Source organism: Marmota flaviventris, chromosome 5 (genome assembly GCF_047511675.1).
Source record: "Marmota flaviventris isolate mMarFla1 chromosome 5, mMarFla1.hap1, whole genome shotgun sequence".
Classification (NCBI taxonomy): Eukaryota; Metazoa; Chordata; class Mammalia; order Rodentia; family Sciuridae; genus Marmota; species Marmota flaviventris.
The window spans coordinates 122,791,983-122,864,071 of NC_092502.1; the positions used below are offsets into that span (position 1 = coordinate 122,791,983).

The 72,089-nt window shown below is 38.5% G+C and overlaps 1 protein-coding gene across 1 annotated transcript; it reads right to left on the reverse strand.

Moving 5' to 3' along the window:
• Nucleotides 1-10,307: 10,307 nt before the first annotated feature.
• Nucleotides 10,308-56,701, reverse strand: Il31ra (interleukin 31 receptor A). Its single transcript, XM_027938178.2, has 14 exons — nucleotides 56,611-56,701; nucleotides 53,461-53,578; nucleotides 50,859-51,031; nucleotides 44,248-44,399; nucleotides 38,546-38,699; nucleotides 33,007-33,086; nucleotides 30,611-30,827; nucleotides 26,898-27,080; nucleotides 25,684-25,785; nucleotides 24,526-24,672; nucleotides 15,476-15,616; nucleotides 13,379-13,472; nucleotides 12,145-12,226; nucleotides 10,308-10,769 (listed from the first exon to the last, which is right to left on the reverse strand). The coding sequence occupies exons 1-14, from the start codon at nucleotides 56,663-56,665 to the stop codon at nucleotides 10,308-10,310; spliced, it is 2,160 nt and encodes a 719-aa protein (XP_027793979.2). The 5' UTR covers nucleotides 56,666-56,701.
• Nucleotides 56,702-72,089: the final 15,388 nt, after the last annotated feature.

The following is a 72,089-nucleotide window of genomic DNA, read 5'->3' on the forward strand; positions in this document are numbered from 1 at the left end:
GAGCCACAAGGGTGTGGCCTGGGGAAGTGAGGGCACCAGTGTGCGAGACCCCCAGACCTTTTACCATCCCCCACTGCCTCCCTGCTGCCCCTTGCTGCCACCTCCCAGGTTGGAAGCCACAGCCAGTGGAGAATGGGCTACAACTGGGTGACCATGCATAATCAGCACCTGAGGATGGCTCTGATCTGCTGAGAACTGGTCCTAACTTTACACTGTGATTCTGATTGTCTGTCACGCTGTCAGGTAACCCAGGCACCCCAGAAGCCCGACTCTCTTACACCTATGAATTTAGCTTTGCCCTGACTCAGAGCAGGAATCAGCTCTTGCAGAGATGGGGCTCATCTGGGCCCTACACATCCCCTTTGCCATGGGCAGCCCAGCATTGGGTCCCTCACATCCCAGACCAGGTTCAGGAGGACCATCCTGAGCACATTCACTGGGGTCTCTCAGCCAATGAAGTTAGGGAGGGCCTGAAGGAGATTATTCAGTCAGTCAGAGACCTGAGTTTTTCATTTTGTGGTTTTGTTGGGACTGCTTGTTATAGAAGGTTTTGTTTGGGGTTTTTATTGCTGCTATTGTTTTTTGATGTTTTATTTGCTTTTTGGGAGGGCTGGCAGAGACCTGGGCTCTAGAGTCTGAAGTAAGATAGCAAACACTGCTTTGAGTCCTGGAGAAGATGACTTTGGGTAGAGCACTCACCCCTGCGTTAAAGGATAAAAGGTTCTCTGGAACCATCCCGTGAGATGTCACAGACACGTCTGCTTAGAAGGCTGTTGTTTTATCAACAGGAAATCAACATCCAGCAAGCATGTCATTTTTCCTGGAACTCATATTTTTTCCTGGAGGACAACAAAAACTGGCTGATAAAATGCATCTTAGGAGGGGCCCCATAGACTCCTTAATTAGCACATGCTGACACACAGAGAAAACATGCAGCTTAGCTTTTAAGAAAATATGTATTATTGATTCTAAAGGCCAACCAGATGTGTGTGTGTGTGTGTGTGTGTGTGTGTGTGTGTGTCCGTCCCCATCCGTCCTTTGGGTTGATTCCTGTGAAGGGAGATTTGAAATACAGCAGCTCTGTGTTGTGCACACATCCAGCTGTGGTTTTGACTCTCCCAGAGTTTGCTGGGCTTTTCTCTCACTGGGGTGCACTTTGGTGGAATCTTGAACCCTCTGCAGTCCTGAAAGCTCGTTAATCCTTAGAACTTCTGAACTGAGATGGATGTTTGTTGGGATCCAGCCTCATTTCCCTTGCTCCCTCTCTTAGGGGCCTGCTCTGAGGGGCCCAGTCTCCCAGCCAGCCAGATGGCCCTCAGCTCTGTGCCTGGAACCTGTAGCCCCTGCTCCCTTGATTGTTTGGTCTGGGAGCAAAGATGACATGCCCTGGTCATCTCTGTGCCCCACATGAGGTAGAGGGCCTGTCCTTGCCGAGCAAGGCCCGTGGGAACGTGGCAGGCTGTGACTTGGCGTGTCTAATTCTGGGGCACTGTTGTCAAGCCTGCTGGGTCAAGTCCAGGCTTTCTAGGCAGCATTGCAACAATAAAATGACATTTTGATTAATTTCTGGGCTCAGTTCCTGGTTCTGATGTCACGCAAGGCTGGTCGCTGGGCTAGGAACACTGAGAAGTAGACAAACATGACATCCCAGGGGAAAGTTCACACATGGATGTTGAGACTTTAGTTGGAGACTTAATGATGTGCTCCAGGCCTCAGATTGAACCCAGCCCCAGAAGGCAGAGCAGGAGGTGAGCGCAGAACTGAGAGAAGCAACTCTGCTGGTTTTGTAGGAGGAGAAAGGGGCTGGGAGCCAAGGAAAAAGGCATCTTCTAAAAGCAGGAAAAGGTCAGGGTGGTACTCCAGAAAGAATATAGCCCTGCCAACACCTTAATTTTAGCCTGATGAGACCTATGTTGAACTTCCAACCAATACTACTATAAAAAAATAAATGTGTGTTGTTTAATTAAAGTTATGGTCATGTGTCACAGAGCAATAAGACAGTCTTAGGATTCTTTGAACTCTTTAAAAGTGTAGCACATGGGCCAATAATTTAAAGGAACTTCATCCATTGCTATACTAAGGACTTTGTGCCCATGTCATGGGTCAGAGGGAATTAGGCAGCAGGCAAGAGATAAAACTGGATCTAGGCATGGAAGCAGCCCTCTGGAAGTAACATGAGGGTAGGAAACAGGACTGAAATCACAGTGACCAGTGAGGAGGCTACTCTGAGATCCAGGCTGAAGACGATGAAGGCTGGCGCTGTCAGGGATCCATGGAATGGAGCAGAAAGGATTCACAGGAAAAGAGTTTTGCAGAGAAGAGTGTAAGGATTGGCCACCCATGGGATGCTAGTGGAGAAGGAGGAAGCAGTTTCAATGGTTCCAAGTGTCCAACTTGGGTAACAAGGAGAATGGAAGATAAAATGAGAAAGAGGGGGCTGGGGTGTGACTCAGTGGCAGAGGGTTTGCCTGGTATGCACAAGGCTCTAGGTCTTATCCCCAGGACTGAAAGGGGAAAAATCTGAAAGAGGAGAAGCAGGATGAGTGTAGGACGTGTACACTAAGAGTTTGTCTTGGATGTGTTCATTCCCAGTGGAGATTTCCAGCAAACAGGTGGAAATGCGGATGCGGGGCTCAGTTGGGCAGTGAGGGTGGAGATGGAGATTTGGGGATGACACAGACACAGCTGAAGCGTGGGTATGCAAGAAGGTCATCATGTGGAGTGAGCTGTCCACCCAGGACTGAAACCCGGGGAACTCCCAGGCTCAAGGGCAGGCTAGCCAAAAGCACAAGAGTGACTTGGGAGGAATGGGGAAAGGAAAAGGGAAGGAGTGGGAGGAAGAATCAGGAAGGAATGGGAAGAAGAAAGTCACATGTGGTACCCATTCCAACAACCATGCAAAGGCCATCCTTTCCCTAGACCCCCCTCTGCCCTGCCCAAGTCCTCCAGGAGCTCACAGCACCTACACTCTGTCATGGTACCTCTTCTTGCATCTGCAGTCATCTCAAGCCCACCCAGGGTCCTTTGGTCTTCTCTCTACTTGTCATTTCTGTGCTGTGGACACGGGCATGCCTCCTCCTTCCTCCTGCTCCCTAGAGACATTTCTCTCAGAATTCTCTCAGACAGTTCTCTCACTCTAAAACCCATCTCAGAGGTCCTAGCAGGCACCCAGGGAAGAGGGGAAGGGTGTATATGGCCCTCCAAGAAGAAACCCTCAAGGTCTTCCACACCACCAAGTCTGCACGCCCCTTCATCTCTCTCTACTTCATGGCCTCCTCCTTCCTTCCTTTTTCTTTCTTTTGTTTTCTCTCTTCTTTCTTCCATTTTCTTTTGTCTTCTCTCTTCCTTCTTCAATTGACACATACAATCCTTAATTTTAGCCTGATGAGACCTATGTTGAACTTCCAACCAACACTACTATAAAATAATAAATTTGTGTTGTTTAATTAAAATTATGGTCATGTGTTACAGCAGCAATAAGACATTACAATGTGACATTTCAATGTCACATTACCCTGTAATGATCAGGATAAGGGAAAGTGGCATATCCATCACCTCAGATCTTCGTGTGTATGTGCAAGCGCACGCGTGTGTGTGTGTGTGTGGTTGTGTGTGAGACACTGAACATACTACTAGCTATTTTGAAATATTCAATTAATTGTTATCACCAGTTAACAAAGCCATCTTTATTATAACCAGAGACAGAATAGTACAAGGGGGATCAGAGGCTGGGGTTCCAACCCACCACTTCCTGTTACAGAGCCTTAGCCAAATCCCCTAGCCTTTTAAGCTCAGTTTCCCCACCTGTAAGTGCATAATCCTGCTGACCCCCACAGAGAGGTCATGGGGTTTCTGAATTACACATGCGGTGTCCTTGGCTCAGTGCCTGAAACAAGGTAAGTGCTGATAAACGTTAGTTCTTTGTCACCTTAGTAATGAACAGGACAGGGTAACTATGTGAAATATCGCCCTGCTCCGGAGCTTGTCCTGGAAGGATGACTAGATATTCGCCTTACATTGGGGCACTTTTTCATCTGTTCTGGTGACTTTATTCTCTGTCCCAAAATTGTCTGCTTTCAACTGCTCACTTCCTATGCCTCCATAAAGTGGAGTAGTGCAATTCTCTCTCTACCCAAAAAGGAAAAGATGTTTGGAGAAGCTGCTACACAGAATGAGGACCCCACCCTTAAACCACAGAAAGCCAGCGGGGAATGAAGATGGAGGGAGCCCTTTCTTTTCCTTCTTTTAAGATGGAAGTGCTGAGAGGGAGCATGTTTGGAAGCTGAGGAAAGGAATGGCCAGAAAGGAAGTTGAACCTGCCAAGAGATGGGGGGCAGAGCTCAGGGAAGGAGCAGGGCCACCTGCCACCTTGAGCCCTTCCCAGGAGTCTGGCCTGAACAGGACAAGAGAGAAAGGCTGGTGGTACACACTCAGTAAGGTGGGGATGTTGTCATCTGCTGAGAGCAGTGAGGTGAAACTTGGAGGGAACTCAAGGAGCTGGGAGGAGTGTAGAGACACTGCCATGAGGAATTAAATAGGAAGATGTGAAAGCCTCGCCAAATAGTTGCCAGGAAGTGCAAAAGCATGGCTAACCTGGTAAGTCCAGTCATCTGTGGCTCTTTCCCATAACCACTAGACTCCCTGACCTCTGCCATGTTCACATTTAAACATCTGAGTAGGCAAAACTTTAAAAGAGAGGCATAGCATTACGTAAAAATGGCATTACAGATTTATTGTCTGACAGGTTAAAATACAAATGCACTTATAATAAAGCAGTTTAAAAGCTACTCCCATTGTCATGGCCATGTTTCCATCCTCAACTTGATAGTGCACATTTCCACGCCCTGTATTGCGTGAACAGATGATCAGTCTGTGGGAAAGGGCATAGCCAGCCTCCTGAGTACACAGGTTCCATCTTCCTTGTTGCCACAATCTTCCAGAACACTCTGCAAGCCTCTTCTGGTTTGCACATTTTGATTTCTATTTCCAAGTCCAGGCTTTGGGACACATTTCTGGCATCCTACTCCACACATATTAAAGTTGAGTAGGACAAGAGAATTCCATTCCTAAACATGATATTGGTAGAACATAAATCTAACTTCCCCTGAACTAGCATGGGAGCCTCTGCTGACTGCAGGTTCTGCCCTCACCTGAGTTCTTCCTGTTGCTGTCTCCCACAGCACAGGCAGCCATCTTGCTCAGGACCCACCCTGCACAGAGCTCAGCACAGAGGGCAAAGGTGGCCTCTGGACACTTCCAACATGAACTGGGGCTGTTTGTGCTGCTGAGAAAACTCTCCCATGGACCCCAGTGTCCAGTGACAGCTGTGGAGGGAATGAGGTCTGCTAGCATACTTTGTCACATTCCACTCTTTTGGATTCTCACAATATGAGTGCAAGACACCAGCATTGTAACACACTTTGATTATAGAGAGGCCTTATCAGTCATTAACATTTGCATCAAACAATTAATGAAAGCAAAATCAAGTTTACAGCAGTAAACAGATGATTATCAGTGGAAATGGACAAAAGATACCTCAGACATACATCTCTGATGATACTGTAAGTAACTATAGCATTTGGGGGAGTGCAATCATGCAGGATGTGACAATAAACATAAGCTATGACTCAGCTATTCACTTTTGGAAACAGCTCCAAGGAGATAGGACAAAGGTCAAAAAAGAAAATTTTGTACAAAGATGTTTGCTGCACTCTCTCTATACTAGGAAGATATTTAAAATAGACTATCAACTAGTCAGGCGGGCAACACATGCCTGTAATCCAGCGGCTTGGGAGGCTGAGGCAGGATGATTTCGAGTTCAAGGCCAGCCTCAGCAACTGAGTGAGGCCCTAAGCAACTCAGTGAGACCCTTTCTCTAAATAAAATATAAAAAGGGATAAGGATGTGGCTCAGTGGTTAAGTGCCTCTGGGTTCAATCCCTGGTACCACTTTAATAATAATAATCCTATCAACTAAGTAAGTCCTTAACAAACCATAATATGAAGGTACAAAGCAGAAGTATGGATGACCATTCAAAATGCTACAAACTATATTCATGCATGCATTTTATATATGAACTAATAAATGAAAGTAAAGGTAGAATACAATAGATTCAATATATACTTGCACACAGATGAAAATGTATACAGGTGTACATATATCATGCCACGAGTGAATCAGGAATGATGTAAATAATTGGTATTTAAAGTTCTCGGAATTTTTAATATTAAGACCAAGACAAGCTTCAACTTGAGAGAGGGGAAGTGGGGGAAGAGATCTAGAGGTATCTGTGGATGCTTGAGTGACACCCAGGAGAACCCTATGAGCCTCAAAGGCAGAGTCTAGGCAGGACAGGGTTCTCATCCTCGACACTGCCGTCATTTGGGGCCCAACATGGTAGGATGATTACCAGCACTGCTGGCTTCTATCCACTAGATGCCAGCAGCACCCTCCTACTCCTGACAATCAAAATTACCTCCAGGAAGTCTAAGAGTGGAGATTGAGAGGCCAAATCACAGTTAAGGACTGGTGAGAATGATAAACAGACACCAACTCTCCACCTCAGCTGTGGGCAGGAGGTGGGAAGCGATAAGGATTGGGGGAGCCAGAGACTGTGTGCCCTTCTAAAGCAGCCAGTCCCTATTCACCTGGAGATCCAGAATGACAAATCCTGACTTTTTAAGATTCACAGCTAACTCAAAGTTAAAACATAATGCATCCAGAGCCTCACATGCATCAGCTACAGCAGGCTTCCACGCACTTTCTGCAAGGGCCAGATGGTGAGCATCACAGGCTCTGCAGACACAACTGTCTCATTTGCCTTGACAGGGAGAAGCAGCCACAGATGATGAATGGACAATGAGTAAGGCTGGGTTCCAATGAAGCTTTATTTATGTGCACTGAAACTTTAATTTCATATGTTTTCACTTCATGAAACATTCTTTGATTTTGTTTTCAACTGTTGAAAATGCCAGTACCATTATCAGCTGATAGTCCCACCAAAACAAGGCCAGGATTTGGCTCAAGGGCCATGGTTTGAGACCCCCTGGGCAGTAGTGTGCCCGCAGCAGTACCAGCAACTAAAGGCATCCTGGAAAGGAGGACAGGTCAGCCCTGGGTGGCCAGACACCCCAGCACACAGGGAGGAACAGCAGGCCTCAGAGGGGCCTACCCTAGGGCTCCTTTCTCAACTCTTCCCCTCCCGCCTCTTCCAAAAGCCCCACACAGTATCTCCACTTTGCTGCCTCCAGGACGAGAAGGAAGGCTTCATTGTAAAAAAGTAAATAAATAAATAACACAGATTGGTTTCTCTGACTTTTCTTGACTTTTTTTTCTATTATTGTAAAAAAGAGGACACCATTGGGCACCAACCCAATTGTTTTGCAGGGTTTCCAGAGTCCTAGAAAACTCTTTTAAAAGGGATTTTGTCTGTTTTTAATGACTTTGCTAAAACGCAAGTCTCCTTGCTTGTGTCCTCACAATGCCTCTTTGACAGAAAACACAGATGGCCTTTCTCTAATCACAGAAGCAGCCCAGGATTCTGGGAGTGGGGAGACTTGGGGACTTGATCCAGAAGAAGAAGCCACCAGTGGTTTCTGAGCTTGGAGGCCTGGCCCTGAGTCTGCACTGGAGAGCTGAGTGAGCAGCCCCCTGGACTGGCTTCAGTGAGGCCACCTTGGGTCTACCTAGAGCAAAGCAGAGAGCCTCAGCTCCCTACCCCTGGAAGGCAACGAAAGTAAACAGGGCAGATGATGGAGGGAGGCTGATGGGAATGGAGAGGAAAGAAAAGAAAAAATAAATAAAACAAGAAAATAAAGAGGAAGAGTTGAAATGATGCTCTGGGAGTAGGGGGAAGAAGCAAAAGACAGGAGGCCAGAAGTGAGAAAAGGGAAGAAGAAATGAAACAGAGGAAGGGCTGGGCGGCATCTGCCAACTACCAAGTCAGCCTCAGTGACTAAGAAGGTGCGGGCAGAAAGCAATATTTTCATTTTCGAATCCAGTCACTGGAGCCATTTGGGATCCTTCTCACTCCCTAGCCATCAAATTATTGAATGTTCAGATTCAAAAGCCTCATCAGGTGCATGCCTGTAAACCCAGTGGCTTGGGAGGCTAAGAAAGGAGGTTGGCAAGTTCAAAGCCAACTTCAGCAACGGCGAGGCACTAAGCAACTCAGTGAGACCCTGTGTCTAAATAAAAGACAAAATAGGGCTGGGGATAAGGCTCAGTGGTAGAGTGCCTCTGAGTTCAATCCCCAGTATTTATTAAAAAAAAAAAAAAAAGCCTCATCAGATATAAGACAGACAAGATGGTGAGGTTCGAGGCTCTCCACCCCCACACACCTCCCACAGGATCTCACTGAGTTGTTTAGGACCTTGTTAAATTGCTGAGTCTGACTTTGAACTTGCAATCTTCCTGCCTCAGCCTTCTGAGCCATTGGGATTACAGGCGTGCAGGTACCCCTTTTGTTTGGCTTCTTTCTCCTCCCAGGCTTGAAAGCAGGATGAAGGGGTAAGGGGGTGAGCTAGAAGCCAACGGTCTCATTCCCCAATGCCTGCTTCGTGCTTCTCTCACTCACAGGTTTACCAGCAGTCACTGTTCTGAAAACTAGGCCTGAAAAGCCCTGGGACTGGGTCTGCAGCCACCTTAAACCTCATGAGGATTCTCATTTGAACATAATGAGGAGGGAGACAGGGTTGGGAGAGCAGCCACACCTTCCTGTGCCCATGGTAAGAATGCAGCTGAGGACAGTAACAGGTGACTCCACAGGGACAGGAGGAGATACAGGCACAAACATAAAACCAGCAACAAAACCATGGCTAGAAAAATACATGATCCCAGAGGATTCCACTGAGTGGCTACCCTACCCCATTGTGTTCCATTTGAGAGTGTTCCATTGAACATTCTCAGCATCACTCCCAGAGAGGACCTGGAAGGTCAAAGTCCCAACTGTGACCGAATTACAAACCCAGAGGAACTCAGAAGTCACCATATTGGCCCACCAGATTTGAAATGTCGTGCACTAGCAATTAATTTTAGTTATAGGAAAGTAAAGCAATATTTGTGCACCTAAGTTGTAAGCCTGTGAAGTTCATATCTGCAACACAAGTACTAACTTCTAGAAGTCTCTTTGAAAAAATACTATCAGCCTTTCTGGCTGAAAATGCTGGGTTCATGGTCCTTTAGGCTGCTCAGTCATTTCCTGGCCATCCCTGTATCCCAGGCTACATGCCCTTTTCCCCCACCATGCAGGCCACAGTCTCAGCAAGGAATCCCGAATCGGCACTTTCACCAAAGGCTGCACTAATTGTCACGAGCTCTGTGCTTAGCTGGAGCAAAGGAGAAGTCCTTGTGGTGGAATTGCATTGCATGTCCCAAGGTCTTGCTCAGCCCCTGCTGGGAAGAGGACTTTCAAGGGTGTGCTCAGTAAGCATTCCTGGGCTCTGAACCAGTGTGAGGGGTCAGCATCCCTATACAAAAACCACTCAATGTTGGGTGCCTTTTTACTCCCAGGCATGGGAGCAAGATGGAAGGGCAGCAGAAGCTGGAAAATGGCCTGTAGGCTGGGACAGGACTTCTGCTCCTTTGCTCCAGCAAAGGTAAAGGGCTCAGGATATGATTTGGTGACAGAGTGCTTGCCTAGCAAGTTGAGGCCATGGGTTCAATAAAATAACCAATACAAAAAAAAAAAAAAACTGGGTGAAAAGTTCTGGGTGGGATGTTGCTGTACACACTTGAAATTTAGCAAGGACTATGAAGAGGCTCAGGCACACCATTAGAAAATTCTACTCCATTTCTAGGCCTCTGTGTTGAGAAGAGTAAGATATTAGGGCTACGTGGGAAGAATAGAACACAGGTTCCCACCAGACCACCAAGCACCAACCAAAAACAATCTTCTGGCACAGTCCCTCTGGGAACTATAAGGGATAGCCCTATAGCAAAGGCTGTGACCATGACTCAATTCCTAGGGAGACCAGATGTCCACCTAAGAAGTCTTTTGAGTTCAGAACCTGGGTCTTCATTTTTAGTCAATGTGTCAAGGAGTCCTTCAATGGAGCTTATTATCTGAACAAAAGAAAATAACTTCTTTTCCTCTACAAAGCACTCAGGCCTACCACGTCTCTTCTTCTCCCCAGCACAAGTTCACACCTGTGCCAGGCAAGCCCAACTATTAGCTCAGGGCAGGGGAAATTTCTTCAATCCAGGCAGAATGCGGAAGGGGCCAAAGAAGCGCTTCTTGCCAAGTCTTGATATCTTCTCTAGGCCAGGTCATCCACACTGAGACTAAGGGTCTCCTACCATGGTGGCCTTTAGACTTCTGTCTTGGTTTGGTCTGGAAGTTTTTCATGCACAAGAAATTCTCTGGTTGTTACTGAATTTTTCAAATATGGATTTAATGCTCCTTCCTCATAGAAATAGTCTGGTCCTAAACTTTCACCAGAAGAGAGAAATTGCTCTTCAACTTCTGAAGAGTTATCTTCTGACATTTCTAACTTTGAGAGTTCAGATTTTCTGGAAGGAATCTCAGTTAAAACCTGCGAACTCTTTTCTGGAGGACAGTCAGGCCTGTTGGGGGAGGTTACATACTCATTCCTTTCTCCTCCCCAAATGTTTTCCTGGCCCTTTTCAGCTTCTTCTATGGACACCTCTTCCAAAAAATTCTCAAAGTTCACCACCAACTTGTCAATGAGGTCACTGGGAACACAATATGATTTTAGGATGCTATCTTCTGTGTTCACAGAGTCATCAAATTCCTTAAGATTTGGCTTATTCTGGAAAAGAAAAAGGGACATACCCCTCATTGAACTTGGGTCACCAAAGTCCCAACCCCTCAAACAGCAATCCACCTTCCTCCCTGGCTCAGAAGTGATGGCCAACCATGTGAGCTTGGCAAGAGTGAAGCAACAGCTCCTGAGAAACAGCACCTTGTATTCAAAGAAGTCTTCCAGAGAGCTCAAGGCTATTTTCCACACAATGTTCACAAAATCCCAGGCAAGATGGGAGTACCAAATTTAGAACTTTTGGAGATGGAAAAACTATATCCCTGACAGTCCTGCCCAATACCACCAGATGTGTCCTTGTCATCTTGTATCCCCAGGATCTCGCCCAGGCCTGATACACAGTAGGCGATTAATCAGTGCTTGCTGAGAGCTGGCTTGCAGATTATTCAAAAAGCACTTCAGTCATCAGACCACACTGCCTATGAATTCATTTATTCTCTAGATAACTTTCAGTAAGTAGAAAAGTGAAGAGGGTGACTTAAGACTGAAGAGGGAGAAAATAGAAATTCATTTTCACCAAAAATGCCCATGCCACAGAAGACTTCTGAGATGAAACAAGGGCTAATATTTGTAATGCCTGTAACAAGGAAAAACTGGTAATAATCTTTCCACAATAAAGATTTAAAGGTTATTATATTTGATGGGGCCTATTCCTACTTAAGCAAGAAATTATACCTTAGAAATTTCATAACAATTTTCAATATAAAAACTTAGAAACAGGAGGGTTTCTACTTAAAGAAAATATACTAGAAAACCCTAACCCCCAATTACATAAGGTGACTCTAATTTTCTCAGTCTGAGAAAAATGATTTGAGGCAGCCTTTGGATCGCCATGATTGTCACATCCCCTCAGGGTCTCTAGGTGGTCCCTAGATTAATTTGTTCTTGTCTGCTTTTTAAATGACCTCAAATCTTATAGCGAAGCTACCTCCTACTCCTCCCTCTCCTCCCCCTCCATTTTTCTCTTTCTTTACTTCTCTCTCTCTTTCTCTCTCTCTCTCTCTCTCTCTCTCTCTCTCTCTCTCTCTCTCTCTCTCTCATTAGACTATCAAATCATTGAGGATAGGGTTGGGGTCTTTCTTCAGCACCAAGCTTTACAAGACCAGCCCCATGCTGAGAACACACTGGATCCTTGCCAATAAGTCCTTTCCTCTTGTGCAGAGTACAAGGTCAAAGTCATTCCAGGAAGGCTGATTCCATCTGCCCTACCAGATGTTCCCTGGAACTTTCCAACCTCGAGTTCTCTCTATATGAACCCTAAATAAAAGCCCAGCTCACGACTTCCCCACAGCTCCACTCATCTGGTCACTTCCCACACCAGCCCACAATGACTTCCTGAACAGAAACAGTGGTGTTGTTTGTTTACCTTGCAGTCATTTCCATGCCACGTGGCTATACTACTTTCAGCAGGGTTGGGGACAATGGGCCAACACAGGTGAGTCAACTTGCTAATGAGAGATAAGAAAAAAGAAAAAAAAAAAAAACAGGAGGTAAGTTCACAAAGTGTCTTACACATGCTGCATGGCTGAGGCAGAACAGTGAGGTTTGCTAAAGAGTACTGCATGGCTCCCCACTAACTAACTAAGGGCAAGCTGCTGGTCTCCTGGCAGAGATGGGGAAAGTGAATTAGTTTGGGAAGGGAAGTTGTAAACTATCTATGAAATGTGATGGGAGGAGACCTCTCCCCTTGTAAAGCTGTTCCTTTTTTCCTTTCTCTCCCACCCCTGAGTCTTTACACCTGTACTGATGCTGAAAACTGCACCATCACAGTCATTCCTTTGAGTTATTCCCTTGGAAAGGCAACACTTTTAAGCTACTACTTTAGTGGATTCCAATTTGCAGCACCATTGCAAATGCAAAAAGAGCTCATTGCATATGAAAATTATTGGGCTTCACTCCAGAACCCAGAATCAGAAACCCTTGGGGCAGGGCTCAATTCTGATGGAGGCTAAAAATTGAGAAAAATTAGTCAAGTGTATAAAGTACAAAAAGTTTGTGGATGATTTGGACACAATCTATGGTTGGTAACTGAGGTTTACATTAGCTTAATTATTAACTAAACACAGCTGCTTGACCTACAAGTGTCCAATGTGGAGAGAGAGCTCTACCAAGAAGGACCTTCAGGGAAGCATGAGGCTCACTGTGAGGAGAAACACAAGATCCTGAAGACAGGCTTCCTTCTCCACACTAGACAGAGTAAGAAGGACAAATGTCCCTGCAGCCAGCTCTTCAACACTGTACCACAAGCAAGGAACAAAATTTTAGTGTCATACAACTGGTCAATGTTCTAATCCCAGAAGTACAAAACTCCCTGCTCTGCCTCTTGCCATTGTCGGGGTCCCTCTAGCAACTCTAGTCTCAAATGGAAGAGCAGCCGACACTCCCTGCCTCAGAAAGGCCTTAACCTAGTGTGTGAAGCTGTGCAGGTGTGAAAGTCCTCCTGATTGGTCTTCTTATGAACCACAGAAAGTGACCCTTAATGATCTCAATAAATATCTACCAATATCTTCATGGTGGCCTCTTGTATCATGTGCCCATGATGTCTTCCACCCTTTTCCATCCCTAGGTTTTAAAGCACCTACTATTACGTATAAACTCACATTGCTTTTTTGAGACCAGAGGCCACAGTCAGGACAGTGAATATAAGAAGTCCTCCTCCAACCAGAGAAGTTATAAGGACAATCTCAAAGACACCTTTGGGGAAAGGAGAAGAAAAGTCTTTTGCAAGCCAAGTTCTTCACTTTCTTGACAAAAATCAAAGATTAACTTTTTCTTCTAGTAGCTCATCAACATTTCTTATTAGTTTTCTTTCAAATAAATTCAATTTCTTTCTATTTAAAAAAAAAAAAACCTGAGATTCATGGTTCCCCACCTAGCTGTCTCCTCCCTGCTGATGTGACAGATGTTATGACATTGTATTTGATAGACATTGAGCTTACCAAAGCCATCATCCAACTTCATTCACTCAACAAATATTTACTGAGCATCTGTCATTTACCAAACACCATTGTGAGTAATAAAACAAACACAATAAGCAAGAAATAGAAGATGCCTCCTCACAGGGAGTCTATGTTCCCATACCTGGATTAAGACAATAAACAACAAGATTGATTCAGATAAAACAGAATAATAGAGTAACTAGGATAAGGTGGAAAGCAGGGTAGAAACATCAGATAGGGTGACCAAGGAAGAAGCCACATGTGAGCTGTCCTTAACAATGAGAGGGACCTGCCATGCGAAAGTATAGAGAAACGCATTCCTGGGAGGAGCAAAAGCTTTGAAGCAGGAACAAATCAGAGAACACAGAAGCAGAAGTGACAGAAAGTGAGATCAGCAAGGGACAGATGATGAGGGACCCTGAAAGCCATGAGGAGGAGTTTGGATTTCATTTAAAATAGAAGGGCAGGAGCTGGGGTTGTGGCTCAGTAGTAGAGTGCTTGCCTGGCATGCATGAGGCACTGGGTTTAATCCTCAGCACCACATAAAAATAAAATAAATATATTGTGTCCACCTAAAACTAAAAAAATAAATAAATATTTTTTAAAAATACAAGAGCAGGAGCTGGTGGGTTTTAAGCAGGGACTGTAAACCTGGGAACTATGGCTGCTGTGTAGAGAATAGATTGTAGAGGGTCAAAGATGGAAGTGGGGTGCTTTATAATCCACAGACTAAGGAACTTCTAGGCTTCAAGACAGAATCTTGCCTTCAGTTTGAACCTTGGAGAAAATTCCCTGAGCAGATACAATTTTGTGCCTAGTGTTATGAAAATACAACATGGGTTTTTAAATGCTCTTAGGCAGCAATATCAAGAAGAGTTCCAAGAAGGCAAAGTTAGTCCATGAAACAGAACATATTTTCTTTGTAAAGACACATGCTACATTTTCCAGAGTCCTATTTTATCTTCTAAGAATGTAAACAACAAGAGACTTCCAAAAAAACTTCAAGCAGACAATTTTTAGCTTACACAAATTATTGCAAAAACTTTGTAAGATTCCTCATTTTTAATCTAAAAGATTGTTCATTCCTTAAAATTTTAATATGTACTTAAAAATCTAATCTATGTCACTCAAGGACTTGGTGAAATTAACAGTTCCTTCTTCTCCTTCATCTCCCTCCTTACTTTGTCTCCTCCCTGTCCCTCTTGAACATCTGCATTAATAAGCCATCACATGAAGATACATTATTTGTTATATTTATTAAATTCTTCTTCTCTATTTTAGATGTAAAATCTGGTAAGGTGAGCAAATTATACACTTTCTTGCTCAAAAAATTTCACAAAGGCTAAAATTAAATTCTTTCTTGTGAGTCAGTGGTTCTTAATCAACCAAGGTTTTCTCTCCAAAGCCCTACTGTGCAGTAACTTCTCACATTCAGAAACTGATGACTATGACCTGGAGGACAGGCTTGTCATAGGAGCTGCTATGATGCTCAGACTGAAGTTGGTATTAAATTTATCACTTCTCCTGGAGGTGATCGGGGCTGCCCATGGGAAGGAACAAGATAACTGGTCTAAATTCAACTCTCAATTTGCCTGCCCCCCCACCTCTCTCTTGACCTATATGCCTGCCAAGAAGGCAAATGAACCAGAGAACAGATGGTTCTTCTCACTTAGGTACTGTCCTTTCATCTGACTTCCCTTCCCTTTGGAAAATGCTACTTCTAAATAACTTACCATAAATGCCAAGAAGGATACTCACTGAGGGACAATGTCCTGAAGTTTATCTCCGTCCCATTTTTCCCCCCAGCTCTGGTGCTGGCCATGACACGAACAGTATAAGAGGTCTTTCGTGTCAGAGATTCCAGGTCATATTGCTGGACGCTGGAGCTGACTGTCTTGGCTAAAGGAAAAATACAGAAATCAAGGACCACTGTCAAGTGGACTGAAAAATTTCATTTTAGTAGCACCAAAATAAGAGCATTGGAACCCATACTTCCATCACTTATTCCAACCCCTATCCACGACCTGCTTAAAATTAGCCTGTCAACATGGACCAAAGACCTAAATATAAGAGCTAAAACTATAAAAACTCTTAGAAAACAACATACGGTAAATCTTCATGACCTTGAATTTCACAATGCTTTCTCAAATATGATGCCAAAAGCACAAGCAACAAAAGAAAAAATAGATTAAACATAACTTCATTAAAGTTAAAAGGTCTTGTTCATCAAAAGACATACCAAAAGAATGAAAGACAACTCACAAAACTGGAGAAAATATTTGCAAATCATATGTTTAATAAGAAGTTTATATCCACAACTATAAAAAATTTTTGTAACAGCAACAAAAAGACAATCTGATTTTAAAATCGACAACAAGATTAAAGATAGATTTCTCTGAAGAAGATATACAAATGGCGGATAACTACATGAACAGACTGTAACAGCAGGGATTAGAGAAATGTAAATAAGTGAGAAACCACTTCATACCCACTATAATAGCCATAATAGTTTTGGGTTTTGGGGGTTTTTTTTTTAATGATAAGTAAGAAGCGTTGGCAAGGATGCAGAGAAACTGAAACCCTATACATTTCTGGTGGAAATGTAATCATTGTGAAATATGGTGTGGTGGGGGCTGGGGCTGGGGCTTAGCGGTAGAGTGCTCACCTAGCACATGCAAGGCACTGGGTTCAATACTCAGCACCATATTAAAAACATAAATAAATAAAATAAAGGTATTATGTCCAACTACAACTAAAAAAATATTTAAAAAATAATTTGGTGGTGTCTCAATAAGCTAAAGCACCATATGATTCAGCAGTTCCATTCTGAGGTATACACCCAAAAGAACTGAAAGCAAAAACCCAGATATTTGCACATCAATATTCATAGAAGCATTATTCATAGGATCTATAGGTCAAACAACCCAAAGCCTCATCAAACAATGAATGTGTAAACAAAACATCAAATAACCATACACTGAAATATTAATCCATCATAAAAAGGCCCTAAGGACTCATTAATGCTATAACATAGAAGAAGTTTGAAAGCTGCATATTGTATGACTTTATTTATTTTTATTTTTCATCATTTTGCAGTACTTAGGATTGATCCCAGGGCATTGTGCATGCTTGGCAACCACACCCCAGCCCTAATTATATTTATATGAGATGTTCCTTAATAGGCAATACATAGAAACATAAAGCAGCTTGGTGAATTCCAGAGGCTATAAGAAGTAGGGGATAGGAAATGACTGATTAAAGGGTACAGAGTTTCTATTTGAATGAGAATAGAAAAGTTCTGGAAATAGGGGTGATGGTTTCATAATATTGCAAATATTATTAACGCTAATAAATTGTACAACTTATTTAAAAGGGTAAATTTTATGTTATGTGTATTTTACCTTATCCTAGACAGGGATCCAAGCATATCCCAAAATTTAAGATATCCGGAGATACTGTAGGAGATCCAACATGGCGGCGGGTGCAGAGAGATCACGTCTCTGACCTCTTCAGCTGCGCGGGCATAGGGAGTCGTAAACCGTCTAAATGCTGTTTGCTCAGGATCACTAGGAAATGCTGAGCTGATGTGGATCTGGGGCGAACAGTCTGGGCCTCTCAGAACACACACCGAGCCTGGATCAGCTGAATTCAAGCTCCCGTTCGCCTGTTTCTCGCAGACAAACTGCTGTGACTCAGCACTAAATGATCCCGCTGAAACAACTGGTCGGCTCTTCTGAACCTACGGAGGTTAATGCCAACCGAGCCTTCATAGGCAGTGGCCACAGGATTGAAACGGGGCTTGGGAGAGCCAGTCAGGACCCACCCGTTGCATTGGTCACCCGGCAAAGGGAACGAACTGTCGCCATTTGCATGGGATACCACCATGGCAGAGAACTGACGTCACCAGAATGCAGTGGAGGAGATAACTCCATTGAAACTGGCGGCGACAGGTGTGTAACCCCCTAGCCTTCCCTCTCCACACAGCAGGGAAACCTTAAGGGCCCCTCCCAGCTCTCCCGTGAGCGCGATAGCCAGACTGAGGGAATCAGGAGTGGCGCAGGACCCACGGCGCGGAACTCCCGGCTACCGCTCCCACCAGTGCTGACAACTGAGGTCTCTTGCACCAGCTACCAGGGGCATGGCTACCGGAGGGCAAGCAAAATTCGCTGAGGGTTCTCAGCCCCAAGCTCTACAAACTTAGGGTCTGAGGGAATGGCAAACAAGGAGAGTGTGCCCAGTTGTTCATGAAAACAGGGCTCCCGGGAGCAGCAGACCTGGCGTGTAGCCAGTATTGTGGTGAGCGTCACCAGTGAGCGGGGCCTGGCTTGAGGAAAAGTGGGGAAGTGACTAGACACAAGAGAAGGCCCTAGGCACTCAGGATTGGAGACCCGCCCAGTGTGGGAGGAGGAGCTGCTGCACAGTGATTGGTTCCCGCGTATTGAGAGGAGAAGCTTGGCCCGGTGGGAACAGCTCCACCTACTGGAAGAGAAGTTAATCAAACTCTAAGACTGCATTTATTAATTTTTTAATTTTTTTTAAATTTGGGGTTTTTTTTCATTTTCATTTTTTTGTTGTTTTTAAATTTTTTTAAAAATTTTTTTTATTATTTTTTTAATTTTAATTTTTTTAAATTTTTTTATTTTCTATTTTTTTCTTTTGTCTTTTCATTTCTTTTCAATTTCCTTATTCCCCCTTCCTTGAATTCTACCTGCTTACTCTCATTCTCTTTAGTGACTTCTTCCCTTCCATTCTAATACCTTTCCTCCCAAGCATCAAATAAATTTATAGAAGTAAACAGTAACTCAGCAGTCAAACAGAACAAGAAGTAACATGAGCAGCATGAAAAAGCAAGGAAGAAAAGGAGTACAAACAATGCAGGACAGCCTAAATATTCAAGAGGACCTAGAGGCATCAGAAAAATGGTCAAATAAAGAACTCAAGGATTACCTTAGACAGATGGAATGGAACCTTAAAGAGGATATGAGACAGCAAATTCAAACAGTGAAAGAACACATTAAAATGAATTACATAAACAGATAAAAGAAGAAATTAAGCATCTTTATCAGGAGATAGAGATTATAAAAAAAAATCAAACAATAATTCTAGAAATGAAGGAAACTATAAACCAAATTAAAAACTCAAATGAGAGTATCACTAACAGAGTGGAGCAAGTAGAAGCCAGAACGTCAGATAATGAAGACAAAATATATCATCTTGAAAAGAGTCTAGCCAACTCAGAAAGGCTGGTAAAAAATCACAAGAAAAACATCCAAGAGATATGGGATAACATAAAAAAACCAAACTTAAGAGTCATCAGGATAGAGGAAGGTATAGAGGTTCAAACCAAGGGAATGAGCAACCTGCTGAATGAAATAATTATAGAAAACTTTCCAGAAATAAAAAAGGAAACGGATATACAAATTGTGGATTCATACAGGACACCGAGCATACAAAATCACAGTAGACCAATGCCAAGACACATTGTTATGAAGATATACAATATACAGAACAAAGAGAAAATATTAAAAGCTACAAGAGAAAGGAGGCAGATTACATTCAGGGGTAAACCAATAAGGTTAACAATGGATTTTTCATCACAGATACTGAAAGCGAGAAGATCCTGGAACAACGTATTTCAAACACTGAAAGACAATGGATGCCAACCAAGAATTTTGCATCCAGCAAAATTAAGCTTCAGGTACAACAACGAAATAAAAATCTTTCATGATAAACAAAAGTTAAAAGAATTTGCAGCCAGAAAACCAGCATTGCAAAGCATCTTGAGCAAAACACTATACGAGGAAGAAATGAAAAACAATAACCAAAACCATCAGTGGGAAGTGCCTCAGTAAAGACAGAGGGCGGGGGGAAAGCTAATCATGGAGAAACAAACTAAATTAAAAAAAAACAGATAAATAATCAAACATGGCTGGAAGTACAAACCATCTATCAATAGTAACTCTAAACGTTAATGGCCTAAACTCTCCAATAAAGCGACATAGGCTGGTAACATGGATTAAAAAAACAAATCCAACAATATGCTGCCTCCAGGAGACACATCTGATTGGAAAAGACATACACAGGCTGAAGGTGAAAGGTTGGGAAAAAATATACCACGCACATGGTCCTCGTAAGCAAGCAGGGGTGGCCATCCTCATATCGAATAAAATTGACTTCAAGACTAAGTTAATCAAAAGGGATAAGGAAGGACATTATATACTGTTAAAAGGAACCATTCCCAATAAGACATAACAATTATCAATATTTATGCACCGAATAATGGTGCTGCGACGTTCATAAAACAAATTCTCCTCAAGTTCAAGAATCAAATAGACCACAACACAACAATTATGGGTGACGTCAACACACCTCTCTCACCATTGGACAGATCCTCCAAACAAAAGTTGAATAAAGAAACTATAGAACTCAATATCACAATCAATAACCTAGACTTAAGTGACATATATAGAATATATCAACCATCATCAAGTGGATATACTTTTTTCTCAGCAGCACATGGATCCTTCTCAAAAATAGACCATATATTATGCCATAGGGCAATCCTCAGTAAATATAAAGGGGTGGAGATAATACCATGCATTTTATCTGATCATAATGGAATGAAACTGGAAATCAATGATAAAAGAAGGAAGGAAAAATCCTACATTACATGGAAAATGAACAATATGTTACTGAATGATCAATGGGTTACAGAAGACATAAAGGAGGAAATCAAAAAATTCTTAGAGATAAATGAAAATACAGACACAACATATCGGAATCTATGGGACACAATGAAAGCCGTTTTAAGAGGGAAATTCATCGCCTGGAGGTCATTCCAAAAAAAAGAAAAAACCAACAAATAAATGAGCTCACACTTCATCTCAAAGCCCTAGAAAAGGAAGAGCAAAACAACAGCAAATGTAACATAAGGCAAGAAATAATTAAAATCAGAGCAGAAATCAACGAAATGGAAACAAAAGAAACTTTTGAAAAAATTGACAAAACTAAAAGTTGGTTCTTCGAAAAAATAAATAAGATCGCCAGACCCTTAGCCATGCTAATGAAGAGAAGAAGAGAGAGAACTCAAATTACTAACATACGGGATGAAAAAGGCAACATCACAATAGATACTACAGAAATACAGAAGATAATTAGGAATTATTTTGAAAACCTATATTCCAATAAAATAGAAGATAGTGAAGACATCGATAAATTTCTTAAGTCATATGATTTGCCCAGACTGAGTCAGGAGGATACACACAATTTGAACAGACCAATATCAATGGATGAAATAGAAGAAGCAATCAAAAGACTACTAACCAAGAAAAGCCCAGGACCGGATGGGTATACAGCAGAGTTTTACAAAACCTTTAAAGAAGAATTAATACCAATACTTTTCAAGTTATTTCAGGAAATAGAAAAAGAGGGAGAACTTCCAAATTCACTCTATGAGACCAACATCACCCTGATTCTGAAACCAGACAAAGACACCTCAAAGAAAGAAAACTACAGACCAATATCTCTAATGACCCTAGATGCAAAAATCATCAATAAAATTCTGGCGAATCGGATACAAAAACACATCAAAAAAATTGTGCACCATGATCAAGTAGGATTCATCCCTGGGATGCAAGGATGGTTCAATATACGGAAATCAATAAATGTTATTCACCACATCAATAGACTTAAAGATAAGAACCATATGATCATCTCGATCGACGCAGAAAAAGCATTCGACAAAGTACAGCATCCCTTTATGTTCAAAACATTAGAAAAACTAGGGATAACAGAAACTTACCTCAACATTGTAAAAGCTATCTATGCTAAGCCTCAGGCTAGCATCATTCTGAATGGAGAAAAATTGAAGGCATTCCCTCTAAAATCTGGAACAAGACAGGGATGCCCTCTATCACCACTTCTATTCAATACAGTTCTCGAAACACTGGCCAGACCAATTAGACAGACGAAAGAAATTAAAGGCATAAAAATAGGAAAAGAAGAACTTAAATTATCACTATTTGCAGGAGACATGATTCTATACCTAGAAGACCCAAAAGGGTCTACAAAGAAACTATTAGAACTAATAAATGAATTCAGCAAAGTGGCAGGATATAAAATCAACACGCATAAATCAAAGGCATTTCTGTATATCAGCGACAAAACTTCTGAAACGAAAATGAGGAAAAACACCCCATTCACAATATCCTCAAAAAAATTAAAATACTTGGGAATCAACCTAACAAAAGAGGTGAAAGATTTATATAATGAAAACTACAGAACCCTAAAGAGAGAAATAGAAGAAGATCTTAGAAGATGGAAAAATATACCCTGTTCATGGATAGGCAGAACTAACATCATCAAAATGGCGATATTAACAAAAGTTCTCTATAGGTTTAATGCAATGCCCATCAAAATCCCAACGGCATTTCTTGTAGAAATAGATAAAGCAATCATGAAATTCATATGGAAAAATAAAAGACCCAGAATAGCAAAAGCAACTCTAAGCAGGAAGTGTGAATCAGGCAGTATAGCGATACCAGATTTCAAACTATATTACAGAGCAATAGTAACAAAAACAGCATGGTACTGGTACCAAAACAGGCGGGTGGACCAGTGGTACAGAATAGAGGACACAGAGACTAATCCACAAAGTTACAACTATCTTATATTTGATAAAGGGGCTAAAAGCATGCGATGGAGGAAGGATAGCATCTTCAACAAATGGTGCTGGGAAAACTGGAAATCCATATGCAACAAAATGAAACTGAATCCCCTCCTCTCGCCATGCACAAAAGTTAACTCAAAATGGATCAAGGAGCTTGATATCAAATCAGAGACTCTGCATCTGATAGAAGAAAAAGTTGGCTCCAATCTACATATTGTGGGGTTGGGCTCCAAATTCCTTAATAGGACACCCATAGCACAAGAGTTAATAACAAGAATCAACAAATGGGACTTACTTAAACTAAAAAGTTTTTTCTCAGCAAGGGAAACAATAAGAGAGGTAAATAGGGAGCCTACATCATGGGAACAAATTTTTACTCCTCACACTTCAGATAGAGCCCTAATACCCAGAGTATACAAAGAACTCAAAAAATTAGACAATAAGATAACAAATAACCCAATCAACAAATGGGCCAAGGACCTGAACAGACACTTCTCAGAGGAGGACATACAATCAATCAATAAGTACATGAAAAAATGCTCACCATCTCTAGCAGTCAGAGAAATGCAAATCAAAACCACCCTAAGATACCATCTCACTCCAGTAAGATTAGTAGCCATTATGAAGTCAAACAACAACAAGTGCTGGCGAGGATGTGGGGAAAAGGGTACTCTTGTACATTGCTGGTGGGACTGCAAATTGGTGCGGCCAATTTGGAAAGCAGTATGGAGATTCCTGGGAAAGCTGGGAATGGAACCACCATTTGACCCAGCTATTCCCCTTCTTGGACTATTCCCTGAAGACCTTAAAAGAGCGTACTACAGGGATACTGCCACATCGATGTTCATAGCAGCACAATTCACAGTAGCTAGACTGTGGAACCAACCCAGATGCCCTTCAATAGATGAATGGATAAAAAAAATGTGGCATTTATACACAATGGAGTATTATGCAGCACTAAAAAATGTCAAAATCATGGAATTTGCAGGGAAATGGATGGCATTAGAGCAGATTATGCTAAGTGAAGCTAACCAATCCCTAAAAAACAAATGCCAAATGTCTTCTTTGATATAATGAGAGCAACTAAGAACAGAGCAGGGAGGAAGAGCAGGAGGAAAAGATTAACATTAAACAGAGACATGAGGTGGGAGGGAAAGGGAGAGAAAAGGGAAATTGCATGGAAATGGAAGAAGACCCTCATTGTTATACAAAATTACATATAAGAAGTTATGAGGGGAATGGGAAAAAAAAACAAGGAGAGAAATGAATTACAGTAGATGGGGTAGAGAGAGAAGATGGGAGGGGAGGGGAGGGGGAGATAGTAGAGGATAGGAAAGGTAGTAGAATACAACAGTTACTAATATGGCATTATGTAAAAATGTGGATGTGTAACCAATGTGATTCTGCAATCTGTATTTGGGGTAAAAATGGGAGTTCATAACCCACTTGAATCTAATGTATGAAATATGATATGTCAAGAGCTTTGTAATGTTTTGAACAACCAATAAAAAAAATAAAATTAAATTAAAAAAAGGAGATACTGTAGACTCAAGAAAAAAAGCACAGCATAGTGGTGGGCAGTAGAAGTCATGGTAAAGAACCTTGAAAGTAAGTGCCATCAAAACAGGACATGTCCCTCTGACGTGTGCTTTTTTTTTTTTTTTTTTTTTCCTTTTTGCTCATGAGTTATAATCATATATAACAGTGGGATTCATTGCTGCCTATTCATACATACACACAATATAACAGTATAACTTGATCCAATTCATTCTCCAGTATCTCCCTTATCCTCCCTTCCTCCCACCCCTGGTCCCCTTCCTCTATTCTACTGGTCCTCTGCCATTCTTTAAGCCAGGCATACCTCTCCCAGGAATAAATGATCAAGGGATAAAATCACTCAAAGCCTGTCAAAGATAAATTATATCAATTTCTGCCATTCCTATAGGACTCTTAGGTACAGTCATTTCACTCTTATTTAACCTCCAAACTCAAGAGGGACCCAGTTTTCAGAAAAGCTCAAAGGAGCTAAGTGATTCATGCAAGGTTGCAGGTTACAACCACAGGAGCCACCCTTCCAAGTCTATCCACATCATCTATCTGAGGAGTTGTGTTTCTTCAACTTGGTCATGAGCATACTTACAGAATTCTTTTCCACCTTCAGCTTGGTAAAATATGGTGTAGCTGCTGATAAAACCTCTTCTCTCACTCTTGGGAATCTCTTCCCATGTAATTGTAACTGTGTTCACACCAATATTTTCTGCCTTGGTTATAGGACCCCTCCATGGAGCTTGAGAGGACAGAAAGATAAATGACCAAATGGAAACACACTCCAGCAGATCCTTTCCCCAAAGAGGCCCTGTCCCTACTCAAACCAAAACCACAGTCCTTGAAGTGCAGAATGGAGGTTGAGGAGGGAACTGATGAGTCACCCTATTTGGAAGGATTGTTTTCTGCAATCATGCATCTTAAATAATAAGAAAAGTTGTATCAAAGACCATAGGGAAAAATACTTTATTTATATACCCCTAGCTCCAATGAGGCATCCAGTTCTTTCATTTATATGTGTTAAGTGTAGCTATTTTCAAGTAATTGAACACTGCCTCCACGGGCTACCTTTGCATATATAGCAGGAGTTATTTTCTAACATTGAATCTGGAATATGTTAACTTCCACAGAGGTAAAAATAAATCTGATCAATTTGCTACTAAAGCACTTATTACATTAAAAAAATTAAGGGGAATGAACGGAAGGTAGGGGAATGGGAATAGGAAAGATAGTACAATGAATCAGACATTACTATCCTAAATGTGTATATGATTATACAATCAGAAGAATGAGAAGTTATACTCCATATAGGTATAATATGTGAAAATACATTCTACTATCATGTATAACTAGTGAGAAAAAATTGAAAAATAATTTTTAACATGTTTAACTTGTGATGAACTCTATAGGGTCCCTGAGTTGGTCTTCATTATTATTTCTGGTTGCAGCTCCATTTGCACTAAATTTTTTGGTGACTTTGAGAAAGTTGTTTCACCTCTCTGAGTCTCAGTTTTCCACTTTTGAAGTGAGAGAATTGAACTTGATGATCTTCAATGTCTACCCCACCTATAAAATCTAGTGACTCTATAACCTGACCCCAATATATCCAACACAGAGATGGCTACAAGATGGAAGTGCTGCACAATTGGATCTTCAGGCAACCATGAATGAGCTATAGACATTCACAACATTCTCTGAATATTGGACAGTCCCCATGGTTTCCCTTCACCCACAGGGCCTTGTTCATACATACCACATTCTTTAGCATACACCTGGATGGAATATGGTTCTCCCACTAGGTCTTGGATCAGTGGATACACAGAGATGTTATAGAGGTGAAAAGGTTTTAATTTATCTATATCAAAAAAAGGAAAGAAAGGGAAAAAAACTAAGCTAATTGTAGAGTATGGCAGAGTAGAAGGAATGCTTAATGTCTAAGACCATAACTTGGAAGATATTTCAATGTTCCAACAGAAGATACTTCATTTCTCTACAATTTCCTTGATGAACTATAATGTCTATTTTTGTTCTAAGAATTTCTAATTAATTCTTAGAATTAAACGCTGTACTACTCTGATAAAATTACAAAACCATCCAAGTAAGATATCCAGTCCCTTCTCCATTACTGATTTTATCATATGATTTGGGGCAGTGCAGAATAAATTTAATCCTTTTGGCAATAGCACATCACCCTGGAGAACTGAGATACCATGAATTCTGGCTCCTTTGCCTGCCTGCATTCCCTACATGAGTGTAATTTTTTTTTGGTACCAGGTCATTTAACCACTGAGTCACATCCCCAGTACCCCCTTTTTAAATTTTTCAGCTTGAGACAGGGTCTCACTAAATTGCTTAAGGCCTCCCTAAGTTGCTGAGGCTGGCTTTGAACTTGTGATCCTCCTGTCCCAGCTTCCCAGGCTGCTAGGAGTACAGGCATGTACCACCACACCTGACTAGTATAATTCTTAGTATAGGTGCCATTACTAATGAAGGCCACTAAGCATTCAGAAATGGCTAGAGTGATAAGCTAAAGCCTCACTTATACATCTTGCATAGGGCAGGGACTTACTTGAAAATCAGCAATTCCCTATATCAGTCACCTGAGAAAGGGACCTTAACCAGGTCCTTAACCAGGCAGCAAAAACAGAAGGGAGTATCCTAAGTAGGACAGATAGTATCCAAACTGTGGTGTTATCCCCAAGATGATCAAGATATCTGGGTGTTAGGATAGTGTTTTCATCTGCGCCTGGATACAGGGAAAGGCTCCATGTTCTGAGACCCACAGTTTTCTGTGCCAGCGATACTTGGGAAATGCCAAACAGTGTGACACTTCAGTAAGCTTGTACAAGCTTGTCAAATGCTACTAACTACATTTACAGTTTTGAAGCCAAAGTTAAAAATTTAAAAGCTGATTAAAATGAAACCAAATCCTGCACAGAGGGAACTTGAAGGTTTGGCACCAGTTACCTTGTGGAATTGTCCAGTTCCTGGCCTGAGACACAGATTCCCAGGAGATGTCAGAGGGCTCCGAGTCCAAATCTGGGAACCACTCAACCATCCATGTGTCCACCACTGGAGCGGAGCTTTGCCATTCCACCACCAGCAGGTCCTGGGCAAAGTAGGTCTGCATGGCCTCAATGCACTGAAATGCTAAAAGACGACACAAAGACTGCTTCACAGCTGCTTGACCCAATGCCCCAACCACTTGGCATCCAATTATTGCCCAAATTGTGAAAGAAGGTCAAAGTTCAGGACTTCCACTACAGCCTCCCCTGAAGAGTTTGGAGGCAGCATGGCTCAGTTAACACCTTTAGACTTCTAGCCACCAGAACTATGAGACAATAAATTTCTCTTGTTTTAAGGCACATGGTTTGTGGTATTTTGTGACAGCAGTTATGGGACACTGAAAAGCACCCTTGGCTCAGTCTTCTCCCCTACCTGGCCTGTTTTCCCTTGTTTGCAGTTCTGATCTTTCCAGAGACATTTTTCTTAATAAATGATTTGCCCACAGATCCTGACCTGAAAATGAGCGAGCACTGGTTGAAAAAACCACACTCCTTCTGCTCACCAAACCAGGAGTTATGAGAAATAGGAGGAGCCAGGTCTAAAGTGCCCAGTGTGCTAACAAGATTGAGGAGATCATGAGAGGCAGGGAAAGAGTTCCAAGAGGCCATGTGGCAATTATAAAAGAGGAAAGGCCTTGCCTTACTGGGGGATTTTCAAAAGAATTTTCCAAATCATTCTACTGAATATAGACTAATTGCTGGTCTTTCCATCGTTCAACAAGAACTTTTTGAACAATTATTCTAAATGCAACACATTTTCCACAGTGGTAGGAAACACAGCTCCTCCCTAGGAAAGGGGGAAAGCGCTTGACTATAAACACCATTAATTTCTTATTTTGCATGAAGACAAACACACTGGATCCAGCAAATTCTCAGTTACTGTTTCCCCTTTGCCAGCTCTCATGGCCCAACCTGATCTCTACTCCAGCATAGTTCCCTCCTCCTTCTCAGGTCCCTCACCACACAGTGGCTGTGCTTTTTCACACCCTGCCTCAGAACACTGTTCAACTGCCTGATGGCTGAAGTCTCATAAAAACTCCCATGTTCAGGCAGAAGGAGCCTGAAGATTTATCTATTCCAATCTTATTCTAAAGATGAGAACATGGGTACCCACAGAGGTAAGTAACCAGCCCAGCCCAGCATCACACAGCATCTGTGACCAGAATTAACACCACGTCCAAGACTCTAGATAAAGTATATTATACCATTTTGGTTCATCTAGACTTGGGCTGGAATCTCATCTGAGAGTCCCTGGACAAGTTACTAAACTTTCCTGGATATCTGCATCATCTTGAAAGTGGATCTAACAGCATCTATATATATCATGGGTCATTTCAAAGTTAAAATGAGGTAATAGAAGGTATCTCAGCATAATGCCTGACACATACAAGTGGACAATATGTAACAATTATACTTTAAAAAATTATAACAATTCTCCAGTTATCTCTACTTTATTAAATAAAATTCTGAAGACCATTACTTTTTCTTTGTTCTTTCTTTTTTTGGTACTAGGGATTGAATCCAGGGGAGCTTTACCACTGAGTTATATCCCCAACCCTTTTTATTCATTTCTTCTTTCTTTAAATTTTAAAAGAAATAAAAACATTTTTTATTTTTATTCAAATAATAAATAATGTCTCCCCCCATATATTCTTTTTTTATTTGTTCTTTTTAGATATATATGAAAGTAGAGTGTATTTTGATGTATTATAAATACATGGCCAGCCATTTTTATTTATTGTTTATTTTGACACAAGGTCTCACCAACTTGCTCAGGGCCTTGCCATAGTACTTTCTTATATGTCTAGTACAGGAGTCTGTAAGCTTCCTCTGTAAAGAACCAGAAAATAAATATTTTAAGCTTTGCAGGCTAAATGGTCTCTATCACAACTACTTTGCCACTGTTGCACAAAAGAAGACATAAACAATATGTAAACAAACAGGTGTGGTGGTGTTTCAATAAAACTTGACAAAAACAGGTGTCAGACCAGGTTTGGACACAAGTCGGCCAACACTTCTATTCAAGGACCATTATAATCGATGTTTCTAACATAAAGATAGAGAAAACCTACATGAATTTAGCATAATTTTAGCTGAAGTATATTTTATAGCATTTTTAAATTGATAATTCATGTCTAATAGAAATTCAACTAACCGGAAATTTTTTTTATGACAATAATAATAATTAACACTAAGACAAAGATTTTCACATACAGAATCTCATTTAATATTTACAACAGTTCTATTAAGTTTGTGTTATTATGTAATAGCTCCATTTTACAAGGAGCCTAGATCTAGAGAGATGGGGTAACTTGCCCAAGGTTCATGGTATCGTGTGCAAGTGCACAGATTTGAACTCAGAGCTTGTTGGACTGTAGGGCCTTTGTCACTATTCCTCACTCTGGGGCCATACTAGGGAACTTAGATTACTATTTATCAAAATGCATACAAACAAAGCATGCATATTCCAAGGACAAAATGCATTTCTCAGAAACTTCATCATGAGAGTACCAGACAGGTAGGAACTAGAAAGTCAGGAACCAAGGACCACAGGGAATGCCTTTAAATACTAAAATAATATCAAGATTTTGCTCAAAACACAAAATACAAATTTCCAGGAGTTCTAAAATGATGGGGGAAATGGGTTAAGTTTAAGAAGAAAAGGCAGAGAAGTCTAAAGCTGGTTAGATAAATGCCTGAGCCAGCCTGGGGCAAACAAAGAGAGAGAGTGGCAAATGGGAGAGAACATTCTCTAACAATGGTGCTGACAAATCCCCACTGAGAGCGTTCTCTATGCTAACTGCTTTGTGCTTCTATAGGAATTGAAATTAGATTTTTAAAAAGAAAAAGGAAAGAAGAAAAGGAAGAAAGGAAGAAGAAAGGGAAAACAGAAATTCTGCCCATTGGACATGCATCTTACTGAAGGAATAAATGAGAAAATATATGGAATGAAGGATAGTACTAGTTTAATAGAGAAAAATAAATCAGAGGAAAGGAAATCTATTGCTTGCAATTCTTCAATAAGAATCAAAAAGACATTTTAATCCAAAACAGGATGTAAAATATAAGTTTTTCTGGAAGCAGTAAGATCTTCAAAGCTTCTTAATCAAGTATAAGGTGCCACTGACTAGCAAGTATACACATTAGAATTTGTCCTAACTTGGGAGTCAAATGGAAGGGTAAAAAAGGAAGAAAACTAGAAAGTGAGCATTCAGACCCAACATCTGGGGACTGGTCAAGCCCACCTGCAGGAGATCAAGGGAGGCTTTGATCACTGAGGATCGTGATCAAATATGACCATTGCAAGTGGCTCAACCCAGCTTTCATCTGCTTGGACCAGGACAAACATGAGCTGTATGGAGAGCACCTAAGCTTTATTGTCTTTGTCCAACATTTATGAAGTCTCTAATTTGTAACACAGACTTTGTTCCAAAGAAACCATATTTCAGGGGACTCATTACCTACCAGTAGATTTATTCTCCACCAAAACCTAAAAAGTCCCCACTCCCTTGTCATTTTGACTCAAGAGAAGCAACCACCCTTGAGAGGACAGGACGTGCTATGAGCAGTTGGATGGGACCAGGCACCCACAAAAGAAGTTCACACTCTACTTACGCGTCTCATTGACAGCTGGAATCCTCAGGGTGGCCGCTGCAGAATTCCCAAGAGAATTATAAGAAGTCACAGACACCCAGTAGGTCTCACCTCCCAGGTACAGCTCACACTGCTGGGTGGTGGTATTAATTATCTGTGTGAGGTTAGTGTTGTTTTCTGGAAAGTATGATAGGATGTAGCCAAATGTTTTCTCCAGGACTGGGGCTCCTCTTGCTTTCTAAAGCCAAAGGAAACACAACTTATTGCCAACACCAGAAAGGAAAAAGGCATTGAGACAGTGAGAAGTGGTGAACAGAGGTTGGGGGTAATGTTAGCTCTGAGATGCTGACCTACAATCAGGGAATTATCCTTCAGTGATGAATACATACCCTGCTGCAGTGATATTAACCTTCAAGTACCAGAAGAAGGGATTTGCTAAAAGGCATCTTGGTACCTTTCAGCCTTTAGCATAAGCCCAATTTCATGAGACTAAATGAGGAGAATGCCCAAACCAGTGTAAGCAACACACCTCCAAGTCTTTCCCTCCATCCCACAAGGCAGTCGCCCTGAGCAATCTCAAGCCTGATCTGGCCCTGACTAACTTCTTCCTGGAAGCCTGGAGGGCTAGAGAGTACCTGTGCCTTTGTCTTTCATCTCCACACCTCCTACCCCTGAGGATACAGCAGGCTTCCCTAGACCAGGCACCCTAGCCAGGCATCCAGCTGAGGACTAAGTCATTCTGGTCTGCCCTACCAGTCCCAGACCCTTGGTCAAAAGCCAATATGAGGGGGTGGAGGGGCTCCAAGCCAAACTCCCAATTTTCAGCCTTGAACCTGAACCTACTAACCAGATGTTTTGCCTAGTAGTCACCATACTGAGTATTTCCCAGGATTTATAGGGATTCCCAGTGTTTTTGTTCTCTCTTGCTGATTACAAACACAGATGGAGAAGAATGACTGGGTGTGTAGTCAGTCAGGGCTTTAGAAGTCACTTTGGCCCATTGCCTTCCTTATTCAGGAATTTCCTTTACACAGACCACAGCATAAAAGACCAGATAAAACACTATTAATGACTAATATGCTTTTCTCTCTCAAGAAAACCTGTTCTCTTTTTAAAACCACAGCTTTGAGATAAAAATCATATTCTATAAAATTCACTCTTCGAAAGTGTATTAGTCCATGGTTTTCAGGATATTCATAGACTCGTGCAACCATTAGCACTATCTAATTTTAGAGTATTTTAGTACTTTTTTTTTTTTAACCAACTCAAATTCTTAGAAAAAGCTCTCCTGTCCAGGCAAAAGAAAAGCCAGTCCCCAGGCAAGGGGAAGTAGGAGGAGGTCATTGAAGCTGTCTTGCCTACTTCACAGGCTGGCTTACTTGATCCTTTCCCACCCCTGTGTAGTTAAGACCATATGTGGGTGTGTGTCATTGTTTATCTCCCTAAAAATTAATTATTGTGAGAGTCATCTGTTTCCACTCTTGATAAAAGAAATCCCGGCGTCTGGGATTGATTCTCAAAGATTTCCCAACCCTGTCTGCTGCCTCTACAACCTGAGGGTGTCCCCTAGGGTGTGAAAGGAGAGGGACAAAGGCAGGGGGTGTTCCAACCCTGAATAATTGGAATTGAGATGTCACTTGGCTAACCAGAGTGATTTCTCCATTTTCAAAAGGATTTAAACTTGTCTGAACTTCAGCAAATAGGGGATTATTTAATGAGCATTATCTTGAGAATTTTGGAGACAACTTCTCCCAACTTCCCATCTTTTCTCTCCTACATCCCATGAAGTTTTTCCCTCTCTGTTTGTCCATTTCCTTTCCTACTTATTACCTCTCCCCCTCCTTTTCTGTCCTCTCCTACTTCCTTCTCTTATTACCTCTTCCTTTCTCCTCGTTCCTCACTCCCAGGCCTCCACCCTATATAGGACCACATGGCCCCTCTTCTATCTTTGCACCCCAATATCCTGGTTCTTAAAGGGACACATGTGCCAGACATGTTGGCAATGACCTCAGGACACTGAACTGACCCCTGTCAGTGTTCCTCTTGGGTGTGTAGGGAGAGTCTTCACACCGGGTTCTAGTGCAGCCAGTTGGGATGGCTTATGGCAAAAGGTCACAGTGCCTCCTGTATTGTACTTCATAATGGTCCTAAATGTTAATGTTTCAGACCAAAGAGGGACCCAAGGTCTATAATGTGCATCGGGACATCTACAAGATGACCTCTGGGGCTCTTCTGAGCAGGGCAAACATTGAGATTTGAAGCATCATAAAGCCCTCTAGGAAAGGAAATTCGGGAGGTAAAATTTCAAGAATTATAGTGTTCACAGGGATAAAAGACCAAAGTTTTTGTTGTTGTTGTTGTTGTTATTTGTTTGTTTAAACAGGAAAAAAACAAAGAAGAACTCAAAGGAAGGTCACCTTCCAGAGCAACTGCACTGGCCTCCTTCCATCCACCTCAGCTGGTCTCAGGACCCTCCACAGATCCAGGCCATCTGGAACTGAAAGGAACAAGATAGGTGCTCAACTTAGAAGGGAATTGCAATAGGAGATGGGGAAAGTTTGCTGAGCTACTGGGTGAGAAAGGCAATGGAGAAGAATATGCTGGAGGGAGCCAGCTGAGGACGGCAGCGTGAAGAGATGGCAGCCTTGCAATGACCAACAAGGTGGTCTTCATTTTGTGGTTGAAGAACTGGAAGGAACCAAACTTAAAAATAAAACTGCTCATCCTGGCATGCAGTGGTGCATGCCTGTAATCCCAGGAAGGCTGAAGCAGGAAGACTGAAAGTTCAAGGCTAGCCTGGGCAACTGAGACCTCAGCAATTCAGCAAGAACCTGTCTCAAAATAAATAATAAAAAGGACTTGGGATGTAGCTCAGTGGCAAAGTGCCCTGTGTTCAATCCCAGTACCAAAAAACAAAACAAAACCTGTTCATCCCCAGTGCCAAAGGAAGGAAGGAAGAAGTGCACTTGGTCTGATAACTTAATGAAAGAGAAAAAGAAAAGTACAATACAACCCCATTGTAATATAATTGATCCCCCAAATCTGGATGGAAATATGTCTATAAAGCTGGGAGTGACACAGATAATTGATAAGAAATTATGTATATATAATTTATACCATGTGTATGTCCAAAAAGAATGAACTTGAGTACTTATAATGGTATAAGATGTAGGGGGGAACAAAAGGAAAGTAACAAGGAAATAATCTTCACTGTTCCTAAATTTTTATTTTATCTATTTATTTATTTATTTAGCTGTACTGGGAATTGAAACCCAGGGTTTTACACATGCTGCATAAGCATTCTATCATTGAGTGAAATCCTTTTTCTTTTAGTTTGAGACAGGGTCTTGCTAAGTTGCTGAGATTGTCCTCAAACTTGCAATCCTCCTACCTCAGCCTCCACAGTCACTGGATTACAGGTGTGTGTCATCACACTCAGATACTGAGCTCTAAATTTAATGCTGGTCTTCCCAGCAAGAAAAGTAAAAAAGAATAATTTCTCATAACCTGATAAAAAGAAAACACAGAAATTCATATGAAGAGATTATTGTTTTCTGCCTATGGACACTAAGTTCATAAATAGGATTTATCTCAAAAAGGACACAGGGTGACAAAAAGACCCAAAACTGCAATCCCAGGTGAGTAAAAGCATAGAAATACAATACAAACATTTTTCTCATGGTTGTCATCTATAAAACACAAGGGCATAAATTCTGAGTCAACTTGTTTCAGTAAAAACACAGTCTGAGAGTATAGGTTTCCAATGATCTAACTATACAGGGACAAAATGTTCAAAAACAAGGAATTTACATTTCACTTTCTCTCTGGACTATTTCTCTCAAATGTCTCAAGCAAGTTCTGACAAGGGATGGATCACCGGCAATCTGCAGTTCAACGCTCCGACACGTACCTGCAATGTAAAAATGCTGACCTGCTGATTAAAGAATGACCTACACACTTCAGCCAGGAGAGGCAAGCAGAAGGTACTAAAGAAATGTTCAGGAGACTAGTGGCCTACAATTTGGAGCAGAGAGGAAATGAACCTAATGAAGAGATGCAGCTGTTGCTCTCTGAATCCTTTCTTGAGGAAGTTATGTGGCTGGGATGCTATATTAGGTCCACAAAGAATGAAGCCTACCTCTAAGGCCAAAATCTGAACTATTTTAGTACTGAAAGACTGTCTTCAGGGATCTTTTTAACTTTAAATGATTGGGATCTTATAGTGAAATGAGTATCTGCAACTAAAGACAACCTTATAACGTAGAAAAGTACACCAAAGGGCAATTAAGTAGATAACTTGTTTTGTCATCAAGGGAGAGTCACATTTCTACAACTACTCTTGCAGAAACAAAAGTATGAGTAACACAGGCTAGCTACTAGGGTTAGCATCTCCCAGTGAGATCTATTGTAATTTCATTTAAACTGCTTATAAGGTGATTGGAGCTGTTTAGACTTCACATGTGACTTCACCTGAATTCCACTGAGGTGTTGCCTTAAAAGCTCTCCCAGGAGTTTTCTATTTCCCAACAGTCTTTGTTGAATGACAAGACAGAACAGCCAATACTCAACTTTCCCAGGAAGAAACAGGCTGGTTTCAGCCTGTCTATAAGACAAGTGAGACATAAGCGCAGGTAAAGCCTCTCTCAGAGACAGCCTTAGTATAGGCCCACAAAACCATCAGACCTTCAAAGGTAACCCACAGAATTGGAGGGACTTGTTCTCTTTAATTTGCAGAATTTCTCTGTTCCAGTCATGTGGAAAGTCAAATTCAGGGATAATAATATTGGGAGTAAGAAAGAAAATTCTAAACACAAAATGATCATTACAATCCAGTCCTAAGTAGTCATCTCAAGGATAAATACATAAATTGATTATTAAATAATCATCCCAGGCATTTTGACTTTTTTATTTTTGATTAGAAACCTTAGTGAAATTCTCCTTAGATTTATCTCATGGGCAGCCACTTAGTTTTAGTAGACAGCAATAATGAATGAGTTTAATTGAGCATTTTCTTCTTTCATTGAGGCCATTATTTCTTGCAGATATCCAAATAGATTTTCCATCAGATGCAGTTTTTAGTAAAAAAAAAACTGCCTGACTAGCATGTAAATCTTCTACAATTATTACAGTGAACTTTTCATTGACCATGAGTTGATAATGAATTTATAGTCTAACCAAAGGGTAGTGGGAGTAGTAACTCTGCATTTGTGGGGGAAAAAATTGAATTTTTCCAAGTCCATCAAAATACCTATGTATTCTAAGGCATCAATTGCCTGGACTGATTTAGAAACAATTAGATGTTGTGCTGTGGGGATACAATATGGGTATCCCCTCAACCAATAGCAAGCAGATACATACTGATGCCCTTGCTAAAGACCAAAAATAATAACAACTATCTTTTAGTAAGCATCACTATATTAAGCATTTTACCTGAATTATTTAACCCCAAATCATATATTTCATAATCCTCATTTCTGAAGCATAAGTAATTGCCCAATATCACAAGCTTCTAAATAATAAAGCTAAAAATTGAATCAAATTATACCAGTATCATTTAGGAAGTAGATATTTAATGACAAAATGTAGGTATACAGCCCTATTAATATGATGAAATCCAAGAGAAAATAGGTAGTACCTCACATTTAACTTAGAATTTTTCAAATAATTAGATTTGAAATCATATATACTAGACAACTAGCATTTCACTGTAAAGTAGGAAAACAAAGGGTTTATGAGTTGGAAAATCAGAAATTGGGATTTGCTGGGAGGTTGGATATGCATTTTCTTCAATTTCCTCTGGGATCCTGAAAATGCTGGGGGAGGGGGAGCCAATGTTCTTTATGGGTAACTTTGACAAATAAGCGTTGATTGATTTAATTAGCAAACGAGAACACCAGCATCAAGTGTTTCTGCAAATTACTCTTAACCAAGCTTGCTGAGCTAATAGATCACATGAAATTGTAAATCTTGTTTCTGACAGCAAAACAAGTTGAGGAAACTGACATTAGGGAGTGGCTGGACTGTGAAGAACTTACCAGACTTGAGACTCTGAGCCATAAAGGCACCAGACAAGAAGAGTGACAGGCACAGAGAGAAGTGCTAGCCAAGGGCTGGGGTTGTGGCTCAGTGGTAGAGAGCTCAACCACCACATGTGAGGAACTGGGTTTGATCCTTAGCAACACATAAAAACAAATAACTAAAATAAAGGTATTGTGTCCAGCTATAACTAAAAATATATATATTTTTAAAAAGTGCTGGATAAAATACCATCCCACCCAAGTAGTACTTAATCACCAAATTACCTGCTGAAAGGTGTAGCAGAGAAAAGATCAATGATATCCTGGGGCTTCATTGTAGTATTTTAAAGGGAGAGTTTAACTAAAATATAGACAATATGAACTATTTCAATAATACCACTGGGCCATTTTTTTATTGTGCAATTTATGTGCTGTTTGATATTTGTAAACTATTTTATTTGTATTGATTAGACATTTAGAAATGACATATATAGAATGTCAATATGTGCCAAATGTATGTAATTTTTAGTTTACATTAGGTCCACACCTTGGTTTTTTGTTTGTTTTGTTTTGTTGGTACTGGGGATTGGGCCTAGGACACTCTTCCACTGAGCCACATCCCCATCCCTTTTTTTTTCTTTTTTTTTAATATTTGTTTTTTAGTTGTAGTTGGACACAATACCTTTACCTCACTTATTGATTTTTTTTAATGTGGTGCTAAGGATCGAACCCAAGGTCTCACACATGCGAGGTGAGCGCTCTACCACTGAGCCTCAATCCCAACCCCCCCCCATCCCTTTTTATATTTTATTTAGAGACAGGGTCTCACTGAGTTGCTTAGGACCTCACTAAGTTGCTGAGGCTGGCTTTGAATTCATGATCCTCTGCCTCAGCCTCCTGAGCTGCTAGGACAACACATGGCCCATACCTTGTTTTAACATACATTTTTATTTCTTTAAAATAAATAAATAGGGCTGGGATTGTGGCTCAGTGGTAGGGCACTCACTTAACTGTGCTGTGGGGATACAATATGGGTATTGATTTTTATCATCACATAAAAATAAATAAATAAAGTCATTGTGGCCACCCATAACTAAAAAAAGTTTTTTAAATAAATAAATATTTTATACATATAAAAAAATCATGTGTGAGGCACAGTTCTAAGCACTTAATGGTTTGGTATTTTCTATGATTTTTTTCTCCATATTACTAAAGCAATGTATATAAGAAAAGAAGCTCAGAGTGAGAAGAGCTTTTGGAGGATGTCTAACCCAATTCCCCATTTGCAGCATATGTTCTTAAACCATAGCCACTAAGGAGAAGTCCAGGCTAAGCATGAACATCCATTGGGGAATACAAGACTCACAAGGGATCAGACCATTTCCGGAATCCTATCACACGGGTAATCTGCCAAACATCTGTTAATATCAACTTGGTCTCATGGGAAATTCACGCAGGAGCCAGAGGAATGAACTGTTGGACCCAAGTAGAAGCTGAATCCAGATGTTATCTAAGATCCCCATGGAACTTGGCTATCTTGTCTTTTTCCTTCCCTTTCTGTCATTAAAGGTGATTTTTTCCCATTTCATTAGTTATACTTTATATTTTTAGTAGTAGCTTCAGGATTTAAAATATATATCTTTTATAAACTTCTTCAGGTAGAATGTAAGAACCTTATAAGAACATTAAAGAAGAGATCTTTTGCCTTTGGGATACAAAGATGCTAAGGTAACTAACATCCTCATATGAGCATAGCTTGCTTCCAGGGGCTCAGTGGGGACTATAAGTGCTGTGGAGAGGGAACATGAGGATTCTCCAGGGCTTGGGATCACAGGATTCCATGATTCTCAAGCCTGGCACTTGACAAAATCTACCAGGTCTAGGCAGAGACAGCCCTACACCAGAGCACAAAGACAAGGAATTATAGAGAGCAGCTTGCCTTCTTCCTCGGTTAGTCCCATTTTTTCTTGGCTCCAGTCACTCCAAAAGTATGATCCTTTCACCATACATCGCATGGCTATGATGTATTCTGTGAAAGCCTGCAGCCCTGTGAGGTTGTAGACCAGATCATCACTCTGGAAGTCGACTTCCACCTGCGAGACAGAAAAAGCTCTCAGCTGAAATGGGGGCAGCACATCTTCCCTTTCCACATTTCTGCTTCACTACTCAATGCTCTCTTACCTTTCAGAACTAGAAACAGTGTATCTCTGATTTTAAAATACATCATTTTCATAAATAAACCTCCACACCTGCCTGGGGACCTAAATAGATGTAATCACCCCAAGAACCACCACCTCCTTCCCCATTTCCTGTCTCTGAGCTTGGGAACAGAGATTTCCATCTCTGGGCCTGGTGAATGATGTTCTAGAAGATACAAGGCAAAACTCCATGACCCAGGGCAAACTGGGCCTCAGCTTAAACTCAGAGGTGATTTCAGTACCTAGAAATACAGTTTCACAGATCAAGGGGGTTAGAGACCTTGGCAGCATCGAGGTCAATACCCTCAGGTCAGGGTTGAGACCCAGGAAAGTTAAGTGACCCCAAGACAACCTCAGCATTTGTGACCAGTGGAACTGGAACCAGAACACAAGTTTCTTCACTCCCAGTTTCTTTCTTTTACCCCAATATTCCATTACAAATGATTGGTCTTGGAGTAACCCATCAAGCTGCTTAAAGTCTCAACAGCCTGGATATATAAATTCATTTTGACACTCTCTTGGGAAGAACAATGGCCAATTAAATCAGTTCCCTTCTCTCAATCAGTGTCACTTTATCATTAGCAAAATAAAGGTGGTGTTTTATAAAATTTCTAAAAGTCCTTCTGGAGCCAACCCTCCTTGAAAAACTAAAAATCTATTTTTTTTTAATTTCTGAGCACAGACATTATTGGAACAATGAAAATGGTTAGCTGTTAGTTTATTAAACTTATATTTAGTTGATTAATAAAAACAAATTTCACTAACAGGATGTCCATTTTATTAATACCCAACCAGCAAAAGAGGGAAGTTCTTACATGTATGTAACAGCTGTGAAAGGAAGTAATTAATTATAGTCCTTGGGTCTAACTGTAATTGGGCAAAAGAAGAAAGTGTGTCTGTGATAGAGAGCTGAGCACCCCAGCTACAGAGGGACTTCTGAAAGCCCAATCAAGTTGGGGGCAGAGGAAGGAGGTAGGACTTAGAGGCAATAATAGCATTTTCACTGTTAAAGCCCAGGCTCCTGGAGCATCCTCTTCCAAACAACCCCAGGAGATACTATGGCAACACACTAAGGTTACTGGGAACAAAACTTGAGACAATCTGTCATTCATAATGGGGTTATAAAAATAATTCTAATCCATATGCCAACTGTAAGGAGGTCTAATAATGCTCTATTTTACTTTTTATGCCTTTTAAAATGCAAAATATTTGCGGACACAGTGCCTATAATCCCAAGGGCTCAGGAGGCCGAGGCAGGAGGATTGCAAGTTCAAGGCCACCCTCAACAACTTACTGAGGTCCTCAGCAATTTAGCAAGACCCTGTCTATAAATTTAAGAAAAAAAGTTTTAAAGTGCTGGTTGTGTGTCTCAGTGGTTAAGTGCCCCTAGGCTCAATCCCAGTACCCAAAAATAAAAATTAAAAAAAAAAACAAATATTCTTTTTAAATCTTTCTTAAAATAATCTTCCTAATTTTTCCTTCAGCACACACTTGGACTACTTGGTACTTCTCATCATGCTCAGGCTGAGAAAGCTTTGCCTCATTTAATCACTTAAACCTGCTGTTCCCAGCCCCGGCTACAGAAAAACCAAAACAGGCTGTTCAGTCTTTTCAACACTTTGCCTTTAAGGTAAATTGCCTTGGATTTATACCTTGGCTTTTGTCTAGTCGAGGAGCTATTGGCTCTCCCAGACTCCAGGCCTTCATACACAGGCTTAGATCTAAAGCCTCCCCATCTCCACCCAGGCCTTGGAATCCTACCAATACACTAATTAACTCCATCAGATTTGTTTCTAAGTCTATGCTCCGTGCCAAATCCTAGCTCACCCAAAGTGTTTGTCATAGAGATGAGTCAGAAGTTTTGGTGCAAAGCCTAAATCAAACTCTTTAAACAGTCTTGAGATCCTTTTCTAGGATATCCACATGGCTTCTAGGATGTCCACATGGCTTCATCATAAAAAAGGGGCAAACCCTGCGACAAGAACCGCAGGAAGGTTTGGAGGTTGCTGAAGTGTGGTCACATGAATGACAAACCTGGAATCAGAAAACTTGGGCTTAGGTTTGCAACTTGCAGACCCTGTGATTTTGGTTTATTAATCTCTCTACATCTCAATTTCCTAATCTATAAGTGAGGATAGCAATGCCTCATGTATAGGATATTTGCAAGAATTAAATAGGTGACACATAAGAAAGCATTTTGTTACCCATATAATATCATACAAACATGGGTCTTCTTATATGGCCACGATGGGATTTTAGAATTAGTTTTACATGGTTTTGTTTGGTTAAACTGATGTTTGTTGAACACAGCCATGTGACAAGCAAAGGAAAAATAAAAATGACAATCAAGGTACCTGCATTTGAGTTTACAGTCTACTGAGGGGCGAATCTAATGAGTTTAAATGTGTTGATTGTTAAGTGCCATGACAGAGACTTACAGAGGAGGGGAACCTCGCTCAGACCCTAAGAAAGAAATATATCTCATCTAAGTTCTGAAAGATGAATAGAGGGGCAGGAGCACAGGTACAAAAGCAGAGGGTGTTCTAAGCAGAGATACAGAATAGGGAGACAGTGTGCTGCAAGGAAAACAAGCAATCCAGAATTACTACTGAAGTAAGCGCAAAGTGAAAGACAAGGTTGGAGGGTAGGTGCGGCCTGGTCTCAGAAGGTTAAGGATTTGTACCTTTTTCCATGAGTGGGAACCATTAATATGAGGCTGGAGTGGGTTGGGTTGAGCTTAGCTGGGTCTAGAACTGAGGAGACTTGCTTGTGTTTGAAATCTGAAAGGAGAGAGTGAGTACTGGATGCTCTCTCTCCAGGAGAGTAGAAGGAAGGACATCTCACCTCATAGACAGAAAGAGAGGAGGCAAAGATGAATGCAGATGTGGGTGACTTTGTTAAAGGGTGGAGTAAAGAATGCCAAGAGTTGGAGCAACTTATATTTGTTGGCCTCACTTAGTGTTACACATAGTTGAGTAATTTGTCAGAGTGACATAGGCTCTGGTTTGTTTCTTGCTGAATCCTGTCTTAGAACATTTTGTGACTCTAGGACCCTACCAATAGAAAGAACTGGGGTGGCTAGTCAGTGCTGGTTGTGTGGCTGAACCACCCCACAGTTCCTCAGGTTTGCTAAGTCTATGGCACTGGGCTTAAAGGAAGATGAGTTTGTGCTGTGCTGAAGCCTGCTCTGCTTAGGGGCTCCTTGAACTATAAATTGGTGAGTACAATGTCATATAGTCAGGTTCAGGGAAGAAGGTTTCAGAGTTGGCTCAGAAAGGAAGCAGAAAGGGGGAGTGGCCAACATCATTCTCTCTGAATACAGGACAATGAAACTTGACAAATTTTCTTTTCTTAAAGCATTCTAGAATAGGATAGAACACAACAGACATCATATCTGAGGGTTTCTACTAGGAAAGGGTCTCATGATAGCTTCCTGGACATGATAAAAAATGACTGTCATGGTAATCAGGTGTATTCATAGAAACCTGAGTAATGATTACACTCAAAAAAGGCAGCATTGGGGCTGGGGTTATGGCTCAGCAGTAGAGTGCCCCCCTAGCATGGGCAGGACCCGGGTTCGATCCTCAGCACCACATAAAAATAAAAGTATTGTGTTGTGTCCATCTACACCTAAAAAGTAAATTTAAAAAAAAAGAAGGCAGCATTGATGTCCCATTGATGTACCACAGGGCTCTGATGCAGTTACTACTTTTTTTTAATGATTAGATAAAGTCATAGAATTAAGTTATTAAATCTGAAGTAAGTTTATCATGTATTAAAAAGGAAGTAAAATGTTGAAAGTAAGTTTGGGGTAGCAGAATAAAGGTTCCAAGTGGAGTGACACGATGAATAAGGCCAAAATGAAGAAATTCAATAGGAACAAATACAGCATTTGAATTCAGGTTAAAATCTAACAAATTACTGGGTATGGTGGGGTCCACCTTTAATCTCAGAGACTTGGGAGGCTGAGGCAGGAAGATTGCAAGCTTTAGGCTCTAAACAACTTAGTGTCTCAAAATAAAAAATAAAAAGGGCTGGGGATCTGGTTCAGTGGAAAAGCATGTCTAGGTTCAATTCTCAGTACCAAAAAACCAAATTGTACAATAGTGAAGATGTGTTTTTCTAGCAAATTTTGTGAGAGGGGAAAAGTCTTAAAGACATCTCCATAATGTGAGGTGGTCACCAAAAAATGAAGGATGATATAATTTCAGGCTGGGATGAAGGAAACAGGAGAATATCTTCTGAACCCCAAGGTAAGAAAAGGTTTCTTAAAACATAAAAAGCATTAAGCATAAAGGAAAAGTTTGATAAAAGTTGACATGATCAAAATCAAGAAGTTCTGTTCATCAAAATTCATCATTAATAAGAGAGCAAAAAGGCAAGCTGAGGTGAGGCAGAACATCAAGGCAAAAGGGTGTGGCACAGGAAAGCTGCTCAGATCATGGCAATCAGGGAGAGAGAGAGGTCCACTCACAAGGGACAAATTATATACCCCAAAGACACATCCCCAGTGACCTACCTCCTCTAGCCATATCCTATCTGCCTACAGCTACCACCCAGTTAATCCATTCAAGTGGATTGATAAGTTAAGGCTCTCATAACCCAATCATTTCACCTCTAATCTTTCTTGTTTTATCTCACACATGAGCTTTTAGGAGATTTCTCATATTTAAACCATAACACTTGAAATATAGTCAAGAAAAAATTATTTAAATGAGTGAAGTCATTTTAGAATTCTATAAATGAATCTTAAAAGCACAATATCAAGAGAATAAAACCAAACATAAAAAATACAAATTGCATAGATTCAATTTTTATGTTCCTCATGTATTTCTGCTGGGCACTTATACAATAGTGGGCACTCCTTAAATTATATTTTTCCAGAAAGCTGGCATAATGGTGAAATATTAAAAGCAAATAAATGATTACTGTGAAAACAGGATAGTAGTTAACTGTAAGGAGAGAGAGTGTAATCATCAGAAAAAGGTAATCAAAGGGTTCTGGAATGCTGAAAATGTTCTATTCTTGACTTTGGTAGCTTTTACATGAGTGCCGACTTAATAGTAATTTGACAAATGCAATATATGTTTTGTTTACTTTCCAAGAGGTGTTATGCTTAAAATTTTTACTAAAGGTTGGAAAAAAAAGAAATGGTCAAACCATAGCGTATCTGATAACCAACAGACCTAGAAACAAACCAAGGTAGAAGGCAAAAGTAAAATTTTCATTCTTTAATGTGTCACTGTGCTCAGACTATAATACACTTGTGGTAAAACACCTATCCAATCTAAAAGATGTGAATAAACAACTGAAAAGTATAGTTCTTAGAATGTTACTTTTCTATTTACAATGTAAAAAGTTAAAAATATTCTTGATCAACAAAGTTGTCAATGAATCTCTTCCTCAGGTCCTCTAATAGAAATATTATAAAGGTATAACTTACCCAATGGGTACTATTGATTGTCCTGAATCGAAGCATGTATTTGAAATTAGATGAAGAAAATAACGAATCATGCCATTCCCATTTTATTTGCATCATTTTTTTGATGCCCGAAATTGGTTTCACAGAAAGAATCGTAGGTGGTTCCATTTTCACTGAAAATAAAAATCGTACAATTCTCATATTTGCAAGAAAATGAGATGCTAATAACATAAAGCCCAAACTGAAAGCACAATAAGCCTAGAAAATAAATAGTAGTACACATTTTGCTGTTTGCTTTATGCAGATGGCATAGCAGGGAAGTGCAAAAGGAATGACTCAACCGAAATTAACTCCAAAAAAGGATTACCTAATGAAAAGAGGATTATTCCTGAGATTTTTCTGCAAATAAGTCTTTTACTGATTGGGTCATATCTTATGCCAGAAGGGAGGCAAATAAATAAAAATAATAATCAAGACAAACTATAGTTACACAATAAACTACAACAGAAATTTAAAGAGAGATTATATACCAGAAACTAAGCTATTCCCTGTATTTACCCTCCTCTTGGCCTCCCTCTCCTTGATCCCCATGATTAAGGAAACCCCATTAGAAAGAACTTCTCATTTTCTTTTCACACTGCAAATCTTCTAGCCCCAATTTTCTCTCTATGGAAATGTGTGTTGTTCTGATTATAAAAGTAGCATGTGCTCAAATTTTTTTAATACACAAAATCAGGAAATTCTTCAAAACATGTTTTTTTTTTTAAGTTTCATAATATCTACCTTATGGATAAATGAAATTTATTTGACCACTTCTCTACTATTGTGCATTCATAGTGTTTCCAGTATTTTGTTTAAAGTTCCTTAATGACAGAGGCTAGTCTTGATCACAAAGTCCAGAATTAAAACCTGGCACATAGCCAGTATCAAATACTTGATAAGTGAATGAATAAACGGGTAATATATGAATCTTCCTCTAACATCTCTAATTATTTCCTTAATTCCCTTAGAATTGATTGGCTGGTTTTACAAAAGGAAATACAGATATTTAGGTTAACAGCCACACAGTGCCATTTTGTTCCTAGAAACTACATCAATATCAGTTTCCATCAACAGTGTGTGAATACCCATCTCATCACACCCTAAAACTAGCTAGAATTTAATAGTACCATTGTGGATTTGGAAAAGCAAAATCCCTAGTTAGGGCCATATCATTAAAACACTGACTGCATTAAAATATTCAGAAATCTTTTAGTGACTACTCAAAAAATACTGTGTATTTTTTATGCCTGAACTAAAGGGTGACCAAATATATGACCACTCTATAGGTGGAGCTATAAACAATAGACATATTAAGTATTTCCATAAGATTACTGGTATTTAGGGAACACTTCATAAGTATTCTTGCAGGTGAATCATTTTTTCAATTCCTCTCAACCACATAACAAAGATGGCCATTTTACAGAGGAGATTTAGAAAAGGTAAATAAATTTCTAGTAACAACTAAGATAACACTCATTTATATCTATGCCAAAGTTCCTGCCTATATTTATTGCATTAAACTGTTTTTAGTCAGAGTAAACACAAATTCCTGTTATATAACCATTCAACTAATCAACTCTATCACCAAGGATATGTTAATTTTTTCCTGTGATTAAAATGGCTCTCAAAATAGTTCACTAGGAACTGGTGTGTATTGAGTCACATAAGCAAAATGGTAGACTAGGAAACTCCAAGTTTTTGTTCCTCCATGGAAACATTGAAAAAAAGAAAAACAAAAATGGACAGAAACTGAGTAGACTATGCTTGCAGGAACTCTGGAAACCTATCTGAGGTTTATACTAACCAATCTAGAATATCCAATCAAGAAAATGTCACCTTCAGAAAGGTAGGAAAAAAGTTTTATGGCAGTCTTATTTGCCTTGCTCCACACTGTCTGTGTTGTGTCAGTGGTCTTGGTAGAAAGGAGATGGCAACCCAGTTCCTAATTCCCTTCCTCCAACTGGAGGGAACAGAGTAGACCTTATTTACCACATTCTAACCTGTCTGAAGAAGAAAGGGCTGGCCTCTGTTTTGCCTAATTTGAATCTCAGGTTGGAAAAGTGTCAGGATCAGCTCATGAAAGCTATAGAAGGACTTCACACTTGTAGAAGCCTGGGGCAAGAAATTATGTAGGGAAACATAAAATAGACAATATAAGGTCCTAAAGAGAAGCTGAGTAAGATTCTTTGGAAAATTAGATCATTCAAATTTTGCTCTGTTGTATAGGATAATTAGGAGAGTAACATGAAGACTCAGACAAGAAGCATGCTAAGAAAAGACCCAAGCAGACTGTAAACTTTCACCTTGGATGGATCCCAAAACTCATAGCAAGCCTAGCTAACCTGTGAAAGACTGTCCCAGTAGAGTCAATATACAAACACTAGGAGAGGTGGCTATTGTTTCAAATATTAAATTTTCAACAATAATAAAAATGAAAAGAAATACAAAGAAACAAAACATGTCCCATTCAAATAAATAAATTAAAGAAACTGTCCTTAAGGAATCTCAAACATCAAACTCAGTAAACGAATACTTTAAAATCATTGTCTTACTTGTGCTCAGAGCTAAACAAAAACATGGACAAATAACTAAAGGAAATCAGAAAAACAGTGTATGAACAAAATAAAAATGTTGAAAAAGAAGTTATAAAAAGAAACAAAACAAATTCTGAAACTGAAAACTTCAATAACTGAAAATTTTAAAATTTGGTAGAGTGATGCAAGAGTAAATTTGAACTGGCACAAGAAGAAATTAGCAAACTTGGAAATAAGAAAATTGAAATAACTAAATCTGAAGAGCAAAAAGAAAAAAGAATGAGGAAAAGTTAATAGAACCTGAGAGACATGTGAGACATGATTAAGCAGGCCAATTATGCAATTGAGAGTCTCTGAAGGAGAATAGAGAAAGGAAATGTCACAAAAATTATTCAAAGAAATAATGGGGAAACTTCCCATTTGATGAAATACATGAATCTACAAGTCCAAGAATCCAAAAAAAATCCCAAGTAAGATAAACCTAACTAAAAAGACCCACAATTAGACAGTAAAAAGAAAACATTATCTCAAAAGCAGCGAGAAGCAACTCATAAACAAGGGATATGTCATGATACTATAAACTGATTTCTCAACAGAAATCTTAGAGGCCAGAAGGCAGTGGCATGGTATATTTAAAGTGTTGGATTTTTTTTTAAGTTGTGTGTGGTACTGAGGATTGAGCTCAGTGATTCCATGTGCTAATGATTCCAGAGCTATAGCTACCTCTGAGCTACACCATCAACCTTTTTTAAAAATTATATTTCGAGAAAGGGTCTTGCTAAGTTGCCCAGGCTGGCCTCAAACTTACAATCCTCCTGCTACACCCTGAGTAGCTGAAATTATAGATACATGTCTTTGTACCCTGAGTAATTGAAATTATAGGTATGAGCCTTTGCACCCAGCTTTAAAAACAAAAAGAAAAATTTAAACTGGGACTTCTGTATCTAATAAAACTGTTCTTCAAAACTAAAAGAGAAATTAAGACATTGCCAGATAAACAAAAGCTAAAGGAGCTTATTACCAGTAGACCTGTTCTAAAAGAAATGCTAAAGGGAGTCCTTCAAGTTGAAATAAAGGGATGCTAGACAGTAACTTGAAGCCAGTTGAAGATGGAAAGACCTCTGGTACAAATGAATACATGAGCAATCGAAAACAATTATTATTATGATTCTGGCTCATAAGTCCTTTTATTTTACATGGGACTTAAAAGACTAAAGCATTAAATTAATTATAAATCTCTATTAATGAGTATCTATGATATCCATGGCATCAAATGGGGAAGAATTGGGAAGGCATAAGTTCTGTATGCAATTCAAGGTAAACATGGTATCAATTCAAATTAGATGATTATAAGTGTAGGTGATATATGTAATCCTCATGGTAACCACAAAGAAATTATTATTTATAGAATATACACAAGAGGAAATGAGAAGAAAACAAAAACATGTAACTACAATAAATCAACTAAATGCAAAGAAGGCAGTGATGAAGGAAATAAGAGGCCGAAAAGCTACAAATCATACAGGGAAAAGAATAAAATAGTGAAAATAATTCTCCTTTTTCAATTACTCTAAATGTAAAGGAACTAAACTCTCCTAACAAAAGGCATAGACTGGCAGACAAATTCTTTTAAATGATTCAATTGTATTCTATCTACTAGAGACTCACTTTCAATCTACAGTCAAAAGTTAAGTTGAAAGTAAAAAGATCAAAATGGCAGGAGGGGTTTCATGAAAATAGCAGGGAGGCCAATAGAGTAGAGGAAGGGGATCCAGAGGTGGGAGGGAAAGAAGAGGTACTCAGGAATGTAATTGACCAAATTATGCTATGTGCATGTACGTAAATGTGAAGACAAAGCCCACTATTACATTCAATTATAATTCACCAATAAAAAATACTTCTAAGAAAAAGACATTCAATACAAATAGCAACCCAAAGAGCAGAAGTAGGTATATTTATATCAGACAAAATAGACTTTAAGTTTTAAAAAGGACACATATTAAACATAGCAAAAGTTTGATTAGTCAGATAACTTATGACAGAAGTTAGACTAAAGTATACCCCAGCATTATCTATGGGGGGAAAAAAAGGTTTAAACAAAACTACCAGTGTAAACCTAAGTGGTGGGAGACGTGTTTCAGCTAGAAATCAAACTATTTTCAATTGCTCTTAAAGCACTGTCATAATCCCATCCAGTTGAATTTAAATACAATTCTAATTACAAATATATTATTGTTATTTATTGTATGCTTTTCTCTCATAAAAGGAATCCAAAAAATATTTTACTACTTAGCAACACTTTACCAGAACCTAGAAATAGATAATAAAACAGGTTCTTCAGAGATCAATTTTATAATTCTAGATTTTTACTATTTTAGACTAAAATTCTTCCATACTCCAAATTTAAAGCAGTGGAAAGTTACACAATATTTAAATAGATACTAAATATAGTCAAAAGAGATTAGAAAATTTTGTTTAGTTTTCTTTGTAAACCAGGAATATATATAAAGAACTCATAAATTTCAATAAAGAGGCAATTCAATTAAAAATGGGAAAAGAATATGAAGTAAAATTTCTCCAAAACCATATATGAATGGCCAAAAAAATATGAAAGATGCTCTACATCCTTAGTTTTTGGGTAAATGCAAATCAGAACCATAATAAGATTGCATTTCACACCCACTAAGATGACTATAATCAAAATGAGGGACAACAGTTATTGTTAGTGTGTCTGTAAGGATATTGAGAAACCACAGCCTTTATAAATGGATGAGGAGAATGTTAAATGATACAGCCACTTTAATAACATTTGGTGGTTCTTCAAAAAGTTCTCTATCATATGACTCAGCAATTTCACTAGATATATATCTAAGAGAATTAAAACACATGCTCACATAAGAATTTTTACAAAAATATTCATAGCATTATTATTCATAATAATGAAAAAGTATTAAGAACCAAAATGTATATTAATTGATATATGGATAAACAAAACGTGATATATCCATCCAGTGGTATATCAATCAGCTGTAAAAAAGAAATGACATGCTACAGGGTGACAAACCTTGAAAACATTATTTGAATGAAAGAAGGCAGACACAAAAGGCCACAGAATATATGATTCTATTTATATGAAATGTTCATAATAGGCAAATCCATAGAGACAAAAGGTAGACCCGTACTTTCCTGAGGATGGGGAAAAGGTAAGTAAAGGATTGGGCACTTGCTACCCAAAGGGTCTGAAATTTCTGTATGGTATAATGAAAATGTTATGAAATAAACAGTGGTAGTGTTTGTACAACTTTGTAAATATGATAAAGACTACTGAACACTTTAAAAGGTGAACCTTATGTTATGTGAAGTATATCTCAATAAAGTAGTTATTTAAAAATTGCAGGAGTCAGTAGCAGTGGCACAAGCCTATAATCCCAGCAACTCGAAAGGCTGAAGCTGCAAGTTCAAGGCCAACTTCAGCAACTTAGCAAGACCCCTCTCAAAACAAAACAAAAAAATTAAAAAGACTGAGGATGTACTTCAGTGGTTAATCACCCGAGGTAAAATCCTCAGTACCAAAAAAGTAAATAAATAAAACACAGGAAAAAAGAGTCTTTAAAAAAGAATTGTAAAAGGTCAGAATTAGTGAGACATTTTTTAAAATAAGAGTTTTACTCTTCTTTTATGAGCAACAATAATTTGTAATGTGTTTAGGGGAGGGGTCTTTTTGTTTATCTGAATTCAATTTATGTAACAAACTGCAAGAAGAAATCAGTGACCAGATATTTCTTCTCATTCCTTTTTTTCTTATTTAGCCAATTAATTCCTTCCTTGCTTGCTTTCTTCTCACTTTCTCCCTCACTCCCTCACTTCTTCCTTCCCCTCCTCTTTCCCTTGACTTTTTTCTTCCTTCTTTGATAAGAAAATGAGTTTTCTGAATATCCATAACACATACCTACTATTCCCTTGAACTTTGCATCTACAAATACATCTTTAAAGAAAAAAGAAAGAGAAGCGTAATTACTCAATAAAGACTATCTAAGAATGTCAAAGAACACTTACCTATGTCATTTAAGGTCCAATGTGTAATATCAGATGTAGCTACACCATCTTTATTTTCAGCTTCCACTTTAATGGTGAAGAAATCTGGGGGTGTTATAGTTGGACGGAAAAAAGAACACGAAGCACCTGTCGAACTATTGGCTTTACAAATGTCACGTTTTTTTCCAAAAGAGCTTTGAAGGAAAAAAAAAATATTCAATGTGAGGTTAGTATAGTATTTTGGAAATGTAGTCATACTTAATATATTAAGCAGTATTTTTTAGTTTTACTCTGGGTTCCTCTTGAGGTCCAGGATGTTCTTTTCTTGGCTCAGGATTTGGTTTCCTTCTGCTTCAAAGAGAGGTCAAAGTTACCTGCTTATTTTCTCCTGAGATACTATGAGCCTTCGAGACCTCCTTGGAAACCCTGTGAGCCCACTTAAAAGCCAATCATAATGCTTTTCCTATTGGCAAGAAATAATGTATTGGCCTCTGAAATTCCAGATTATAATTTTGAGGCTTTATTATTTTTTAAAAGTCAAAGAGGATTTGTTAAATAAATTATGGTGGACATATAAGTAGGATTTTAACCAATGCTTTTTAATATATCTATATTTACTCATATGTAAAGATGGCTATATTCTGTTTTTGGTGAAAAAAAACCAGATGCATATCAAATTTGTAATGACCACAGTTGTATCAACATACATATTTATGTAACTATTCTAAAGATAGCTGGAAAGGCCCTAGTAAAAATGTTAAAGTTGTCACCTTTGAGTATGTGATTTTTTAACATTCTTTATGTTTCAAATTGGACTTTTATCACTAGCATATATTGTTTTCAGAAAACTCATTAAAACACATAGATGGCCAGGTGTAGCAGTACAAACTTGTAATCCTGGCCACTGGGGAGGTTTATATAGAAGGATCACAAGTTCAAAGCCAGCCTCAACAACTTATCAAGGCCCTAAGCAACTTAGCAAGACCCTATCTCAAAATAAAAAATAATGAGGGCTGGGGATGTGACTCAGGGGCTGAGTGCCCCTGGGTTTAACATAGATGATGATGATAGATAGATCCTATCAAGTTGTAACTTTTACCTATATTAGCAGGAATCAGATGGGTGAGTAGAACCATAGCAAACATGATTCTGGGAATTGCAAAGGAGATAGAGACAAACATAAAAGGAAGTTCAACATGTAATGTGCCAGCGTCTGCTGGGGTAAGAGAAAGGAAAAGAGCTTATTTTTTTGTGGTGCTGGGGATTGAACCCAAGGCCTTTTGTGATTGTGAGGCAAGCACTCTATCAACTGAGCTATATACATCCCCAGCCCAAATCATAGAATCTTGAAACCAGAAAGGATCTCAAGGATTTATGATAGTTGTTACACCATGAAAAATGTACCCTCAGGGTAGCATTGTAGATGCAGCCTCTGAAAGCAGATTGATCTCTGTCAAAACTACTAAACACTACTGCAGTAGCCCCCAAACTGCTGTAGACAATTTGTGATGAATGGGCAAGACTGGTTTCCAGTAAAACCTTACTTGTGGACACTGAAATTTGAATTTCATTATAATTTTCATATGACACCAAGTTTTCTTCTTATGATTTATGCTTTTGACCATTTTGACAACATAAAACAATTGTTAGCCTGTGGGCCATATAAATACAGGAGATGGGTTGTGTCTGACCTGCAGGCTAATTTCCCCACCTCTGCTGTACTGTCTGATCCTTTACAGAAAGTTTACTGAGTCCTGTTTGAAAGCATTGATCTGACATAGATGCTCATTGATACATTGATACTGCAAAAAAATAGTGTTTGCCTTTTCCCTTTCTTTGTAAAACAATAAAAGAATTTCCCTTTCAGGACAAGATCTTCTGCTTAAAAAAAAAAAAAAAAAGTTTGGAACCATAGGCTCTCTTTTTAAAATGGAGAAGACAGTAGTTCATCTTGCAATGGTCCCAATATAAGTCCCTTTATTTTTAGGGGAACAAGAAGAAAATAATGTTTTATGAGCTATTTTCAACATTTTTTTAAAAGTACACATATAAAAACATCTAACTTTTGACTGGGATGATGATTTTTAATTATAGAAGTTTTATTCTAATAGAAACAGAATTAAAAGGGATGCTTTCAGTAGTAAAGAAAATTTGGGAATCATTGTCCTGGTGGAATTCTGTTTAGGGTTATACAATAAATTAGTGGCAGACTGAGGTAAATCCACTTCTCAGTGCTAGATCATAGCTCCACTTACTCTATCTTCATCCATGAAGAATGGACAGTTGTATAACATGCTGGAAGGACGAGGAGTATGTTGAATATAAGAAATAAATAGATTTTTCCACTCTGCTTGTAACTAATGACTACTCTCAGCCAATCCAGCAGCTCTAAGAGGAGGTCATTATGTGGCTCTATGTCCCCTCTCTGTGTAGCTGCAGATCCTGTCTGCATGGATGTAAGTATCCAAGATGTTACCCTAGCCACTGGATAGACAAAGTAGCCATACAGAAATTGTAACTGAGAAAATATTTTACTTCCTAAGTGACTTTGCTCATCAATGCATCAGGAGCCTCTACCTCTTCCCATGGCCCCCAGTGAAAGAACACACACTCCCATACTTACTAAGTTCTATTAACAACGTATGTGGTATAATTGATTTCCTTCTTTGGACTCCAAGTGCAAGTTAAATTTTTCTTATAATATAATATACAAGAAATGTTTTCAGGCTTTGCTGGCAGAGCTAAAAAAAATTTACATAGACACATTTTAGTAAACAATAAATATTGCCATCGTTAAAAATTTCATTGAAAACGGGCTTACCAAAAGCTGGATTTGTTGGTTTAGTTGCTAGATATAATAGGTTCTCCTAGTCAGATTCATGAAGGACTCTAATTCTAGCTCTTCTAATTTTTTTTATCATTCCCTTTGAAGAGTTAGAATTCTACTTTTTAATAATTATATTTTATATTCTTAAGAAACAACATTTGAGAAATAAAATTTATTTTTTAAAAAACAGGCAAATATTAAGCATTAGTTAAATACTAAGTAAAGCATTAAATTATACAATCATTCTGGATAATTGGGAAACAGATCATGTGAGAAAGTTCAAAATGCTGAACTATGCCACACTTCAACTGTAAGTTATTTATGCAAAAGATCCAATAATTGGGGATGGAGTAGTGGCTCAGTGGTAGAGCATTGCCTGACATGTGTGAGGCACTGGCTTCAATTCTCAGCATTGCATATAAATAAATAAAATAAAGGTCCATTGACAACTAAAAAATATTTTTTAAAAAGATCCAATTATTTTCTTTTCCCAGAATATAGTATAATAGAGAAATATCTTCAGCTGCATTTTCATATCTTGTTCCAGATAGTTCCCCACCCAGGAGAATAACCCAGGAATCAGAACCAGGATCTAAACACTTATGGAGTCCATAGGTAGAATTCAGGGGTCCAGGAACTTTAATGGGAAAATATCTACATCTTTATTTTTCACTAATCTATTGTTGAAACTTAGAATTTCCTTCTATCATGAATGTAGTCAATAAACTACAATAATAATATATAATCATTATTATGTGTTTTGTTTAGGCTCTTAAAATTTTTTAAAAGGCTCTAGATATGTGTATTTGCATATATATTTATATATTTAATCTAAAAAATGAGCATTGTCCGCATGAGTAAAGGAGCCCCTAAAAATAACAAATAGGAATAAGGAAGAGCCATATGCCTTCATATTATGTCAATATTTCTAGCTCTTTCCAGAGAAGTTGCTTCCTCTAAGTCCTTCACTTTGCTACTTGCATACCGAAAACCACAAGAAAACTTTTGATCTCCAAGTCCAAATGCTTATCAAGACCCAAATTAATGGAACCTGAACCAAATAATACAGTTTATTACATGGAGACTAGAAGCTGCACCATTAACACATTCCACAAAGGGCCCACATAGTTTAAAACTTTTCCTGTGGAGTCCTTAGGTGGGTAAGAATATTCACAGACTCAACACTTCATAGCTGCCATGGGGAACATGCAAAGTCTAGAATAAGGAGAACTAAGGGCCAGTCAACAATGTCTTGAGAGTCTGGCACACTGACCAAGTCACTCCTATCTCCATGGCTCAGAGAGAATGTCAGTATGTGAATGTATGTGCATGTGTGTGTGTGCTATGTGTGATCTCACTCAGATGTGAAATCTAAAAACGATGATCTCACAAAAGTAGAGCGCATAATGGTGGTTACCAGGTGCTTGGGTGGTTAGAAGAAATGGGAGATGAGAAAATATTGGTCAAAGAATATAGAATTATAGATAGAAGTTATATTTTTTTAATGTCCAGAGTAGGCACATAAATAGGGACAGAAAAGAGGCAAGCAATTTCCTTGGGCTGAAAGAGGGAAGATATTTGGGGAAGAAGGAGAGAAATAGTGAATGACTATTAACTGTCATAAAGTTTCTCTTTTGGGTCATGAAAACTATAATAATAGCTGCACAATTCTGTAAGCATAACAATTACCAGTGTCTTAGAAACTTTCTTTTTTTGTTTGTTTTTAAATTTTTTTTTAATTGTAGATGGACACAATACCTTTATTTATTTATTTATTTATTTATTTATTTATTTATATGTGGTGCTGAGGATCAAACCTAGTACCTCATGCATGCTAGGCAATAGCTCTACCACTGAGCTATAGCCCTAGCCTGGATTGAATATTTTCAATGGATACATAATATCATATATGAATTTGATCTCAATTGTTTTTAAAGAATCTAATTCATATAGTATATAAAAGAAGCAGCTTTGGTTAACATATATTCAAAGTCATAAGCCATAAAGTATGTCACATATCTGGTCTTCAGGACTAAAAATGTCACGGGTATTAGGAGAAAAGAAAAAAAGTAACAAAAAAAAATGGAAATCCATTCAACCTGGGTTGTTTATATGGGGCTACAGTTGTTTTGCCCTAACTGCTTGCTATGTAGCAAGAGAGACCAATAGTCTAAAGAAGGACATTTGATACTGGTATTAGAAATTTGTGCTAAATAAAATGAATACTCATCAATATGTTCAATGTTCATCAATATGTCCTTCTCTTTGACATATAGGAAGATTTTATTTCCTTGGTGCTTTGAACTCACGCATGGGCATGCGACTCGTCTTGACCATTGACATATGAGAAGAAGTATTTAAACTCTGGAAAATAATGCCTTCCCTACCCTCCCACAGCCCAACATGTATTGATTCTTAATTTTTCAACATAAAATGGAATGAAACTAACAGATCTTAGATCTGCACAATATTCTATGGATATTAGGCCCGTAGTGTTGGGTTGGTACATTGTAGAAATATGCTGTTGCTTCATTTCCCTTTATATCCTTGGAATTTATGGCAAAAAATGTAAAAATTGTCTATTTTTGTATTTACGTGTGTGTGTCTGTGTGTGTGTGTTATATAAAGCCACTGCAATCAACACAAAAACTGAGGAGACAAGCTCTTACCATCATACTCTCACAGTGATCTTAACTTTTTGGAGGTCATATAAGCCATCTTGCCAAACTTGCTTATATAGGGGTATATATAAACTTGCAAGTACAGATGTGCTTGTACACACACACACACACACACACACACACGCACAACATACACAAATTCAGGGCATTCACAAATTTCCTATTGTCTATAAGTGGGTGTCTTTTGGCACTGAAGTTAAAAATTCTTTTCCAAAGAAGGCAATAGGATAACCACAAGATCCATAAAAGGGTCAGGCTGACCTACCTGTCAGGCTGAATTTGTAGAGTAAAGGAAGTATCCATAGTGCCAAGATCCACATTTTTCCTGAATTAGCTCACGAAGGCTGGAGAGAGAGAGAGAGAGAGAGAGAGAGAGAGAGAGAGAGAGAGCTGAAAATGTCACCAGAGAGATTATTTCCTAACTCTTTCCAACAACCCCTTTCAAGTGACAAACAGATACTTGGGATTTTGCAGGTAGGAAGGGTTTTATTTTTATTCAATTTTATTCTGTTTTGTTGGCTGTGATAACATAAATCTCTTCATAATCACTCCATCAATCCCAGATGTTATCACACAAATGTGTGATAACAATATATTTTCCTTTAGTCCATACTGCACTCTACTATGTAATATGAAAACTATAACAACCACCAAGAATCTGCTTCATGAAAAAAAAATGCTATGTTTCTGTTCTACTCTGAAATCATCCTCTGGCCTTTGCCTCAGTTCCCAAGTATTCCAGCCAAATGGAACAACTCAGTTTCCCAAAAGCACCATACTTGTCACATATCCATGCTTTGTACATTCATCCAATGCCCCTTTCCCTTTGTGATATTATGATATATATATATATATATATATATATATATATATATATATATATATATATATATTTTTTTTTTTTTTTTTTTTTTTTTTTTGGTCTTCATCAAAACTGCCTCCCAAGACAGGTCATAGAAACTAGAATTTCTCTTTTCCAAGTTGGGTCATAGAAACTCAAACCTTCTTCTGCTTTTGTCTTGGAGCTGGACATAATGAAATTCTCTAACCTATTCAATAGACCATAGGACTCCCTTCATCCACAGGGATCCTTCCCCATATTCTTGAGGAAAAAAACACTACACATACAGGTTTTGTTGTTTTTTTCCAGTCTATTAGAAATCATGCCTATGCAATTAAGTCTCCATAAAAATCAAAAGGACAGGGGTCCAGGAGCTTCCAGATAGCTAAACAGGTGGACATTCCTGAAGAGTGGTGGAAGTTCTGCACCCCTCCCCCAATATTTGTATTCTTTGTATTATTATTTATAATATTGTATATATAATATAACCTTGTATATATACATAATATTGTATGTAATATATGTATTATTCCTTATAATAAACCTGTTTCCCTGGGTTCTGTGAGCCATTTAAACAAATTAATTGAATCCAAGTAGGAAGTTGTAAACTCCAACTTCTAGCCAGTCAATCAGAAGCACAGAAAAAACAACCTAGGTTTTATCATGGCATCTAAAATTGGGGAGAGGGATTTTTGGAGACTGAGCCTCCAACATGTGGGATCTATTGCTACCTCCAACAGAATATAATTGGATTACAGGACACCCTGCCATATCTGCTGCTGCAGAACTAATTGTTTGCTTGCTGGTAGGAGAAATCCCTACCCACCTGATGTCAGAAGCATTATGTGATGATTATGGTATGAGATTAGAAGAAAATCAAGACATTTTGTTTTTCCTGACACACACCCTTATTCCTGGGCAAATATCTTCCAAACTCATCTCAAAGCTAACCTTCTCTAAAATGTTGTCCCTGAATTCTCACACAGAGCTGAGCAGTCAATCCGTCCTTTGAGTCACCCCTTCCAACATGTCGTCTGTGCTATGGCACCTGTCACAGAGAATACTGTGTAATAGTTTACTTGCTAACTTCCCTATATACAGCCAGTTTTGTGAAAGTGAAATCTCTCTGATGCCTCTCTGAGGCCTTGTTATTCAAGGTAATGTCTGTAACATGTTAGACATTCAATTTTGCTTGTGTATCCTAGGGGTTTATTAGGACAAAAAGATTCCTGGCTCCTTGTCTTATCCTAGATGAGGTGGTGACAGAGTCTAAAAATAAAAGAAATGCAAAAACAGTAACTCATTGTTTCAGAAGAAATGAATGATGCTACATTTTCATTTGACACATCCATAAGAAAAAAGGGTTTTCAATAAAATAAATCATTTCAGAAAAGGTCACATGCAGTTTTTACAAAGATAAAATTTTCCCATATATGAACCAACTGAAATATATAAGTAATCCAACATGCCTGAAGTAATAAAGCAGAATGAGAATGTAGATCTATAAATATAAATATATCATCAATAAAAACTGGTCACAGGCTTCCAGGTAAGAGGTGGAATAAAAGTGTCTTTTATGTGATTTACAAGAGTCAGGGCAACAAAAGAGAAATTATATTCTCAGAAGAAAAAGAGAGGAAGGGCCCTGAGAATGAAGAAAGAGGTAATGGGAAAACTAAAAAGTAGAGAAAAGCAAAAAGGCAACTCAGAGAAAGCATAAAGCAGTCCATGACCCTAACCCTGGCCCCCTGTAGGGAGGGAAACCTGATGATGCTACAAGTACGAGTTATTGTTACCATGGTTTGTTTTCTCCTGAGTTGTACTGGGGACCAAGCCGTCAAGTAAAGGATGCTAAGATGATCCTAACATAAAAGCGGAAGAGAGAACCATCTCAAAAGATGCACAAATCTTAATACAGAAACACAAGAAACACACACAAAAAAATGAAAAAACAAGGCAATATAACTCTTCCAAAGGTTCATAACTCTTCAGTAACTGAATCCAAAGACATCAAAGTAGATAAAATGCCCAAGAATTCAAAAGATTGATTTTTAAAATGATCAATGACATCAAAGAAGATACAAATAAACAACTGATGAATTAAGGAAGAGAATACAAGATATGAGAAAACAATTCAATAGAGATGACGATTCTGAAAATAAACTAGTCATAAATCTTAAGGAAACAAAAAACTCAACTGCAAACCTCACCAATTATTTTGGTTTAGTTATGAGGAGTCCCCCAGAAACTCGTGTGTGAAAAATGCAGAAATATTCAGAGGTGAATTGATTAGATTATGAGAGCTGTGACCTAATATGTGGATTAATTAATTAGATGGATTAATGATTTGAATGAATCAATGGGTGATAATTATAAGCAAGTAGGGCATGAATGATGGAACTAAATCACAGGAGGTTTCCCTTGGGAATTTATTATCCCTGACTCCTTGCACTCAAGATCTCTGTTTGCTGGCTGTCATGAATTGAGTAGTTTTTCTCTGTCATGCCCTTCTGCATGATGTTTTGCCTCACCTTAGGCCCAGAACTATGCAGTTGACCAACTATGAAGCGAACCTCTTAAATTGTGAGCCAAAATAAACTTTTCCTCCTTGTCAGGTCTTTTGGTCACAGTGATAAAAAGCTGACTAACATTTCTCTCTCTCTCTCTCTCTCTCTCTCTCTCTCTCTCTCTCTCTCTCTCTCTTTTTTCCCCTTCACACCAATGTGATATGCAATCTGTAAATATGGAAAAATAAGAATTCATACCCCATTTGAATCAAATGTATGATATGTCAAGATCATTGTAATGTTTTGAGCAACTAATAAAAAATTTTTTTTTAAAAAGCTAACTAACATACCAATAGACTAAATCAAGCAGAAGAAAGAATATCAAGATTTGAAGACAAAGATTACAAATTATCACATTCAGAGAGTTTTAAAGGGAAAAAAGAAATCACAAACAGGGCAAACAATACCTGTGGGACAAAATTTAAAGACCAAACCTAAATAAATGGTTTAGACAAAGGAGCCAAGGTATAGACTAAAGGCATAGAAAATCTATTCCATAAAATAACAGGAGAAAATCTCCTTAATCTTAGGAGATGCTTACATCAAAGTAAAGGATTCATTTAGATAATGACCAGAAAATAACCTCTCCATGTCATATTGTAGTTAAATTGCCAAAAGTACACAACAAAGAAAGAATATTGAAAGATGAAAGAGAGAGGTGCCAAGTCATTTATTAAGGCATATCCATTATATTAACATCATATTTCTCACCAGAAATTCTAAAAGCCAGGAGGGTGTGAAGTACTATAATTCAAATCCTACAAACAAAACAAACTGCTAATCTTCCAGCAATCTTTCAGAATTGAAAGTGAAATAAAACCTTCCAAGATTAGAACTAAAGGAATTAATGATCACTAAATCAGAATTACAGAAGATACTTAAGGGAATCCTATACATAAAGGATAAAGCAAGACAAACACAATCATAAAAGCATGGGAAAGAATAAATCTTACTAGAAAAGTTTACAATCAAATGAGAATTAAGAATCAAACAAGATTTGCATTGTTGGTGGGACTTCAAATTAGTGTGAACACTTTGGAAAGCAATATGGAGATTCCTCAAAAAATTGGGAATGGAACCACCATGGGGCCCACCATATGGCCCACTTCTTGGTATATATCCAGAGGATTTCAAACCAGCATACTACAATGACACAGTCACATCAATGTTTATAGCAGCACAGTTCACAACAACCAAGCTATGGAGCAAAATGAGGTGCCTTTGAACAGATGAATGGATGATGGAAATGTGGCATATGCACAATGGAGTATTACTTAGCCATAAATAAGAATGACTTTATGGCATTTGCCCATAAATGGACGGAACTGGAGACTACCATGCTAAGTAAAATAAGCCAGTTCCAAAAGAATCAAAGGTCAAAGATTTTCTCTGACATGTGAAAGATAATTCCAAATATTGGGAGGGGGATAAAAAAAGAATAAAAGAAAGATCAGTGGACAAAGGAATAAACAAAGGGGAATGAAGGAAAAGGAAGAGGGATGGATAAGGCAAGACAATGCAATGAATCTGACCTAAAGTTCCTATGTATATATATTAATATACCACAGTGAATCTCACCATCATGTACATCCACAAGACACTAATTTTTTAAAAAAAACTATGAGTAAATAGCAGAAAGAACTGTAAGTAGAGGGAAGAGAACAGGGGATGAGAGAATGGGTAGGGAAGGGGAAGTACTGGGAACTCAATTATAACAAATTATATTCCATTATTTTATAATTACATCAAAATGAATTCTACTCTCATGCATACATAATTTAAAAAACAATAAAGAGAATCAAATATGGCAATATAACTCAACCATGATTAATTCAGTAAACCATAAAAATGAGAAGAAGAAGAGAGAAAGAAATGAACTTAAATCATTAAAAACAACCAGAAGAAAAACAACAAACTGACAGGACAAGTCAATAACCCTAAATGAAAATGGCCTGAATTCTCTAATTAATAAACACAGACTAACTGATTGGATTTTTAAAAGGACCAACTGTTGGCTGTCTGCAAGAAACTCTTCTTGTGAGCAATGATATACAGAATAAATGACCACAGACTGAAAATGAAAAAAATGTAGAACAATATTCTAATCAAATAGTATCCCAAATCAAGCAGGAATAGCTACACTCATATCTAACAAAATAGAAGTTAAGCCAAAATCAGTCAGAAGAGACAAAAAAGGGAATATCCATCAAGATATAAGAATTTTAAGTATATATCCACCGAATGTTGGAGCACCAAATTTTAGAGAACAAACATTGTAGGGCATAAAGGAAGATATGATGTAGGCCCAAATACAATGATAGTGACTTCAATACCCTACTCTCACCAATGGTTAGACCTTCCAGACAAAAAGTTAAAAAAGGAACATTACAGATTATACTATAGACCAAATGGGCTTGACACATATAGATTATTTTATTAGATACAACTAGATAATATACATTATTTTCAATAGATGTTTTAGTTACCTTTTTCATGTGACAAAAAGACCTAACAAGAACAATTAGAGGAGGAAAAGTTTATTTTGGCTCATGGTTTCAAAGGTCTCAGTCCATAAAGGCCAACTCCCTAACCCTGAGCCCAAGGTGAAGCAGAACATCATGGTGGAAGGGCATGGAAGAGGAAAGCAGCTCAGGACATGGAAACAGGAAACAGAGCTCCACTCACCAAGGACAAAATATAAACCTCAAATGCACACCCCACTCACCCATCTCCTTAGCCACACCCTACTAGCCTACAGTTACCATCCAGTTAATCCATATCCATGGATTAATTCACTGAATAGATTATATTTCATAATCATTTCATCTCTGAAAATTCTTGCATTGTCTAATACATTACTTTTGTGGGACACTTCATATCTAAACTATAACATCAGCACATGGAACTTTCTCTAAAATAGATTATATTTTACACCATAAAGGAACTCTTAACAAATATAAAATTTTTAAATACTTTTTCCTTCTTATCACACCATGAGAGAAAAAAAAAACCCATAAGTAAACAGCAAGACAAATGACAGAAAATATAGAAACACATGAATATTAAACAATACACTTTTTAACAAGAAGTAGATCATTAAAGAAATCAGGAGGGGTATTTAAACATTTCTAGAATCAAATGAAAATGAAACCTGCCAGAACATATAGGACACAGCAAAAGCAGTTTTGAGAAGTTTATAGCTGTAAGTACCTACAGTAGAAAAACAGAGGTCTCAGAAAAATAACCTAATGATTCATTTCAATTCCTAGGATAACAAGAACAAAAACAAATCAAATATCAGTAGATGGAAAAGAATAAGAAATATTGGAAATATTTTTGGTCTCTAAAATATAAATAGAGACTAAAAATACAACCACCAAAAAAAGAATTGATGAAACAGAGTGGGTTCTTAGGAAAGATAAACAAAATTGACAAATCCTTAGCCAAAGTCAACAAAAGGAAGAATACCCATATAAAACAAAAGTAGACACAAAAAGGGAGATGTTATAATAAATACCACTGAAATCCAGAGGATCACTGGAAAATATTTTTATAAGTTATATGCAAATAAATAGGAAAATCTAGATGAAATGGGCAAATTTCTAAACACATATGACATACCAAGATTGAACCAGAGCATATTAAAAAATGAAATAGATCAATAACAAGCATTGAGACTGAAGCAATAACAAACTCTCCCAATAAAGAATAGCCCAGGACTGGGTGGATTCACTGCTGAATATTACCAAACTTTTAAAGAAGAACTAATACCCATGCTCCTCAAACTATTCCATAAAATCAAAAGGGAAGGAATTCTTTCAAACTCATTCTATAAAGCCAGTATTACCCTGCTGCCAAAACCTGATGCAGACATAACAACAACAAAAAAGAAAACTATAGAGCAATATCCTGCATAAACATAGATACAAAAATTCTCAATAAAATACTTGCAAATTGAAGTCATCATCACACTGAAAAGATCATACATCATAACTGGGTTGGTTTCATTCCAGGAATATAAATTTTATTCAACATAAGCAAATTAATAGATGTAATTTACCACACAAATATAATCAAGGATTAAAAAAACCACAGGACCATCTCAATAGATGCAGGAAAAAAGGCTTTGATAAAAGTTAACATTCCTTCATCATAAAAACTCTGAATAAACTAGGTATAGAAAGAACATAGCTCAATATAATAAAGGCTATATATAACAAACCCCATGGCCAACATCATACTGAATGGAGAAAAAAATGAAAGCACTTCCTTTAAAATCAGGAATGAGATCAGGGTGCCCATGCTCACCACTCTTATTCAATATATCATTGGAAACTTTAGCCAGAGTAATCAGACAAAAGATATAAATAAAGGGGATATAAATAAGAAAGGAAGAAGTCAAATTATCCCTATTTGCAGATCGTATGATTCTATACCTAGAAAACTCTACAGTTCGCCCAAAGTCTTTTAGAACTGAGAAACAAATTCAGCAAAGTAGCAAGATACAAAAAGAACATACACCAACAATGAACTCACTAAGAAAGAAATCAGGAAAGTAACCCTTAACAAAAATTAATACTGAACAAAAAGAACAGTGCTGGAGGCGCTGTTTTTATATGATTTTAACATATGCTATACAGCAACTGTAACAAAAACACATGAAATTGGCTCAAAAACAGACATGGAGACCAATGGAATAAAACAGAGGGCCTAGGAACAAAACCATGCATCTGTGGCTATCTGATTCTTGACAAAAACACACTGGAGAAAAGACAGCCTCTTCAACAAACCATGCTAGGAAAACTGGAGATCTGCCTGTAGAATACTGAAACTAAATTCCTATAAATTTGTACAAAAATCAACTCAAGATGGATCAAAGACTTTAATATAAGACCTGATACTGAAACTACTTTTAGAAAACAGAGGAAATACTTCAAGATATTGATATAGACAACAATGAACTGAATAGGACTCTAATAGCTCAGAAAATAATAGTAAGAATTGATAATGGGGTTATATTAAATGAAAAGGCATCTTTACAGCAAGGAAATAATCAAGAGTGAAGAGACGGGCTGGGGCTGGGGCTCATTGTAGAATGCTTGCCTCACATGTGGAAAGCACTGGGTTTGATCCTTAGCACCACAAAAAAATAAAATTTTATTTTATAAAATCTCGTGTCCATCTACAACTAAAAAAAATTAATTAAAAAAAAGTGAAGAGGAGGGGAGGGGGGATAGTAGAGGATAGGAAAGGCAGCAGAATACAACAGACACTAGTATGGCAATATGTAAATCAATGGATGTGTAACTGATGTGATTCTGCAATCTGTATACGGGGTAAAAATGGGAGTTCATAACCCACTTGAATCAAAGTGTGAAATATGATATATCAAGAACTGTAATGTTTTGAACAACCAACAATAAAAATTTTAAAAAAAAAGTGAAGAGATATCCTACATAATGGGAGAAAAATCTTTGCCAGCTATTCATATATTCTGGATTCATATCCAGAATATATAAAAAGGATTCATATCCTGAATATATAAAAAACTAAAAAACTAACACCAAGTAATCCAAGCTGGAAGTCATTACACACGCCTGTAGTCCCAGCAGGTCAGGAGGCTGAGGCAGGAGGATTGCAAGCTCAAAGCCAATCTTGGCAATTGAGAGAGGCCCTCAGCAATTTAGCAAGACCCTGTCTCAAAGTAAAAAATTAAAAAGGCTGAATAAAATAAAAATACTGAATGGGGAAAAAACTGAAAGCATTTCCTCTAAAATCAGGAATGAGATCAGGGGATGTAGCTCAGTGGTTGAGTGCCCCTGGATTCAAGTCCCAGTATCAAAAGAAAGAAAGAAAAGAAACTCATTCTTTTGTATAATTAATTTGCATTAATAATTATAATAAAATTGTTTAAATTTTTTTATTTTTTTTTTGTCATATGTATAGAATATTTATTGGCATGATAATTATTGTTAATAAAGGACAGCAACTTACAATAATATATATTAATTTATCTAGGCAGACACAATGGCACACACCTGTAATCCCAGCTACTGTGGAGACAAAGGATCCCAAGTTCAAGTCCATCCTGGGCAATTTAGTGAGACCCTGTCTCACTACAGAAAATAAAAAAGAGCTGGAAGGGTAGCTCAGTGGTAGGGTGCCCCTAGATGCAGTCCTCAATACCACAAATGAAAAAAATAATTTTCCCCAAGCATTCATTGATTGAGCTGACAGGATTATGGGTGGATGATTTAGGGTGGCAGTTGCTCTGATATCTGCTAAGATCTTCAGTAGGCATTGAGGACTGAGTAACTATAGAGAATGAACTTAGGAAGCAGTCACATTTTGGCTCTGACTATTTGCACATAATCAATTGGGGAAGTGGTTATTAGTAATCAGAAAATGTGCCATGTGTAGAAGCATATTAAAGAATTACTTTGAATAATCTTGGTCTTTGTTTTTACTTGACAAAAATCAGTTTAAAATGCATAGTTTGACGATACCAATAATCTATACTAAATTATTTTTATATGCAACTGCATATACTGAAAGTGGAGATCAACTAATCCTTGATTTCCTTCTGATCCTTTGACAATCCCTTTTCTTTTCTTTTTTTTTTTAATTTTTTATTGTTGGCTGTTCAAAACATTACATAGTTCTTGATATATCATATTTCACAATTTGATTCAAGTGGGTTATGAGCTCCCATTTTTACCCCATATACAGATTGCAGAATCACATCAGTTACACATCCATTGATTTACATATTGCCATACTAGTGTCAGTTGTATTCTGCTGCCTTTCCTATCCTCTACTATCCCCCCTCCCCTCCCCTCCCCTCCCCTCTTCTCTCTCTGCCCCCTCCACTGACTTTCGTTTGTCCCCCTTGTATTATTTTTCCCCTTCCCCTCACTTCCTCTTGTATGTACTTTTGTATAACTCTGAGGGTCTCCTTCCATTTCCATGCATTTTCCCTTCTCTCTCCCTTTCCCTCCCACCTCTCATCCCTGTTTAATGTTAATCTTCTTCTCATGCTCTTCGACCCTACTCTGTTCTTAGTTACTCTCCTTATATCAAAGAAGACATTTGGCATTTGTTTTTTAGGGATTGGCTAGCTTCACTTAGCATAATCTGCTCTAATGCCATCCATTTCCCTGTAAATTCTATGATTTTGTCATTTTTTAATGCAGAGTAATACTCCATTGTGTATAAATGCCACATTTTTTTTTATCCATTCATCCATTGAAGGGCATCTAGGTTGGTTCCACAGTCTAGCTATTGTGAATTGTGCTGCTATGAACATCGATGTAGCAGTGTCCCTGTAGCATGCTCTTTTTAGGTCTTTAGGGAATAGACCGAGAAGGGGAATAGCTGGGTCAAATGGTGGCTCCATTCTCATTCTTTTGTATAATTAATTTGCATTAATAATTATAATAAAATTGTTTAAATTTTTTTAAAAAAACTTGTTACATCACAGCAACAGTTAGTGCCTATGCTATTCTGTAGAAGGTTTTTTTTTCCCTCTCTCTCATGAAATAGCCACTTTGATTTAAATGAGTATAAAACATAAAGGGAAGAAGAATAAATGTGTCTTTAAAAAATTAATCATAATACTAATAGCACTCTTTTGTGTCTAATCATTCAGAACATTATCTCACTTTTCTCCATCTCTTGGGCAAAAGACACACCTTTAATCTCAGCTTCCAGTAGTTACATGTCCTAAAAGCACTTCGGAAAGTGAGTGAAGGAGGTCCAACTGTGGACACTATAAAAACAGAAATGTTGACAGTTCCAATAATTTAATAAATAAGTGATTGTGTCTGCTAAAGTTAAAACTGTTACTTTGCCAAGTATTTTTGCATTTTTAAATCTTATGACTACTAAATGTTAAATAAAATATTAATATATTAAAATGTTTTTAAGTTAATGGTAAGTATTGCTTGGTTCCTTCATCAAGAGAATACATACCAATTATTTGTGAAATTTTAAAAAGAAACTGAAAATTAAAAGTCAACAGTACTAAATCACACCCAGAGACAAAGCTGGGGAAGTTGTAGCAGTTGAAGAGACTGGCATTCTAAAAACTGAGACCCTCTATATTCCAACCCTGGCGCGCTCATGAATTGGCTGGCAATGACTTCATGCATTCCTGGATTCATTCACACTGTCCCAGCCACAGGTTAGGGACTGAGAATAAAAGAAGAGCCCATCATGACTTGAAGGAAGTCACATTCTAGCTCAGTAATTTTTTTTAAAAAATCTTGTTTTGTAGTTGTAGATGGACAGAATGCCTTTATTTTATTTGTTTTGTGGTGCTAAGGATTGAATCCAGTGCCCCACATGTGCTAGGCAAGCCCTCTGCTGTGAGCCACGCCCCAGCCCCTTAGCTCAGTGATTTTTAATAAGGGGAAGAAGATAAAGGACAGAGAGGAGAACAGTTGCATTTTTTTTCAAACTACAAATGCTACAGTGAGTTAGATACTGATGATTCTTGTGTTGTAATTCCTCCAGTGATTTTGAGCATTAAAGGGTTGAAGGCCATGGATCTACTTGGAGAGATAGAGCATTGGTGTTTATTTCAAATACCACATCGTAAATGCTGTAATAACAGTATCCCACAGAGAGCACAGAGCACCTATGGACAGAAATGAGCTAGTGACTGTGGAAAGCCAATGAGCATTGTCATTCTGACAAAACCCTTATTCTAATGCTTAACTGTCCTCCAGAAACTTTTCCACTTCCCCCTCACCAAAGGACCACCACAGAAATGACTGCTTATTCACAAGAAGTAAAATCAAGAATCAATAAATGGGATGGTATCAAACTAAAAAGCTTCTTCACAGCAAAGGAAATAATCAAGAACATGAAGAGAGAGCCTAAAGAATGGGAGAAAATCTTTGCCAGCCGTACCTCAGATGGAGCATTAATCTGCAGGATATAGAAAGAACTTAAAAAACTTATCACCAAAAAAACCTAATAGCTCAATTAATAAATGGGCAAAGGAAATGAATAAGCACTTCACAGAAGAAGAAATACAAATGGTGAACAAATATATGAAAAAGTGTTCAACATCTCTAGCAATTAGAGGAATGCAAATTAAAACCAAACTGAGATTCTGTCTCACTCCAGTCAGAATGGCAATTATAAATAATACAAGAAACATTAAATGTTGGCAAGGATGTGAGGGGAAAGCTGGGGAAGTTGTAGCCCTTGAAAAGAGTAGCATTCTAAAAACTGAGACCCTCTATACACTCATTGCTCATACATTGCTGGTGGGACTGCAAATTGGTGCAGCCACTCTGTAAAGCAGTATGGAGATTCCTCAGAAAACATGAAATAAAATAATCATCTCACCCAGTTATCCCACTCCTCAGCATATATCCAAAGGACTTAAAATCATCACACTACAGTAAAACAGCCACATAAATGTTTATAGTAGCTCAAATCACAATAGTTAAGCTATGGAACCAACCTAGGTGCCCTTCAACAGATGAATGAATAAAGAAAATATGGTATATACACACAATGGAATATTACTCAGCGATAAAGAAGAATGAAATTATGCTAGTAAATGGGTGGAACTGGAGACTATCATGCACAGTGAAATAAGCCAGTCTCAAAGAACCAAAAGCCAAATGTTCTCTCTGATATGCAGATACTAACACAAAATAAACAGGGGAATGAATAGAAGTTCAATGGATTAGTGAAAGGGGAATGAAGGGAAGGGAGGGAGGATGAGAATAGGAAAGATAGCAGAATAAATCAAACATAACTTTCCTATGTTCATATATGAATACATGACCAGTGAAACTCCACATCATGTACAATCACAAGAATGGGATCCTAATTAGAATAAGTCACACTCTGTGTATGTATATTATGTCAAAATACACTCTACTGTCATGAATATCTAAAAAGAACATTTAAAAAAAAAGAAATGACTGCTTATTGGTAGTAAATGCAAACTAATGTGAAATAATTCCCAGAATTTTAGAATTAAGTTTAAATGAGTTCATTTAGTAAAATCTGTACACAAAAGTGATCCTAGTTGTCTTTGGTGGGTCACTGTACACTTGTAGAACTTGCATTTACTCAGAATTCCAGCCAAGGAAACAGATCAGACAGGTGGATCTGAAAAAATCTTAATTGCTTTTTAGTTGCAGGAACACACTCAACCAATTGAGTCCTAAATGGAAGGACACTTTAAGGGCAGAAAGGAGAGGCCAGCTTAGAATGTACAACATTAATGGCTAATATGCAAAAGTTGGTAGTTTTTAACCAGTATTATCTATAGGAGGAAATGATGAAATTTCCTCTCACTGAGAGCAATAGACTCTAGCAGTGCAGCCACAAGAGCTCACCACAGCCTTGATGAAAGACACCTCAAAACCAAGAATCTTCCTCCCTGAATGCTCAGATTCTGTGAAGCCTTTTCAGATTACTGACTTAACAAAAGAGGAGCCCTGAACAAGAGATGTGCACCTTCCAGTCCATGGAAACTCTATTGCTCACGTGTTTCAATATATCAGTCTTCTGAAGGCAAATTGTCCTCTCCAAATCTGAAATACAGGAAATTCCCTAAGATTCTGCTGTGCTCTCGAGGAGAACCATCAACCATTTCCTGCGTCCCTGGCTCATCAGTCTTACTTTTGAAATGGAAAAGTCTTGAATAACTGGCTTTTAAAGAGAGGCCACTTCCTAGAAATAGATACTCTCCTGCTGGAGAGACTTCATTTGAATAAAGCATTTAATGGAACCCTAGAATTTTCAAACAGTACTATGAACAAGCCATGCTAGACTAAAGGACTCTTAAATACACAGTGAATCCCGCTTAAGCCAGGGATGATGTCCTATCTTTAAGGACAAAAACCTACAAGTAGCCATCATTAGGACTAGGATGACTAGAAATAAATCCAAGCAATTATTGCTGGCTACCAGCAGTGACTAGGGACAAGGCAGGATGGAGAAGCAAAGAGGGGTGCCATGGCCTCAGCCAGTAGATGCTGCAAACTTTATCATGTTAAATTATCCCCATCTGCCTACATCCTATCTCATATGACCAAAGTTAAGAAATAGAATGTGGCTGTTGTACTGCCCTGCACTCCCCCATAACACACACCCTACACACACATATTATCCTCTGGCAAATCAGTTCTCATGCAAGGCTGTGTCCTAGAGGCTGAACTTGATCTTATTTTACTTGTACAAAAATGTACCACCATGTGATTTTCCCAGGGCAGGCTCTACTCCTTTATTCAGTGAGTTGCTCATACATTCACTCAACTAATATTTGTTGATAGCCACTCTGTGCCAAACACAGAACAGTAAAACTTGAAACCAAGCTCTAGTGGTTGGTGAGAAATTCTGAAGGACTTAGTGAGGATGGGTGGCCTTGCTGCTTGATTCCCCCTCCCAGGGCAAGCAGTCTATAGATAGTTAACTCACTGACTGGAATACTGTCCCTAGAATTCTCTCCCTCCTCTTTGCCCATTCTTTAAAACTCCCACCCATATTCTGGGAAGGAAGCAGTAGGCTGCCCAACCTTCCTTGGTCCCTCAGAATTTCTCACAAATTTATTATTCCCTTTTAAATGTTGATTTGGAGCCTGCAGATATTATTGTAGCAATAATAATCGCCTTAGATTTACAAGGCACTTTCCAAGAATTTTCTTCCTCCCCTTTGAGGTAAATAAGAAAGATATTTGCATTTTTTTATTTAAATGTTTAATATTTACATTTGTGTATTTTATAATGCATCTATTATTATATTTTAGGTTAAATAATATGGAATTGCTATTTTCAAAATTGCCCAAAACATCCAAACAGTGACAATTTTTACCTAATAAAGTAATAGTATCCTTATTTTTTGGATGAGGACACTGAGTACATAGCTTTCCTAAGATAAGAGTAAGAGCTATCAGATGACTGCCTTCATTTTAAAGTCTATAAACCCACCTGGGATTTGGGCTGCCTCTATACAAGAACATTCTGAGATGACCAGAAACAAAATTGGAAAGAAAAGAATCATAATATAACATACAAGACTAACAAGTGCTAATAATATTACATGAATTTTATTCTCTCCTTAAAATCCCTGTAGAGTTGGTATCTCCACTTCACAGAGATGGCAACTGAGGCTCCGAGACAACATAGAAATAGTTTAAAAATAATAGTTTGTAAGTGGCATAAACAGGATTCAAAACCACGCTGTCAGATTCCAAAGCATAGGCTCTCCACTAAAACCACATCATAGCTATTCATCGTTTGTTCTCCCCTAGCTCTCTTGTTGTGAAACACCAGTACACATAGGATTTTTTTTTCTGCCTCTCCTCAG

Excerpts from the sequence above, each read along its gene's own strand:
- Il31ra (XM_027938178.2), bottom strand. The coding sequence starts at position 56,665 with ATGTGGATCTTGGCACTATGGATACTTCCTTTACTCTACAAATTCAGC. Across the intron at positions 38,700-44,247 it reads CAATCAATAGTACCCATTGG|GTGGAAGTCGACTTCCAGAG; the intron begins GTAAGTTATACC and ends TCTGTCTCGCAG. Across the intron at positions 30,828-33,006 it reads CAGTGCAGTTGCTCTGGAAG|AAAGCAAGAGGAGCCCCAGT; the intron begins GTGACCTTCCTT and ends CTTTGGCTTTAG.